The sequence below is a fragment of the Syzygium oleosum genome, unplaced genomic scaffold, assembly GCF_021117445.2.
Source record: "Syzygium oleosum isolate NSW1041296 unplaced genomic scaffold, Sole_v2.1 Sole_v2.46, whole genome shotgun sequence".
NCBI lineage: Eukaryota > Viridiplantae > Streptophyta > Magnoliopsida > Myrtales > Myrtaceae > Syzygium > Syzygium oleosum.
Genome location: NW_026607530.1, coordinates 1,462,434 through 1,532,433, shown reverse-complemented (window position 1 = coordinate 1,532,433; position 70,000 = coordinate 1,462,434). Strand labels below are relative to the sequence as shown.

The 70,000-nt window shown below is 41.4% G+C and overlaps 7 protein-coding genes and 1 long non-coding RNA gene across 8 annotated transcripts; 3 read left to right on the top strand and 5 right to left on the bottom strand.

The window, feature by feature from the left end:
* Positions 1 to 16,788: 16,788 nt before the first annotated feature.
* On the top strand, positions 16,789 to 18,520 carry LOC115692688 (F-box protein AFR). Its single transcript, XM_030619628.2, has one exon. It carries the CDS (start codon positions 17,342 to 17,344, stop codon positions 18,476 to 18,478), a length of 1,137 nt encoding a protein of 378 aa, XP_030475488.2. The 5' UTR covers positions 16,789 to 17,341; the 3' UTR covers positions 18,479 to 18,520.
* A 751-nt stretch (positions 18,521 to 19,271) lies between these two features.
* LOC115692690 (uncharacterized) lies at positions 19,272 to 20,773 on the bottom strand. The gene is made up of 2 exons (XM_030619630.2): positions 20,269 to 20,773; positions 19,272 to 19,685 (listed from the first exon to the last, which is right to left on the bottom strand). Exons 1-2 carry the CDS (start codon positions 20,632 to 20,634, stop codon positions 19,503 to 19,505), a joined length of 549 nt encoding a protein of 182 aa, XP_030475490.2. The 5' UTR covers positions 20,635 to 20,773; the 3' UTR covers positions 19,272 to 19,502.
* A 4,304-nt stretch (positions 20,774 to 25,077) lies between these two features.
* On the bottom strand, positions 25,078 to 27,191 carry LOC115692689 (probable WRKY transcription factor 17). Its single transcript, XM_030619629.2, has 3 exons — positions 26,314 to 27,191; positions 25,594 to 25,719; positions 25,078 to 25,468 (listed from the first exon to the last, which is right to left on the bottom strand). The coding sequence occupies exons 1-3, from the start codon at positions 27,027 to 27,029 to the stop codon at positions 25,291 to 25,293; spliced, it is 1,020 nt and encodes a 339-aa protein (XP_030475489.2). The 5' UTR covers positions 27,030 to 27,191; the 3' UTR covers positions 25,078 to 25,290.
* Positions 27,192 to 36,110: 8,919 nt separating this feature from the next.
* On the top strand, positions 36,111 to 38,551 carry LOC130136582 (uncharacterized). Its single transcript, XR_008815409.1, has 4 exons — positions 36,111 to 36,210; positions 37,806 to 37,951; positions 38,221 to 38,345; positions 38,419 to 38,551. It is a non-coding gene; the product is annotated as an uncharacterized LOC130136582 (long non-coding RNA).
* Positions 38,552 to 38,711: 160 nt separating this feature from the next.
* On the bottom strand, positions 38,712 to 40,234 carry LOC115692676 (probable sarcosine oxidase). The gene has a single exon (XM_030619604.2). The coding sequence runs from the start codon at positions 40,158 to 40,160 to the stop codon at positions 38,925 to 38,927; it is 1,236 nt and encodes a 411-aa protein (XP_030475464.2). The 5' UTR covers positions 40,161 to 40,234; the 3' UTR covers positions 38,712 to 38,924.
* Positions 40,235 to 50,295: 10,061 nt separating this feature from the next.
* LOC115692674 (probable sarcosine oxidase) lies at positions 50,296 to 51,778 on the bottom strand. The gene has a single exon (XM_030619602.2). It carries the CDS (start codon positions 51,773 to 51,775, stop codon positions 50,510 to 50,512), a length of 1,266 nt encoding a protein of 421 aa, XP_030475462.1. The 5' UTR covers positions 51,776 to 51,778; the 3' UTR covers positions 50,296 to 50,509.
* A 3,806-nt stretch (positions 51,779 to 55,584) lies between these two features.
* LOC115692703 (UDP-galactose/UDP-glucose transporter 7) lies at positions 55,585 to 59,515 on the top strand. Its single transcript, XM_030619648.2, has 7 exons — positions 55,585 to 56,095; positions 56,680 to 56,785; positions 56,877 to 57,122; positions 57,218 to 57,328; positions 57,490 to 57,648; positions 58,312 to 58,455; positions 58,602 to 59,515. The coding sequence occupies exons 1-7, from the start codon at positions 56,055 to 56,057 to the stop codon at positions 58,764 to 58,766; spliced, it is 972 nt and encodes a 323-aa protein (XP_030475508.1). The 5' UTR covers positions 55,585 to 56,054; the 3' UTR covers positions 58,767 to 59,515.
* Positions 59,516 to 61,487: 1,972 nt separating this feature from the next.
* Positions 61,488 to 68,985, bottom strand: LOC115692691 (ubiquitin carboxyl-terminal hydrolase 18). The gene is made up of 11 exons (XM_030619632.2): positions 68,461 to 68,985; positions 67,489 to 67,633; positions 67,306 to 67,394; positions 67,083 to 67,168; positions 66,827 to 66,989; positions 66,568 to 66,691; positions 65,693 to 65,850; positions 65,434 to 65,518; positions 63,678 to 63,890; positions 63,042 to 63,103; positions 61,488 to 62,393 (listed from the first exon to the last, which is right to left on the bottom strand). The coding sequence occupies exons 1-11, from the start codon at positions 68,730 to 68,732 to the stop codon at positions 61,757 to 61,759; spliced, it is 2,034 nt and encodes a 677-aa protein (XP_030475492.1). The 5' UTR covers positions 68,733 to 68,985; the 3' UTR covers positions 61,488 to 61,756.
* Between the last annotated feature and the right edge of the window lie 1,015 nt (positions 68,986 to 70,000).

Genomic DNA, 70,000 nt, shown 5'->3' with positions numbered 1-70,000 from the left:
ATCATTGATTGTAAGTCCTCCAATTTCAACTGTTCCTTTGCCAACTATTTTTCCTTTGGTATTTCCTCCAAAGGAAACTTTTCCACCATTCAGATTGTGTAGATCAACGAATATACTTGGATCTCCTGTGATATGTCTAGAGCATCCACTGTCTAGGTACCACTTCCTTTTTCTCTTTGTGGTAACCTGCAAAAATCACAACATCTCAAGTTTTCTTTGGTACCCAAATTTGTTTGGGTCCTTGAGTATTAGTATAAGCTGTCTTAACAAAATCTCTTCTAACAGGTCTCCAGACCTTAGGACATTCATTCTCAAAATGTTGTGGATCTCCACATTTTGAGCACCTAAGTGCACTTCGGCCAACAGGTTTTACAAAATTCCTTTTGAAATGGTTTTTATAAGCTTGTCGAGGAGGTCTTTGTTTTAATCTCTCCTTGACCTTTGGAAAATCAATCAAGCTATCACTTTCCTTCACAAATCCGAGACCAGATTTGTTGTAGTAAGGAATTTGGATAGAAAGGATATGCTTCAAGGTTTCTGAACCCTTTGAAAACTTGAAAGTAATTTCTGAAACTTGCTTTTTCAAAACCGCATTTTCTTTGGAAAGAAAATCTCGACTTTCCTTGACTTGATGAAATTCTTTTTGAAGGAAATCGATTTTTTCTTTTTGTGAAACATCTTGTTGCCTCAGTGATGAATTTTCCTTTTTCAAAGAAGAGATGCATTTAAGAGCAGTCTTAAATTCAAAGCATAATTCATCAATGTAATTTGATATTTCAATAGTCATGTCATAATGTTTTACCTCAATCTCCACTTTAGGATCAGAATCTAAATCTGAATCTGAGTCTGAGTCTGACTTAGCCATTAGATAGAAATTTGAGATATCTTCGTCACTGTCTTCGCACTCTGTATCACTCTAGGTTTCTGCTTTTAAGGCCTTCTTTGCTTTCTCAAACTTGGTCTTCTTTTTCAGAAGTGGACAATTTGGCTTAATATGTCCACGTTTCTTACAGTGAAAACATATAACATCCTTTGATCTCTCTGTTTCATCGAAAGACTTCTTCTTCTCAAAAGGCTTCTTACCTTTGAGGTTTCTTCCTTTGATCTTCATTTTCTTATACTTCTTTATAAAGAGAGCTAGTTCTTCATCATCAACATCTTCATCTTCAGAATCTGCATCAGAATCAATGTTAGTCTTTAAAGCAATTGACTTATTACCTCTGGATTCATTCTCCTCATTCCGTTTCTCAGTCTCATATGATTGAAGAGTTCCAATTAACTCATTCACTGATAGAGGCTTGATCCTTTGTGTTTCTCGAAGAGATGTTTTGATGTTATCCCACTGATTTGTCAGTCCTCTCAGAAGTTTGTTGACTTTCATTGCATCTGGAACTGGTTGTCCTTGATAAGCAAGACCGTTTACTATATCAGTAAACCTGTCATACAAATCAGCAATTGATTCTCCAGGCTTCATTTTGAAGGATTCATATTGACCAAGCAAAAGATTGATTTGAGTTTCCTTGGCACGATCTGTTTCTTCATAAGTGACAAGGAGAGTATCCCAGATTTCCTTAGCTGATTCACAAGCAGCAATTTTTTTTATATTCAATAGGAGATAAAGCACAATAGAGAGAATAAATTGCTTTGGAATCTAAGGTTTCTCTTTTGGATATCTCAGTTTGAGATAATGGAGGATCTATTGCTATGCTTGCATCTGCCTTTTCTTTTGAATCAGAAGATCTTGGATTGACTCCTCTGATGATGACATCCCATTGCATGTGATCAATTGACTTTATGAATGCCTTCATCTTATTCTTCCAGACACTATATTCCTTGCCATCGAAATATGGTGGTCTGTTGTTGCTCTATCCTTCAATGAGCCCTGGAGCACCATAGCTAGCCATATAGATCGTTAGCTCAGAAGTAAGACACTTCAATAAATGAGCAACCTGCTCTGATACCAATTGATGTAGCTAGCAAGGATCACCTAGAGGGGGGTGAATAGGTGATCTTAAACAATTTTTGATAATTTATGCGGAAACAAAATAAACTACAGTAGAGTCTGAATAAAATTCAGATTCAAGATAGATTATAAAGACGGTACTCTTGATGTGCAGAATGTAAAGTAAGAGATAAGGGATAGAGGATCTGCACACAAGTTTATAGTGGTTCAGCTTATAGCAAGCCTACGTCCACTCTCCCACGCTTACGGCCTACCGGCTGGATTTCACTATGTAATCAAGAGGAATTACAACTTCTGAGTGTTAACACTCTTGTGTATGATAGGACTCTCTATCTCACACAATCACTCTTACAAAGTGTCCCTCAAGATCTTAATGTTTGGCTTAGAATGACAAGAGAAATGATTGGAGTATGCTCAGACTTTGGACTTGTTGATTCTTGATTCTGTACTTCCTTCTGCTGCTCGTTGATCCTCTTAAATACTCCTCTACTAGCCGTTGGACAGCTTTCAGAGGATCATCTTCCAATCTTCACCTTGGACAGATTTGTGTAATAAGGATTGAGTAGCCGTTGGATGACAGATTCTGAATCCCGCTGATTCTGGTCGCCCATACAATCAGAATCTTGGTTTCCATAAGTAGAGCTTTGTCCGTTGTAATGCATTCTTGTCGTGATGTTTGATTGTCAATCAATTTGATTGAGATTGAGACAATCAGAACATTCCTTCTGTGAAATCCATGCCAAATCACTAGCTGCTGTGTTACGTTCTGAATTCTGCGTCTGAAGAAATTATGCGTCTGCATCTGAAGAACTTCTGCGTCTACGTCTGAAGAATTTCTGCGTCGATTAATTTCTTCGTCTCGCATCTCGCATCCGAATAACTTCGCTTCGCATCCGTATCCGAATAACCTCGTCGTCGAATCTCGTAACCTAGATTATGTGGGTCTTCAAAAACATACTTGACAGTTTGTAAAGTCTCGAATAACTTTCTTCTGAGCTTCCAGAATATACAGACCTGGAATAAATTTATTCAGAATAAGTATCAGATTTACAATAACATAGAAGGTTTTATCAACTTCAAAATCAATAGGAGTTTTCCTCAACAAATAGATGGCAACTTATTGTCACCTTTTTATTGGACTTTGAAATTTGATAAGAAATTGATATCATTCAGGTAGATGCATTATCAAGCATACCCTCATTAAATGAAAACGATAGCATTTCTCCTCTTCATACCTTTATAGTCATCTACTAATTCAACGACTTGAATGAATCTCTGAGTATATAAAGGTGGACTTGTTCATCTCAACACATCACTGCACTAGCTCACAAAGTTGTCAAGACTCATTGAGAGAGAGAGAGAGAGAGAGAGAGAGAGAGAGAGAGAGAGAGAGAGAGAGAGAGAGAGAGAGAGAGAGGGCTAACAATAGCCATGGAGATAATAGCATCCAAGAGAATGGAGTCAATGATGCTCGTGGCGGCTTTTATACTATGGTCGTCCATTGGCGTCGATGCGGCATCCTTGGCATGCAAGGTGAAGTGTGTAGTGTTGTGTGCTGAAGACCCCTTGCCATTTCTATGCAGCGTTAAATGCATCAGAAATTGCCCTGATAAGTCTTTGATGTCCCCGGCATCAGAGCACTGCGATGCCGTTTGTTTCTTGTCTACTTGTCTTGACTACCATCTGGGTAATAATCTTTGCATCTAGATCGAAGATATTTCTTATTAGTGTTTCATTGTTTTATTTCAATTATGAGAGAACGGTTGGGTACTAAATCATTTCATTTCCTTAGACTTTGATATATGCTCTTACTAAAAAAATTCAATTTCAATTTTATGTGAGTAACTTTTTTAATTTCTTGTTTCATATTTGAACTCATGTAGACACCAAGAAAATTGGAGTGGACGTGAAGAAGGTCGGAGCTTGTGCGGATTCATGCTCTCAGGGTTGCCAGAAGACCTATCCATTGCACTAAAGTTTGGAAATTTTCGTCTTTTATAATTAAACAAAGGCAATTGAGTTGTGTAATGCCTTTGTGGTTTGATACCACAACTAATAAATAGTGCCTTTTTAATTATATGCTTGACGATGAGTGAAGTACATTTCTATGATATTTCAATTGCGATAAAATGAGTATGCTCTCTATTATACGAATTTAGATTATGAGATATAAATACAAAAGAAAAGGCAACCTTCATAATAAATCGACGTTGGCTTTGTCTCGAGTATGTGTTCGCACAATCAAAGTTTTACGATGTGCAGAAAAATGTCAATCTCTGACACGACATAATGTGAGAGCACGACTCAGTGGAGTTGCAAACTGAATGATCGAAAGTTAATTTATGAGTATGTATTTATGCGAAAAAAAAGAACCGTATATACCATTCACCAAAAGTTTACTTTGAGGAATATGAACGGATGGCAATAGCAGTATGACACAATATCGAATATTTTATGATCACGCTAATTTAGATATAGCCTAAAACAAGGCAAAAAAAATCTCTCCTCATAAAAGCAATGTTTGTCCATTCTATTAAATAAATTATGCACTTTTGTTGACTCTTTACGAGTCATAACACCAAGTCAAATGTTGAGGGAACAAAACTTGTTCTCATCCCACGAGACAATACAACATTCCGTATGACTTAAAAATAACAATAAATCTTTGACTCCGCACGCACGTAAGCTACATATATTTTTTCCCCACTTCGGAAACACACACCAGAGCACAAGACTAACATTCTGACCTAGAAAGAACACATACTCACCGAGACATCCGAGGAATGTAAGAAAAGGTGTGCTCGTGCTCGTGCGATTCCCATTTTGTTGTGGATTTGTTACGGCCTTGTGTGCGAGGGTGTCATGATGGCAAATCATCTGTCCCGTCGGTGCTTGAGCAATGCAATCATGGCTGTGTGGTGTCCAAGTGCTTCGTTCGCCATTTTGGTATAACTTCTGCCCCATCTTACATCGAGACGATCCTTGCTTGAACTAACCCTAAATTTTCATTTCTGAAATAATGAAACTCTCTACAAAGAATGTTTGGACAGGATAAAGCATGTTTTACGTTTAAATTCATTGAATTTTCTCGCAAATAACACGAGCCCTTTTTTTTTTTTTTTTCTGGTTAATGCATGTTTTGATACCGTGAAGGTTGCAAGCAGACTCCAATAAAGTCGAAGCGCGCGTAGGTTCGTGTTCGCAAGATTGCCGAGTCTTATTCACCACCCCATGGTTTTCGAAAATAGCTTAGTTAAATAAATATGGGAAGCAAATTAAAACGTCCAATTTTGTTGTTGTTGTTTGAAGCTAGAAACATGTGAAAAAAAAAATGGTCCACCCTTTTGACAAAATGATGGTTATGGACTCGATAAGTATAGGTAAAAGGCAACGAATCAAACTCCTCTGCTAACTTATTGTCCATCAATTAGGAGAAGCACCATAAGTCCCTAACGAGGCCCGGGGGAAAATGATTTCTCATCGGGCAGATTCTCACCACCACTTGAAAAAGACCGCCGGTGACGGAGACGTCGCTAAAGCAAAAATCTCGTTCCTCTCTTTCATTTCATTAGGGATGGGGGCCAACCATTCACCCCACGCTCTTATTGGGGACGGCTACGATGTTAGGATACATATAAACACAACGAAATAGAAAGTAAACACGAGAATGAGAAATCGTGATATAAAATTTTATCCCGATTCACCCTTAAATTATGGCTACATCTAGAAGAGGATGTATCACAATTCACTAGGGATGGGGCCAGCCCAATCACCCCATGCTTTATATGTTCCTTGAAATGAATCAAAGTTTATGCAGCGAAAGAAGAGAATGAATCGTAGGGGAGAGCGAAGTGTCATATGAAAAGAGAATTGCCCAACCAGTTTTACTTGGTTGCGTGTCAGCAACAGTAAAATAGCGTTTAGACTTTACAGCTACGTACCCGGCTGTTGTAGCAATTGCCTTGAAGTCCCAGTGAAACTCTGGACAAGCTTACAAGTTCAGGCCCATCAGTTAATTTATTTAAAAAGAATTGTCAAAGAACCTCACCATTTGGTAATACCCATGACGTGATATGATACATTCGAACTTGACCAGACTATTATTATTATTCAGCTACTTTATGTGCTCAAATTGAGCTGTCAATCTCACGAATGACATTGATTTCACGCTTCTGGTTTTGCTAGCAATGCACTTGACTTGAGGCCTCTTCCTTGAAAGCTAAGTCTTGAAGTATTTGGTTAAGCCAGACAGACGGTGGGAGCTGGGCTGCATGTCCAAGTAAGTTCAAATCTCATTTTCTCGGTCTTAAATAAGCATTTTGTGTATTCGCATACCACTTCTTTTTAGGACAGACTTCTATGAAGTTGAAACTTATCGACATTCATCAGAAAAGAATCCCTCTATTTTACATGGTTGATTGATCAACCAGATACCCTTCTTTTCTTATTTCCATTTTCATGGAAATCTGCATTCTCAATTGAAAAGCTGTGTGTTTTCAACAAGATACTAAATTATTTGGGGGCAGTACACCATATATTTGGGTAGATCTCTTTGAAAGAGATGTGCCAGGGATGATATATCCGCCAATTGCGTGAATTGCAAAAATAGCACACAAATACAGCTAGTGCACAAAAGCTCCAACCTGCTAAAGCTCCCACTCCCTGTACTGCCATCCTCTAAGTTGAAACCTTATCATCTATACAAAAAGAAGAGTACAGCGAACTGACTAGCAAGATCTTGACAATGTTATGCGATTAAAATTAAGAGCAAGCAACCACATGCTCATGAGGTTGCTGGTGATCATCCAAGTGCGAATTTCCATCACCAATCATGGTTTCATGATCTGTAAAGTTAAACGTCAGAGAGAGTTACCCTTCAGTAATTTTTTTCACTTCCGTTGATACTTATGTTGAAGCTCCAAATGGTTCCTGCACGGTTCTGTTGATCTTTGGTTTGTCGCAGATATTTGCCATAGTTGTACTCAAACTCAATTGGGATGGATTCCGACAATTATTGGATAGATCATAAAAGTGACACTGAGTGTAGCCTAGTAATAGTTCATTGTTATAGAAATTCGAGAAGTCTTTGACTATCTCTATCCAAAGAAAAGGGGATGGCTTGAAAGCAAGACCAAGTCCTTGCTCTAGTGTGGGGTGTCCTCATGCCCACTGAAATAAAATCGTGCAAATCAAAATAAGGGTGGGAAGAAAGCAGCTGAATGCACCGCAACGCCATTGCACCCAGAGACTCTCGAAGACAATTTAAATGGAAATTAGAAGGGCAAGTGCCTGGGATGTGTAACTGCAGAGATTTGAGATGGAACTTTATTCTCATGAAAGGATATGACATTGCTTCTTTGGATGAGTGAACAACAGGCTCTATTGGAACAATTGAGTGAGGGAAACAAAACATTCTATAGTCGAAGTAATTGTGCCGATAATGTCAATGATGGTCATCACGACACCACCTTCGTGCTTTGTACAATAATTCTGCTGCTGCTGCTGCTGCTGCTGCTGCTTATTCTTCTTCTTCTCCTTCTCCTTCCTCTTCGCCTTTAGATCTTGAATCCAACGGTGCACTGGAGTACGACTCTTCTTAGTAGACCATGACAACCTATGCCATACATTGGTGCGAGCACCAGTAAGAGTGACCCTCCTCGAGTGCCTTGTTAGCTCCAACCATTTTGATCTGCTCAAAAAACTTTTCTTCATTGAGTGAAGTGTTGTCTCTCAAGCTTAGAGCATCGAATCTACAAAGGGTTAATTTTATAGGGCCAGAAATCAACTGATCCCGTGACTTGCAATTAGAAATCCCTCAATGAAGTCAAGCAAGAATGCGTTAGGATATAGAAAACGCTTGTTCACCTCTGATGTCCAGGCCAGTCGGAAGTGGACAGACGAAGCAGCTAGGAACCCACGCCCTGTGGATATACTAATAATGCTGTGGACAATGGGATGAATTTTCTTCTGGCGCTTTTCATCCTTCAACTTACATTCAAACCAATACACCACACCAAACGGCACCTCAGAAAGCGATGTCATTGTTTTGAGTCTTGACGCTCTTTTTTGGAGCCATGCTCAAGGGTCGCATTTCCCGAATTACTCGATTGCGGTGTAACAAGGGGAGTTTATGACTTCCAAAGCATATTTCTATCACTCATGTAGACACAAATTTAGAGAAATTTCCAGGAATGCACTTGACTTGACTTGGAGCATTGCTCTTGATGACTACGGTTAAGCTATTTTCATTTTCTTTTGCTTTTCTGTGTTAGAATATAGGTGTTAAGCTGCTGAACTAGACAAATTTATGCATTATTTTTTTAATCGTGATCGATAGTTTTTGATAGGAGATGCCTTGAATATCCCTTCAAGAGAATTTCTCTATGATATGTTATCGAACACGACGCATTTCCGCCGCATCAACTCACCAGCTCCTTTTACTTTTATTTCACGGTATCATCGCATTTGATTGACAGCTGTTGACACCTAAATTTCAGCGCATCATTTAGTGGTTAATTGCATAGAAAATTAGGGATTAAATTTTGACCCCTAAACAAAAATATTAAAATTGCATAGCATATAGTTTAGGTTCATATAGATTAATTGCATTCCACATCGGATCGGCGGTGGCAAGCAAGCTTAAAATTCATCACGTAAATCGAGCTCGGGCACCGAACGAAACTCGACTCACTCGGAAGACGAGGGGCCGAAAATCACACGTCAAAAGAGCTCGGTTGTCTTAATTTGAGCTTCAATTAGCCCATCAAGTTAATTGAATAAAAGCCCGAATTAATTCAGCCAATTTGGAATTAAATGAAAATTAAAGCCTAAGCCCAAGCCTAAGCCCATTAGGACTAGAAAGCCCGGCTAATTAACCTAGGGTTGCGATATAAATACATGGCTATGCGTCATAATCAAGGGGGTTCTCATAATTTTCAGGTCAGATTTTTTTAAAGAGACACACGAGTGAATCACTTGAGAAATTGAGAGAAACACCGAGGAGCGGCCACAATATCGAGAGAATCGGTCACGATAGAGAGGAAGGGAGAGAGGCCTCTCTCTCACGTCCATATTGATTACCGTGAAGTTGATTTTCACGGTCAACTTCCTAGATGCTGCTGTTTTGACGTTTGTAGGTGTCCCACTCGCATTGATCCAGCATTGGTGATGGTTTCAACAGCAACATCAACAAATTTTCCTTGTCGCTGAGTTACTCCAGTTCAACGTGTTCGTGGAGTGATCTGTTTACCGGCACATTTGTCCACGACCAGCCACAAATCATCGGCGATCCAGCAGCCCAACACCTCGTCACCACAACCAGTCGAACCTCCAGCGAAGAACTCGTCTTCACGTCTCCTCACAGCCGCTCCTTCGCTGGTCACGCCACCCTTGCTGCGAGCACTACGGCAAAGCCGCAGCAGCCGAGCCCCATCGACGGTCCTTGCCTTGCCAAGAAGCGAGCACCATCGCCCTTGGCTTTGCTCAAAGTCCTTTGCCATCACCGCGCCAACAGCCGCGGCCAGACGGGAGACACCATCTCCGCCGCCGCACGCCACCGCCGCTTGTGCACCGCCGCTCGTGCACCGTTGCTCCCGACACACCACCGGTCACCGCCGATCCGCAATCCCGATCCGCTGCAAATTCAAATTAGGAAAGAAATCTGCAAATCAGGTAATTATCATATCCCGATTTGATTCGAATATTTGGTTGCCTAATTTGTGCTTATTGATATCTAATTTTGCATATTCGAGTAATAAGCATATTTCAATTAGGATTTATTTCCTTTTTTTGAAATCTTGGATATCTGATCTTATCAAATTTGGATAGAATTTAGAATTTTCAAAAATCTTTTGAATATATCCAAAATATTTAAGATATCTAAATTTTTTCAAGATGTGATCGATTAGGAAAATTTCCTAATCCGCAACCGCACACGTGGAAATAAATCTATCTATCAGGCTTTAGATAGAGTTATTTTCATAGCGGGTATTTCGAATTTTAAGATCGATCTGTCAGGCTTCATATCGAAACTTAATTAGAAAGATTTAGCGGTTATTTTTTTACTTGATTTTAATTTCGAATTTTGATTAAAAAAATACCAAAAAGATTACTTTAGAATAGGTTAATTTCTTTAGTTTAAAATTGCATGTTTAGATAATTGGCATTTTTAATTCCGAATTTCATTAAAAAAAAATACAAAAAAATAATATGCCCGTCATTAGATATAGGTCACGTCGTCGCATGACATATAGTTTGCATGTTAGGTTGCATTAATCGCATGTCAATTTTTGCACGTCATTACATATAGGTTAGCTTTCATTTAAATAAGTAAAAAAAAAAAAAAAAGGAGAAAATTCTGCACCTTTGAACTCTAAGTCAAGATTTATCAAAATTGTCAAATTGATTATTTTTCCTGAAATTGGTACCGAAAGGGCGTTAGGGAATCTAGCGTAACCAAGTCCCGAATCCATAATTTCTGGTTCGCAGAAATAAAATAGTACTCCCGCTATTTTATTTAGGTTTCTAATCAACCTACCTTAAATGATTAGTGGCGACTCCCATTGAAAATATTTGCATGCTCACAATTGGACCTAAGTTGCGATTTGGTAGAGTTTGGGAGAACTCGAGCTAGGTTAGTTAATTTAATTGACCTAGTAATCCATTAGCCTAAGATCGAAACCCGATCGATTTTTGTTAGGTCGCGACAACAATGACAACCTTTCTGATAACTTCTCGTCTAAAGTTAAAATACACACAGAAACACCCCCAAGTAGTTTGCTCATGGATTAGCATTTCGGGCAGATCATGGTTAAAACATTGCGAGGGTTGAATTGAAAAAGAGAGGCATGCTAAAAACGATTCTGTACGTGAAAGAGCGCCAAAGAAGCTCGTCTTTCCATGCCAAGTTAGTCGACCCGGAAATTTTGCGATAAAAGCCTCTGCCCCTCCCATGGAAATCATATAACCATCATGATCATCTTCATATTCATCGCTGGGGCAATCAGTATAATAGAAAGCTGACATATTTGCAAGTTGTACATTCAAGTGCTCGATGTGATTCCAAACTTCTCAGGTTCCAATCTGCATTCTTCAGTACAGCCCTGCAAGCCCGGAGAAGTGAAGCACGCTCTCTTTTTTTTTTTTTTGGTAACCGAGGTGTCCGGGTCAGCTTGCGTGCACCTCGACTATACCTCGGGGGAGACTAGCGCAGCAACCCACCGCCATGGCCCCCCACTTAAATCACAAGTGCTCAGCTAGGGAATCGAACCTGGGACCAGTGCACCTAACCACACAATCCCAAGTATGCCCTAACCAACTGAGTTACCCATGGGTGGGTAGCACGCTCTCTTTTTAAAGCCAGTAAGACATGAATTTGGATATGCCTATGACAAACATCCGCTCATTATGATTTTTGCCTTATTGACTTCATTCTTCAAGTGCCCTATTCTGCCCTTCACGTTTTTCCTCCCCCTTCGAAGAGAATCTTTTGTTTTGTTTTTTTTTTCTTTTTGCTTAGCTTTTGATGGGCCTTGGAATGAACCAAAATTTATGGAAAAGAATGAGTGGCAGCTGAGAGCATCTTAATCGTGTGTTCATTCATAGGGCTGGTATAGCACCTGAGATTACTGAAGAACAAAACTGGAAACAAACAAGCAAGTGACGCAAGGCCGAATTATCAGCAATATTGAGTTTTTTTCTTCATCTCTAGTTATCTTGCTTCCTTGTTATGATTCTTTCGAAGGAAAGAAGTTTTGGAAATGGTAGTGGAGTTAATTGGCAAAAGTTGGAAAAGTAAACAGGGTGTCAAAGTTTCATGTTTAGATCAATCTTTAGGAGTCCCTTGATTACTGATACAGCCTCGGCACTTAGGCAAATAAGTCAGTTGGGCTTTGGATGCAGACTTCAATAGATTCGATTCAACCTCATTAACAATTTGACATTGTTGGTAAGCACAGCGCCATGTCCTTCGCATGGAATGACGATTTTCTTAATTCTCGAAGAAAATGAAAGCATATCCGAAGCTGTAAAAGTCTAAGAGATATGCCTTTAATGTGACACTATCGATGCCTTCTTTGACACGAATATGCCTCCTTATCTTCATGAACTAACACTCATCAAAACAACTATAGTAGCTTCACTATGGGCTCTCTATCAGGATGCTTCAAACTCAGAACTCAAAAGAAGGAAAAATTTTAAATTAGTCTCGATGCTGATTGTCAAAAACATTCAGACGCAAACATGCAGAAACCATAAAATTAAAAAGGAGCACAATTAATCCTGTTTTTTCAACTTCACAGAAACTATTCCCTCATGAGTAGCGTAGCTCCAAAGAATCCTGCCTTTCCATCTGAAGTCGACGCCGGAAATTCGCAATAAAATTCTCTGCCCTCCCATCAATATCGTCCGCTTCGCAATCATATTCATATGGATTGTTGTGACCCATAACATCGCAATGGAAAGTTACCATCTTTGCACGTTTAAGTGCTCCACCTGATTCTGAATTACACTGATTCCAATCTGCCTCTTCAATGCGGTGTCGCCTGCCCAGTGAAGTACGACTCCGCCGCCACCAATGCCTTTTATGAGCACCGCTAACAACAGAATTGGTTATTCTTCGCCATCTGCGAATAAGCATGTCGTTTATCTTCTTTACTGCACTCTTCAAGTTCCTTCGTAGCACCCACCACTTGGATGATGATGTGCCCATTATATGTTCCTTCCTCCTTCAAATAAAGCTTTTGCTTTTAATAGGCCCGTGAAATGAATCAAAGTTTATGCAGCGAAAAAAGAGAATGAATGGTAGGGGAGAGCAGGTGTCGTAGGTGTATTTATAGGGCTTAGAGATCACGTCACATGAAAAGAGAATTGCACAACAAGTTCCACTCGGTTGCGTGTCAGCAACAGTAACAGCGTTTAGACTTGACATTTAGGAAGCGATACCCGATTGTAATGGCAATTGCCTTGAAGTCTCAGTAAAACTCTGGAGAAACCACGAATGCTACAAGTTCAGGCCCATTAGTTATTTTTTTTTTTTTATAACCGAGGTGGTGGGACATGCCAAACCACGATGCTGGGCGAAGCATGGCACTTCAAAACCCCGCGCCAATGAACCGAACGTTCCGCAGCCCGACTAGCCCTCGAGCGGACGGCGGGCTAACCGGCCGCCGCAAAGATCCCATCGCCACGACCCCCACTTAAATTACCGACTGCGACGCGCCGAGGCTTGACGCAGGCGAACCCGCCAACCTGCCGTCACTGACCTCTCATGAAAGCGAATCACCGACATCGAGCGCAAATCAACGCGGCCACCGATGGGTGAGTCCCATTAGTTAATTTATTAAAACGAATTGTCAAAGAACTTTACATTTTATATATACCCATGACATGATACTTTATGTGCTCAGCTACTTTATGTGCTCAATTGGAGCTGTCAATCTCACGAATGACATTGACGTCACGCTTCTGGTTTTGTTAGAAATGCGCTTGACTTGAGGCCTTTTCCTTGGGAGCTAAGTCTTGATGTATTGGTTAAGCCAGCGGACGGTGTGAGCTTAGCTGCATGTCCAAGTAAGTTCGATTCTCATTTACTTGACCTTAAATGGCTGGTGAATCTCTTCATTGTATATTCGCATACCACTTCTTTTTAGGACATACTTATATAAAGTTGGAACTTATTGAGGTTTTATCAGAAAAGAATCCTTCTATTTTTGACCTGGTTGATAGATAAACCAAATACTCTTATTTTCTTATTTCCATTTTTATTAAAAGTCTGCATTCTCAATTGAAAAGCTATGTGTTTTCAACAAGATACTAAATTATATCGGGCAGTACAATATTTGGGTAGATCTCTTTGGGGTAGATGTGCCAGAGATGATATATCCGCCAATTGCATTAATTGCAAAAATAGCAAACAAATACAACCAGTTCACAAAGGCTCCGACGTGCTAAGGCCCCCACTCCCCGTACTGCCATCCTCTAAGTTGAAACCTTATCATCTATACAGAAAGAAGAAATAGGGAACTGACTAGCAAGATCTTGACAGTGTTATCCGATCAAAATTAAGAGTGAGCAACCACATGCTCATGAGGTCGCTGGTGATCATCCATATGCAAATGTCCATCACCAATCCTGGCTGATTATTTTTATGATCTGCAAAGTGAAACATCGGAGAGAGTTATCGTTTGGTAATCTTTTACTATGTTTATTGCTTTTCACTTCTGTTGAAATTGTTAAGTTGAAGCTCCAAATGATTCCTGCATGGTTCTGTTGATCCTTGGTCTGTCATGGATATGTGCCATAATTGTACGCGAACTCAATCGGGATGGATTCGAACAATTCTTGGATAGATCATAAGAATGACACTGAGCGTAGACCAGTAATAGCTCATCGTTATCAAGACTTGAGAACTCTTTGACTATCTATATAAAAGAAAAGAGAATGGCTTGGAACCAAGATGAAGTCCTCGCTCTACAGGTATTGCAGAAAGTCTCGCGTAGGGCATCCTCGTGTCTACTGAAATCAAATCACGCATATCAAGAAAAGGGTGGGAAGAAGCAGCTGAATGCACCGCAACACCATTGCATCCACAGGTTCTCAAAGATAAGTTAAATTAAAATTAGAAGGGCAAATGCCTATGATGTGTAAGTGTGGAGATTTGGGATGGAACTTCACTCGCATCTCATAATATGACATTGCTTCTTTGGATGAGGTGGAGATAAACAAGGTAGTTGTTCACGCGAACAATTTCAAAGTGAAGAACAAGCTCTGTTACAACACTGAGATGAGGAAAACACAGCATTCCACAATCACTTCAATTGTGCCAATTATGCGAATGATGGCCATCATGTCATCACCTTCGAGCTTTGGAAATGAATTCTTCTTCTTCTGCTGCTGCTTATTTTTCTTCTCCTCCTTTTTCTTCGCTTTTAGATCTTGAATCCAGCAGTGCAGTGGAGATTGACTGTTCTTATTAGCTTTTGATGGGCCTTAGGATGAACCGAAGTTTATAGAAAAGAATGAGTGGCCGCCAAGAGCATCTTAATCGTGTATTTATTCACAGGGCTGGTACCGCACCTGAGATAACTGAAAAAAGGGAAACTATAAACAACTGAACAAGTGATGCAAGGCCGAATTGTCGGCAACAATGAGTTTTTTCTTCATCTGTAGTTATCTTCCTTCCTTGTTATGATTCCTCTGAAAGAAAGAAGTTTTGGAAATGGTGGCGAAAACGAAAAGCATACGTGTCCTAGTTTCATCTTTAGATCAATCTTCTGGAGTCCTGTCTTTCCAACTTAACAGAAACTATTCCGTCGTGAGTAGCCTAGCTCCAAAGAAACCTGCCTTTCCATCTGAAGTCGACGACGGAAATTTGCGATAAAATTCTCCGCCCTCCCATTGATATCATCCTCTTCGCAATCGTATTCATATGCATCATTGTGACCGATACCATCATTACGGAAAGATGCCATTAGTGTACGTTCTAGTGCTCCATCTGATTTTGAACTACTCTCATTCCCATCTGCCTCTTCAATGGGGTGTCGCAAGCCCAGTGAAGTATGACTACGCTGCCACCAGCGCCTTTTATTAGCACCGCTAACAACTGAATTGGTTATTCTTCGCCATCTGCAAATTAGCATGTCCTCTATCTTCTTCACTGCACTCTTCAAGTTCCTTCGTAGCACCCACCACTTAAATGATGATGTGCCCATTATATGTTCCTTCCTCCTTCAAGTAAAGCTTTTGTTTTTACTAGGCCTTTGAAATGAATCGAAGTTTATGCAGCGAAAGAAGAGAATGAGTCGTAGGGGAGAGCAGGTGTCATATGGGTATTTATAGGGCTTAGAGATCAACTGATATGAGATGAGAATTGCCCAACAAGACACTGGCTTCTCTACTCGGTTGCGTGTCAGCAATAGTAACAGCGTTCAGACTTGAAAGCTAGGAAGCAATTGCCATGTCTCAGTGAAACAACGCTGGACAATACTGCGAGTACAGGCAGGCCCATTGGTTTAACTTTTTATAAAAAATTGTAAAAAATACCAGAACATTTCATATGCCTATGACATGATGCATTCGAACTTGACCAGATTATCATCCTCATTCAACTACTTTATGTGCTCCAATTGAGCTGTCAACTTCACGAATGACATTAATATCACGCTTCTAGTTTTTGTCATAAACGCACACGATTTGAGGCCTTAATTTTCCTTGGAACCTAAGTGTTGATACATTGGTTATGCTAGACATACGGTATGAGCTGAGCTGCATGTCCAAGTAAATTTGAATCTCATTTACTTGACCTTAAATGGCCGATGAATCTCATCATTGTATATTCGCATACCACTCCACGTTAGGACAGACTAATATGAAGCTGAAACTTAGTGACGTTTATCAGGAAAGGACCCTTCTATTTGACCTGGCTGATAGATTCTCAACAAGTTACTAAATTCTTTGGGGGAGTACAACTAACTTTTCGGCGCGTCTCTTTTGGAGCAGATACCAAACCAAACTGCTCAGGAGGTTGCTGGTGATCATCCACATGCGAATGTCCATCACCAATAAAATCTGCCTCCTGAGTTCCCTACAAAGCTCAACACCATACTCTGCTCGATCCCACCATCAGAGCCCGACCGATCAGCCGCATGATCCCTCTTTCCCGAAACAGGAAAGACGAACCTCTCATTCCTACAGAGGATGCTCCGTACGAGTTTTCGGCCCACGAGAACTTTGACAACTGGAATTGCAATGACCACGCATTGCTCGACGACTTCACACGTGGGCTTATTTATGTCCAATTACTAAAATTTCAAATGGTGGGTCAGTCTGATTAAGGTCGCGACTTTGACTAGTGTTCTGCCGTTGTTGGCCCGCCCTCCATCCCTGAAAAAATAAGGGCCCTTTCACAAGAAATGGAGGGGCGCTCCTCCCACTTTCAATTATTAAAGTGGAAACAAGTTGCGTCTCCCAATTGGATGTACCTTTCCACACACTGCTCGCTGCTCAGATCTGATCGGGTCTTGCTCTCGACCTCCTTTGTGCTTTCCTGGGTTTGGCGTGAGGTTTGCCCGGTGTCTTCCACGCGAGTCTTTGTTGTCTCAGATTGTCGCAGGTATCCGGGGACGTCGCTTTACTTTGCGGCGCCTCAAATTCCTCGAATCACACAACCTACTCTGCTTCTTTTCTCCAGCAAATCATTCGTTCTCTCTTCCCCAAAATTCCGGCTTCTAGATCCCATAGCCATACGAGTATTACCGCCACAACCCAAAACCCATCAAACAATTCCAACTCCTTTTGACTACCCGATCATCCCGAGCTATAAAAACCATCACCTGCTCGGCTCATCATTCTCATCCACTCTCTCTGTTTTCCATTTCAAGAATGCCAATTCTGAGACTCCATGAACCAGCTGCGAATTCCCCACCTCCCAAGCCTCTCATCCCGGGGCTACCCGACGACATAGCAGAGCTGTGCCTCCTTCACCTGCCCTACCCATACCAAGCTCTGGCTCGCTCCGTTTCTTCTTCCTGGAACAGAGTCCTCCAAGACCCCACCTTCCTCCTCTCCAAGACATCCCTCTCCCTCTCCCTCCCTTACCTCTTCGTCTTCGCCTTCCACAAGTCCACATCCAGGATCCAGTGGCAAGCCCTCGACCCCCGTTCCGGGCGCTGGTTCGTCCTCCCCCCCATGCCCTGCCCCAAGTCCGCCTGCCCACCCGCCTTCGCCTGCGCTTCCATGCCCCGCCAGGGCAAGCTGTTCGTCCTCGGCGGCATGCGCACCGACACCGAGTCCCCCATGCGGACCGCCGTCGTCTACCACGCCTCCACCAACCAGTGGTCCCCCCTGTCCCCGATGCGGACCCCGCGGGCTTTCTTCGCAGCCGGGGTTGTCGGTGAAGGCGGCGGCAGTATCGTGGTCGCCGGCGGGAGCGGCCCCGACCTGTCCAGCTCGACGGCGGCCGTAGAGCGCTACGACCCGAGGGAGGACGCGTGGCGGGAGGCGGCGGGGATGGGAGGGAATGGGATGGTGAGGTACGACTCGGTGGTGGTGGGGGGGAGGATGTACGTGACGGAGGGATGGACGTGGCCGTTCATGTTCACGCCGAGAGGGGCGGCGTACGACGCGGAGGGGGACACGTGGCGGGAGATGGGACGGGGGATGAGGGAAGGGTGGACGGGGCTGAGCGTGGTGGTCGGAGAGAGGCTGTTCGTGATATCGGAGCACGGGGACCATCAGTTGAAGGTGTTCGACCCGGAAGAGGACACGTGGAGGTACGTGGGAGGGGATAGGTTCCCCTGCGAGGAGGTGCACAAGCCTTTCGCCGCGAGCGCGGCGGAGGAGGGGGCGGAGGAGGAGGAGGCGGCGGTGATCTACGTGGTGGGGAGCGGGCTCCGTGTCGGGGTCGGGACGGTCCGGGTCTGCAAGGACGGTGAGTTTTGGGTGGAGTGGCGAGTGCTGGCTGCTCCTAAAGCTTTTCAGGATCTGTCTCCTTGTAATTGTCAGGTGCTTTATGCCTGAACCCAAGATTTTGAAGTAATAAAACTGGGTTAAACTTATACATGTTAGGTGTTGCCGCTAGTGATCAATAATTTGAAGCCGGGTGGGTGCCTCTCTGTTTTGTTTCTCCTTTTCTTACTTTATATAAGAAGAGTGATCCACAAGTGAAGCAATACACATGGTTCTTCCATCTATTACAGCACCAGCCCCATAGCCACACGAGCATACAAAAGAGAAAATAACTCAATAGGCCCATGTGTTCTCTGCTGATTGCTCTAATGTATAGAGCAGCGATAGTAGATAAATAAATTCATGCACAGATCTGACATGAAATCCTTCAAATACAAGGAAGAGCTACAATAGTAAATCCCGGTGCATTATTCGTAATCATGAAATCAACATTCAGCTGTTGCGCTTTCTTCCTGTCCATATGGTTTATCAGAAAATTTGGCTATCAGCATCCATAAAGGCAAAACATAACTAGAAATGCAATCACGGGGAATGATGTGCTTGGTGTTGGTATGTCACGTGATGATTATGGGAGGGTGGCGTCGAGAAAGCTAGAGCACACCAATGTGTACCATCTATAAGGCGGAGACAATGCAGGTTGTGCTTTCCGCTCGGTTGGTCCAGAACCAAGAAGATGAGGAGGCACACCTGCAGCAGGTGCTCCAGACCTCTCGGCATTAAACAAAGGAAAACTATAGATCTCCAAGGCTGAAGTAGCCGGCTTGTAGCAACACAGATAGACAGAGCGACAGAGCGAACGAATATGACAATTCTTCTAGTAATAAATTGCACGACACAAAGGAGGGGATATAAACATCTCACCATGATGCAGACAAGATGTACAAGTTACAAATCTTTCGCACGTAGTTGTCAGATCAATGTCTACATATCCAGCTAAAGTTCAAACACTGATCTTAATAGGGACAAGTAACAAGATTCCCAGCTGTCCTTTAATGCAATGCCTTTGATTCCCCCAAAAATTTGCTTAAGGGAAACAAGAAAGAATCTGTCAGGCTTGAGAAAATGTCACTCCTGCTCACTTGCAAAGCTTCAACTTCTTAAAGTATGAAGATATAACGGATTTGGGATAAGGCTTTGTGGCAAGGCAGGTAGGAATGTTCTCAGGTTGTTCTATCCAAAGCTTATGCGCAATGTCACCAGCTTTGAGCTTCTCTGCCAAATTCAACATCTGGGGTTCTCCCTTTACCTCAAGAGTTACCTACAAGTAAAAGCAATCACACAACTTAGGGGAAAAAATGAAGGAGCGCAAAGGAGTTTTTGCTTGAATGCCATTCCTTGTATTGCGGAAACCTATAAGACAACTAGGTAAGCAGCTAAAGTGAAAACGGGTATAGCGGAGAAGCTTTTCATCAAACAGTTGGTGCTTCTCCCTGTCATCAGTAACAGCTAACTTGACAGGCAACAACAGATCGAGCTTCAAAAAAACGACGTGCAAAGCAGAACGCGTAATTCCTCGAACAGGACAGCTCCTATTTAGTAAGACAAATGAACCCAATAGGCATCATCACAGCAGAGAAGATCAGCATCACATTGGTCTGTGTAATCACGATGGTAAACGAATTCTTGCTGCTTAAAATCAGGCATCAGGACTAAGCAAAACAAGAAAGTTGGGATCAATCTATTAGTACCCGTTTGAGTCCTTAAAACTTGTTAGCTTGTTAGCTTTCCATTCATTCTCGAAACCCATGATCCCCATCAATCGGCAATTACATTTTTTGTGCAGACACAGAGTGAATCATGCAGAAAATACTAGAGGCGAAAGGAGAAGAGAGATTGGAAACCTTGTGCATGGAATCAAGATTATCGGGGCTGCAGTACTGGAGGGTGAGGGGGTCGTCCCGGTGAGACCAGATGGCGGCGACGGAGGCATGACAGCCCTGGGTCACCACGCTCCCCAGCGGCCACGCGTCGATGAGATCCCGCCTGAGCACCACGTACTGCACAATCACGTCCTCGGCGGCAGCGGAATCCGACGAAGCCTGACTCATGGAGCTCCAACCGAGTCGACTCCGGGCAGCGATGGCGAATCCGACACGGCGAGGCGTAGGGAAGAAGCTGAAACGACAAGGGGATAGAAGAGCAACGGGCGATGCCATCTTCGGCTCGACCCCTGTGGAAATGAATTCGGCCTTCCATTTTTGGGCCATGATGCAGCTTGAACTGAAGCTGCTTTAGATGGGCCTTGGACTTGAGAGCGAAGTCAAAGAGTTGCATGGACTTGGGATTGGGTGCAACTGTAGCTAAAGCACCTCATCATGATCCTCCTCCATCTTCTTGTCAGAGGAAGAGAGTCTTCCACAAAGAAGCCAAGCAAACCCAATGACCCATACCCTCTCCCCTTCAACTTCTCCGAGCAAAAGGCAAGGAACACCATTCCTCTCCACCCTCTGAGATCATCCCACCAACACCACCACCATTTCCCTGTAACAGCGAAATGATCACTACCCAGTAACCATACATACCTTCTGTTTGTGTAACTTACTACTTTCTTTCATGTTCACCTGTAATGAGAACAGAGAGAGTGGATCATGGGCTAAGAACCTTGCCTGTCATCTCTGGGAGAACCCTTTCGGATTAGGATTTTACGAGCTTTTAACTTACGAAATTGGTATTTTTCTGACTTTAGCTTGAAAGCATATTGATTGTTTACTCTTTAGCGCGTCAGATAGATATAGGACACCACAACTGGGTTACACGAAGTAGACAGTAAGCTTTTCTTTTTTTTTCTGTCTTGAAACTAATAGCGATTACTATGAGATTAAAAAATCATTCTGATCGAAATTCATGAAGAAGCTATACTGGCAACTAGACCGGTTGATTGCCCCACTGCCAATGGATGTATTGGTGATGTTTTAGACCGAAAAGGTCCGCCCAAATCGGGCCATCATCCGCTCGTTTAGACTAGAAACTATTAGCTCCCCACACAATGCCGTAACAAACGAAAAATACAAACTAAACAAACCTAAATTAATTGATGGAAAAAGAGGAGACTCACAAGTTTTATTTTGGTCCTCAAGTTGCTGACATGACTCAGCTTAGTGGATTTAAGATGGGAAGTTTGCCTGTAAAGTATGTGGACTTCCTCTAGTTCCAGGGAAACTTTCTGAGATAGACCGCAAGCCTCTAACAAAGAGAATGTCAAGTAGGGTGAGGAGTTGGAGTGTCAGACATCTGTATTTTGCTAGCAGACTTCAGCTTTACAATGTTATTCATACTGGTGCAGAGTTTTTTGTTTTGCCAGAAGAGGTTATAGAAGTTGTTGTAATGCTGCCCCCTTACTGGTTCTGATGGAAAGGCCAAGGGAGTAATGGTTAAATGGACTGCCATATGTTTAGCCAAAAAAAAAAAAAACAAGAAGGTGGTTTGTGTTTAAAGCAAGTCTATCAATGGAATGAGTATGCAATCATGAAGCTTATATGGCTTTTGCTTGTTGGCTCTGGCTCTTTGTGGAGATCAGGACTTATCTGATAAAGCGGCAACCTTTTTGGCCATTAACTTCTTCTGCTCTTACATTTGGAGAAAACTTCTAAAGTTGAGGAGTGACTTAAAGCCCATAGTTCAGTTTGTTATTGGGGATGGTAGGAAATCCTTTTTTGTTAAATATGTCTTGAATTTTATGTACTCGGTCCGGTTCATCACCCGACCTGACATATATTTTTTGTGCGATCCAAAAGTGGAGAAAAAATTGAGATTTAGTTCGTGACGCGGAAGGTTGGGCCGATAGGCACAACCCGAAGCAAGCGAACAAATCTCTGTGGCGGTCCGCCCAAGCTGGAGCAAGCGAACAAATGTCTCGGGGGGTTCGGGGGCTATGCTCCCGAGGAAATTTTTTGGGGAGCCCTATTTATACTGCGGCTAGGTTTTTTCATTAAATAAGAGAGATTTTCGTTTTGGGAGAGATTTGTGAGCCGTGAGGTTTTGTTAAGTCGTTTTTTCGACTTCTGAAAACTGTACTCTCTTTGATTATAGTGGAATCTTGTTTTGCCTCGCCCGTGGACGTAGATCACCTTGTGATCGAACCACGTAAATTCTTGTGTTCTGTATTTGTTTGTCCGCGTTTGTTTCGAACACTTTTCATGAATGGACCCCTAGCATCCATTGGGAACTTTGCTGGATAAATTTTCCTTTCGTGTGGTTTATGGTACTGGCAATACTCTTGATGCTATGGTGGCTGATGTGATAGAAAATGGCTCATGGCACTGGCCAACTGCTAGATCAGAAGCTTTCGTTCAAATTCAAGCTGCATTATGTGGAGATGTTACTCCTAATATAGAGCAGGCAGATGAGATCCTGTGGACTGCTTCTTCTTCAGGGCAATTCACTGTACATAGTGCATGGAGTAAGATTCGAGCCTCAGCTGGAAAAGTTTGTTTGACATAAGATAGTTTGGTTTTATTCCATCATTCCCAAACACAGTTTCATCAGTTGGTTAACCATCTTGAATTAACTTCCCACTAGGGAAAGATCAAAGATGTGGAATCCTGGTTTGGATGATGTCCGTCTCCTTGGAGGTTCTTTCACTGAATCTAGGAACCATTTATTTGTTGATTGGGCAATCTCATAATAGGTATAGAGAATGATTGACAGTATATGTGGAGTGAAGAGAGCACTGCAGAGCTGGGATAATGGTTTGCTTTGGGTTTGTGCCACTTGAAAAGTAAAAGCTGTTGCTAGTGAAGTCTTTATGATAGCTTGGTGTGCTGCCATTTATCATATTATGCTTGTGAGGATAAGAAGCTGCATGATATCATTGTTTGTACCAGTTCTATTTTTCTGCAAACTTGTAGTTCCATTGTTCAGGATCAATGTAGAGAAATCTGTAGAAGGTGGAGAATGGTAGGATAAGTGTGATGGTCAGTTGCTATCTGGTTTGTTGTTTGTAGCAGTTGTTCTGCCAAGTCTTTGGAACTGATTCCCCCGATTGTTTTATTAATAAAACTCGCTCGTTTTATAAGAGAGGTTTGTTGGGGAAAATGAATTAAAATAAAGGGATAATGACATAAATAATCTTTGAAATTTGGCCCAACATGCAATGTGGTCCCTGAAATTTAGCACAATGTACAATATAGTCTCTGAACTTTTAATTTGTTCAATGTAGTCTCTGAACTTTTTAGTATATGTTCAATTTTGTCCTTCGACTATATGAAAATGTTTAATGTTGACCTTTCATGGACTAATTGAACATGAAAAGTTTAGATCACATTCCTTACCAAAAAAAAAAAAAGTTTAGATCACATTGAACAGTTCAATGACAATATTGCATATTGTGCTAAAATTCAGGGATCATATTAAATAAATTAAAAATTCAGGAATCACGCTGCACATGATTCGCAATATTTTCTTTCACTTGAACAAAGACACTGTAAATCACTGTTCTAAATAAAAGATAACTCAAAGAAAAGATTAAATGAATTGTCGATACAAACCGAAGAAAATAATTAAAGGAGGGCTGGAGTGAGTGAGACGTGTCCAACCCCAAAACCCTCCTTTCATCTTTTGTTTTTCGTATAAATTTCTTGACAGCATGTGATGTCGGATAATAAAAGTTTATTTTCCTGCTTTTTGTCAAACCCATCCTGTCGAGTAGGTCTGCTGGCAAGACGAAGCCCACCACCGCTCGATTGGGAGTGATCAACGGAGGGAACCCTTCAAAAGATTGTCTAATCTTCCTCCTCCTTTTTTCCCAATCATAAAAGCCCGAAAGATATGGAGATGATGACTTAATCTTAATGTATCTCGAGCTGGAGAGATACTTTTATCTTGGTTTTTACCTAAAGTTAAGAGGGCCATCTTTCGCTTGTAACTCAAATTTTCATGCGCAAACAACACCCACCGTCGGCTCCTGCCTTTGATTGCAATCCCGACCATGTCAAAGTATTCAATAGCTCTCAGCTTCGTCTCCGTTACCAGTCTCTTTTTGCTCTCTTTCGTCCTCATCGCGTCGTCCGGCCCATGTCTTTGCCTTTCTCGTTTCGAAGGGTGCGTCTAATCTCATTCAGTTGGATCGCGTGTTCTCTCCATATCCTACTAAGGTTACAACTCCCACCAATCCTTCAATACTTGAGGCTACACCCCCAACGTGGTGATGATTTAAGTTCATTCTCATTCGCTCCCTCTTAATCCTTTCCACCTCTCCGAATTGTTTTTTTCACGGGATGCTCCATCTCACTCGGAGACAAACACAAAAGGGAGGACAGCGCACGCAATCCTGCGTTTCAAACTAGTGTTGTCAATTCCCCCAATTTCCCTCCGTGCATTCCAAAGTGAAGGCCCGTTTGTCAAAATTGGTTTTACCAATTATGCTGCCGGAGCCAGAGTCCGGTCCAAGCTTCCAACTCCCTCCTTGGTTTCGTGACGTCGACAGCTTCCCAACTTAATATTGAATACCATTATGAGAGCTTTACTATAATGGCATGAGATCGATGCCCTTTCATTATAAATGTTTCATCGTAATACAAAAAATTAAAGCTCCCCCCCACTAACCACACCTTTGACTAACATCCTAGATATCATCGCCCCTTGTCTTGTCCTTATCATTTCCCATTTATTAAACAAACACGTAAAAGTGGCAGACAAAGACAAAACTCTCGGACCCCAAAAAGTAAACGAATTAGATTAAATTGAATGTTTGGGAACAGAGCTAGTCAAGTTTTGGAAATGTTGTGCAATTTCCGTTTCTTTAATACAAAGTTGGGAAAAAGAAAAAAGATTTACATCCGCTAAAATTTTAAAAGGAAAAAAACCCTACTCCTCCTCCCGCTTTGACTTGTCGCCCCCCCCCCCCTCCCCTCCCCTCCCCCACCTCAGGTTGACTTGAACACCAGGTTCATCGCCCCCGCGGGCACGATCTCCTGCGACGCGGACTGGGAGTGACGGTGCTCCCCCTCGTACGTGACGATCAGCATCGTCGGTTCGTCGGGGGCCCTCTCCACGTGTTTCCTCGCCGGGCACCCTCTCATCGTGCTGCACTTGTAGTACCCTCTGCACCGACACACATTAAAAAAAATTTAACAAAAAGAGGAACAAAGGGTAAAGTGATGGCTGCGTGAAAAATCCTGGACCGTGCGATTCGGAAAATCAACGGCCGGCAGGGGGCGGAGAGTTACCGTGGGTAAGGAGACCCTTTGATCGGCTTTTGCCCGTACTTCCTCCAGGAGAACTCGTCGGCCGGAATATCCGCGATCTTGTTGCTGATCGCCGGCACTCTCATCACTTTCTTCACTCTGTTTTTCCTGTCAGAAAACAAGAATCGCCACGTTTATCACCCGGACCAAGACGAACGAAAGCAAAGCAGAACCCTGCGGTTCCAGAGCAAATTCCGCTCTTTTCCACCGTCGTTATACAATCAATATCCCACAGCAGAACACGACAAATTCTGCTGCTTGGCAAAGCGTGAACCTTGGATACCCAAATTTGACTAAAACTGAACCGACTGATGAAAACTTTGACGTTACGGACCAAAAGAATATAAAATAATGAAAAACTTTCACGTTTTAATTTAATGCTATTTGTCCTTGTCACGCGTGCTGGCTGTGTGAGGAGGGTAAAGGTGAGTGGACTAGCTCCATTAATGGCCAACTGTTCCTTCCCTAACTCACTCGTTGACCCCTAGACAACATGAACAGTGCGCCCGATTTGAACCGAGTCAACTCGGTCGAATCGGTTTGCTTTTCCCTGGGTCATCTTCCTATGAATATTTGCAGACATACCCAGTTGCTCGTTTTCAATCAGATCAATTTTCGACTCATATTATTAACTTGATGAGGGCTAGAAATCGGCCAGCTAATGCAGAACTTGGGCTTAATTGCGATGGAAACGCTTCATACCTTCTCTTGGAGCAGTGGCACTTGCCGCTGCCTGAGCCGGAGTGCTTGCCGGAGATGTTATCGGAGTGGTCGTGCTCGTGGCACCGCTTCTTGTACGGCACGCTCGAGATCGGGGGCTTCCCGGCGGACGAAGCCTGGCCGGACGCCGGAGCTATGAACATCGAGGTCCCCAGCTTTCCGTTCGAGACGCTCCCGTCGCCGGTGATCGCCGACGACATGAAGGAAGAGTTCGACGACACGCTGAAGCTGTCCTTCGTGAACTCGATCTCGGAGACGCCCTTGGGGTTGGAGCCCAAGATGCTTGGCCTCGTGAAATCAAGAGTCAAACTCTGCTTGGCCTGCGCGTGGAGGAAGCTCGCCGGAGACGGCTGCGAGCTCGTCGGAGCCGGGACGGGCGTCGGCGCTAGAGCTTGGCTCCGAGACTGAACCGGGGGTATAGGGGAAGCGACGGGGATAGACTTGGAAGAGGAGGAGGAGTGGACCGGAGCGCGCCTGAACCGGGCGTGGCCGGTGCGGTCCAGGAGGGAAATGACTTTCCTGAACTTGGAGACGGTCTGATCGGTGAGGTCGGTGCAGTCAACGGCGGTGGGGGGTTGGTGGTTCTGGCGAGAGAGGAGGCCGATCAGGTGCTCCATGGTCTTCAGCCCCTGCGACGCAGCTTCCTGTATCGCCGTGTGATCCTCCACCTTGGGGAAGCCAAGCAGCTCGATCGCCATCGGAAGGGCCCGAGAGAGACGGCGGAGGAGGGCGGACGGACGGGTGGCGGGGCTGCGGCGACGACGGCGGTGACGGCAAGGCTCTCAATCTCTCAAGCTTTCATGGAGACCAAAAGAATTTGTGTGGATGAAGGGGAAGACTAATGGCGGAGGAGAGACTTCGGGGCTGATGGATATAAGGGGGAACGAGTGACCGGTTTACCCGGTAACAGCTCAAAGAGGGAAACAGTGTGGTCAAAGGAGGTTACCTTGATGGACGGCTGAGATGGGCCGTGAGGTTTCTAGAGGGGAGGAGGGAGAGAGTACACTGCCAGTAATAGGGTAAGAAAATAAAAAATGGGTGGGCCCCCGGGGTTGAGAAAGTGGAACAAACTCGTGGGAAAGATGGTCAAAGTCAAAACTGTGGGAGTTCTCGCTCTTTGAATTTTCCGGGATTAGGAATATATTAGGACAAATTTTGGGGGTTCGGTTGACCGGTCCACGGGTTGGAAAAAAGAGGGATGAAAATGGAACCCGATGTCACATTTTGGTGACTCATGTGACCCGCAATTCCATAGATTCGGGTTGCTCATTGATTGATAAATAGCAATGATGGAAATATTAATTATGATGCATAAAAATCGGAGTGGGAAATGACAGATTTACATTATCTAAGTTTTTATTTCTGTGCTTTGCTGATGTTCATCATCGTATACATATCGATCACGTTGTTCATGAATCATTTCAATCGACAAAATTACACGAGAGTTTCGACGCGTTGTCTCGATAAAAAGAAGTGCATAACTCGGATTACGACATTTTATCATGGAAAATGGCACAATTTTTTTTTTGTCGCATCGCCCTCGACATGTCTAGTCTGAGTAAACCCAAATCCCAAATCGGACGTGTTCAGTGACGCGCCCAAAGGCGAGACTAGCCATGAGTAAATGAAAAGCGGATGTGTTCATTCACTTACTTCAGCCGGAGTCATTCCTTTCATCACCTTATAAACTAAGCTTTGACATTCAAACATTGCCTTCAGCGAGTGGAAAATATAAAAATTCCATCCCCTACTATTAAACTCATCACTTCGTTAGGTGCTCCGAACCATTTCTGTGAATCGCCACCCTCCAAAGGCAGTTGACTTTTCCACCCATTTGACTTTTTTTCGCAAATGGGCACTACCCTAGCGAGCACGTCATCTCCCTCCACGAGTCCACGGTAATGGAGCTTGTATTCAAAGGCATCGTTTCGAATTTCTTTCTTTAAATAGCCTTCGTTTCTAGAAACCCTCCACCAAATTAAATTAGATTAAATAGAAAATCGATTCCAATTCCACCGAAAATAATAAATAAATAAATAAAAATCAGGGGAGGCATCGGAATTCATCGCCCATGAATGCGAATCCGAACATAAATTAGGGAAAATCGTCGAGGATGTGGTAGCGCACACGTACCCAATTGGAAGCTGACTTCAAATAGAGGCATCGCATGAAGTTATTGGGGGGGTGTTCTTTCTTTATTAAAAGCTCGCAACTGTTGACCCACTTCTCAATTGATTCGCTGCTGGCGGCCCCTCCGACCGTTGGATCGGTTCTGGTTGATCCGACGGCTGGTATGCCCCTGAAGTGGAGGGTTGACTTTGTGCAGTTTTTTTTTAAAAAGTTTTTTGTTTTCTCTCTCGAAATACGCCCCCGGACAAGCACTGACAACCTCGGGCATTGTCGTCGTATACGGTGGACATACGATTACGGTGGGAGCAGAAATTCCGAGGCATGTAATTAAGTGAATGCACTGGAGTTTAAGTAATGATTTTCTTTGCCATGGGAAGGAGTGCCATGTTCATGTGATTGATGTTTGAATGATGGGCTCTAATGCTAGAAATGTCGAGATATCATTTATTTTTTATTCTTTAGGATAAGGTCTCCATGCACATCAATAATTCAGAATTTTTGCCAACAAGTAAGGAAAATTGACACATCGTATTGATTTTTATATCACATTTGGGGAATTTACCAAAAAAAAGTCAGAAGCATATTGCGTTTGTACCAATTCATTCATAAACCTTTTAATTTGATCAATTTAGTCCTAAAACTTTAAATGATTTGCCAATTTAGTCATTCCGATCGATTTTGAATTGAAATCTCTAATATGGACGCCGACTGTCCGACGTGGCACACTGATGCTAATGTGGACAATTTTAAAAAAACATATGAATTTTTTTATATATTTTTTATCCTTCTCATTTTTCTTTTCACTTTTCTTTTTCTTATTTTTCCTTTTTTTTCTTCGAAGCCCGGCGAGGGTCATGGCCCTCACCCAGTGGCCTTCAAGGCAAGGGTCGGGACCCTTGCCGGACTTTGTAAAAAAAGAAAAACAAATTCGGAAAATTTATAAAAAAAATTATAAAATTTGTCCATGTTAGTGTCAACAATGAACGTGGCACTCGTTACTTTAAAGTTTGTCCGTTTGCTGCCCTGATTTTCGAGGATCTATATTGGCATACTAAAATTGTCTTTGATACCAAATGAGAGGAAAAAAATCACAAAACATGTCTTTTCTTTTCTTTTCTTTATAAATCTGCAAATATCCATTGTTATTGCTATTAAAAGATTACGATTAAATTAGTGGTAAGAGGCATATCGCTCATAAAAAAGGAGCCTTCAGTGATGACACAAGCTATAGTAATTATACGACAAGAAAGAAGCAATTTAGACGGAATTTATTAACAAATATGCTTATGAATTTAAAATCTTTCTTCGACGTTTGCTTTGTACAAGTCTATCACACAAAATTTATTAATATAACCAATTAGGCCAGCTAATAGAAAGAGAATGGTTAAAAGGCTTAGAAGTGAATCCCGAGATTCATGACAAGCACAAGGAGTCGTGTTAAGATCGTCTTATTGAAATGGAAGTTTCCCTTAGGGAATAAACCAAAAAAAATTAAGGAAAAAGCACGTGTCGATTAATGGTTTGGGAAGTTAATCAAGAAACACTTGTATATGTTTGACAAGGCATTAATTGTCGTTAAGATTCCTAACCCCTCTTACCCATAAGTGTACAAGAAGAGGAGGTCGCCCCCCTTCACAATATAATGAATAGTCCCTTTCTACTTACACGAAATGCGTGCAATTAAACCCTTTTAAGTCGCTATCGGGATTCCCCCTACTCAAGGCACTCGCTAGCCAGTTACTTAATCGAAAGAGAGGAAGAAAGAGTCGAGCGCCCAATTTGTCACGTTTCGATATCTTTTTTTCGGGTAAGATCTCTTTCGAATGGTTAGAACTTAGAACGAGGACTATGTCCATTCAACACGAGGAACAAACAAGGAAAGAAAGACGAAGCTGGTTTCGCATGCTTAACGTATCAGAAGGGCTGGGAATCAAACCCTTCAACAGCAGCCAATGCATGAGCTTCGAACTGAAGAAGACCACCGCGTGGTCCGACGCATTAGATGGTGTCGATACAGAGGGGTGGACTGGAACGATATTCACAGGAAGAATCAACGCTTGACTTGGTCGTCCGGTCTGACGGCATTTCTATTTCTCAAGGACTTGAAAGGGTCACTGTTCGTGGTATTGAATGGGGGGAAAGCTCTTGCCGACTTGAAGTTGGAAAATTACCAACAAAAGCTCTCACTGAGATGAGAAGATTGCACATACGTTGAATTGGTCTCTGGACTGGACGTGTGCTTTTCTTTTGCTTTGAAACGCGTGCTCCCGCGGAAGACATGTCGAAGTTGATTTGTTGTCCCTCTCTCAAAATGGTATGACTTGCCGATAGATGTAACGACGTATTTATTCAAATGAAAGAACTTTGTGAACTTTCACGCATTTGGTTTGCTGAATATGAATAATCGACGGAAAACCATTCGCGGTCAAAGAAAAAATGCATGCTTAAAGTTAGAAAACGAATTTCTTAATCTGAATTTCGTGGAAACCATTTTCCCTTATTATGAAGTTTTCCCGAACGCACCCTAAATTTAGATGTATTAGGTGTTGGCTTGTTCATCATCTCAAGTATGTTGCTGTATATATATATTATCAAATGGTTAAACGCAGACAACATCCGATTATTGCTTCTTCATTTTTTTGGGGTGTTACCTTGTCTGGCAAAATCAATTCTATCTCTCTGGTTAATATGGTAAAGGGACGATTCTATTGTTCGGGTTTTTTCTGTACAGCTAAATTTTTTATTAGCAGTTCACATGATCTTTAATAATTTGTTGGTGACTTACCCGGCACTTTTATGAAATTGTCAACTCCTTTTGAAGATCGACTAATTACCGGCTCACCTTATCTTTTACCAACTTTCATTTGTCTTTCTTACCAACGCCTTTAAATTTGGGAAAATTGTCCAAAAAGTCCTAAATGTATTGTACGGATTCTAATTCGCTTATAAACTTTTCAATTTAACTAATGTAGTCCTAAATCTATTGACAAATTTTCAACTATCCAGCCAATTTAGATCGGAAATCACCCAAATGGTTGACCTTTTGCAAAAGTGCTTACCTGTATGCCAAGAGACAAAACCACAAGTCTTAGTATGAGATGGGGCAAAGCAGAAAATACCTCAATTGAGTAAATCTAGGAGTCTCACAATATGATATTAGAGTCCAAAAGATGTGTGGTATGAGGTTGAACCATGTGGAAGCAAGTTAACAACTAGGTCCGATGAAGGCACGGATTGATCGCTAAGGCTAGAGAGACTGGCAATGAGCGGCTCTTGGCAGGGTTCTAAGATAGCGAAAGAGGCATGAAGGTATTAAATTGTGCACCGAACAAGGGGAGAGCATTCTTGGAATACATATGTGAAACTGGAATTAATTCACAAGAGACGCCTTTTAACGTAATGATAATGTTTATCATTATAACTCCAATGTTAAGCATGTTCAAGTGAAAGCATTACCAGGATGAGTGATTTTTTGATAGAATGCCTACCTATATGCCAAGGGACAAAGCCTAAGGACAAAGCCGTGATGCTTGGTATGGGACAGGCCAAAGTGGACAATATCTCGAGTGACTTAATATAAGGGTATCATTCAAAGAAGATAAACATGAACATTACCAAGAAAAGAAAAGAAAAAAATCAAAAAATTAGAAAAACAGCGTCATTTTGTTTAAAACTGTTCACGTCGGATGTTAGCTGTGCCATGTAGGATGGCTAGCGATGACTGAACGCCACGTTAGTGATTTCTTTTCTATCAAAATTAGCTGGATGAATTTCATTGGAAAATTGTCAAAAAATTCAAGACTGTATTGGTTCAATTAGAAAGTTAGGATTGAATTGACGGCCATACAATGGGTTTATGAATTTTTAGACAAGTTCCCCCTTATATCTACCGGTTATCATATGAATTTACCAAAAACTATTTGCGTAACATACCAACTTCGTTCCAGTTAAATTACTAATTAATTTTCGATTACCAACTCTAATTTGAGTTACTTTTAAATGATATTTACGTATTTTTTTATTTATCTTTCTTACAATTTCCTTAAATTGATCAATTCTTATATGAATTACCAATGCTTATTTGTGTGACTTACAAGCTTTTCTCACATTAGGTTACCAACTTATTTTGATTTACCAAGCCTTATTTAGTTGTCACTGATGATTATTTGTTTTTTAAAATTTATCGACTTTTCTATTCACTTACCAACTTTTATTTGTCTCACTTAGCAACAGTTTTTTTTAGGGAATTACCAACTTTTCTCCGGTTAAGTTAGTTTTACGTCATCAACTTTTACTTAAGTTAGTTGCCAACATTTACTCGATTTTTTTGATTTAGCAACTCAATTCTTTTTATCTCTGACACGAAAATCTTCTCTCATCTTTTACAAACTTTTAATTACCTTTCTTGTCAATGTTTTAAATTTTATCAACTTCTATATGAAATTGCCAACCTTCATTGAGTGACTTACAAATTTTCTCCAATTAAGTTACTAATTAGTTTTGGGCACCAACTCTTTTGCTTATGAACATTAACTATTTTAGTTCACAAACTTTTCTATAGAGTTATCATTTCAATTTGCCTTACTTGTAAACTTGTAAAATTTAGTAATCGTTTTTTGAATTTACCAACCTTAATTATAGTGATTACTAACTTTTCTTCAATTAAATGACCAACTAGTTTTGCGTTACCATCACCAATTCTTATTTGAGTTAATTGCCAATATTTATTTATTTATTTTATTACAAACCTCTCTTTCTATGACAAAAAAGAATTTTTCTTTTCATCTACCAACTTTTGTTTCTTGTCAAATAAAAGTTTGTAAATCGAACATATGTCTATAAGTAACTCAAATAAAAGTTGGGAACCCAATAATATGTGGTAATTTGATGGGAGAAAAGTTTGTCAGTTACATTAGATTGATATTCTTTAAGAGAAATTGGTTAATGTTAGGGATTACTAATCAAAACAGTAAAAGTTGGTAACTCCATAAGAAAATTCATAAAATAGAAAAACAATTCAAAGTTGGTAAGTAAATTAAACGAGAATTGTTAATCAAAAAATAGTTGGTAATCTAATATAATCAGGATTGGAAAGTCACTCTGATTTAGATTTGGTAATTCACGTAATAGTTAGTAAATTCGAAACGTGGCAAGTTAAGTAATTGAAAATTGGTAAATTGATACAAAAAATGTTCATTTGCAGACTATGAAAAAAAGTCGATAATTAACAAAAGTGTCGGTAAATTACCAGAAAGTTACCTGAAAGTGAAGTCACCAGTCATTTTCTTTATCAATAATTCTCCAACACTTATCAACACTGATGGAATCTACTAGCAAGGGAAACATCCGTATCTTTAGGTACGAAACAATGCAATTATGCTTGGTAAAGATTCCAACTAAAACGCAATCAAATCCATATGTAAAATATGCACCGACGGCTATCTTGTGGTTGACCATACACACAACCCCGAAAGAAAGCAAATACGAAAGAACAAACGATACAAAGATGGCCAATCTTCATTATTCTACTCAGTCATCTCTCTAAAATCAATATCTAAATTTGGAAGAATCTCAATTCAATAATACCCAAAATCAGCAGTTCTTACGAAAAGACATAGCTCTAGGTTAACACACCCTTCGTCTTGCCCACTCATGAAAACCTTGTCATTAACAATTTGTCACATTAGTTGACTTTTCTTTCGATGGTCCATATGCAAAGTAGTTTATTGCTTGCAAGGAGATTTGGGCAGAGATTTGATTCTATCGCTTCTCTTAAATACTCGGGAAAGATAAGGAGGAAGAGATACGATTCAAATCATTCGACCACCTTATCGATTATCATCACTTTATAGTTTTGGTAGTGTCCAATGGAACTTTAATTGCAGCAAAACATAGTTGACCAAAAAAAGCTTGTGGAACTGAGCTGTGGCACGCACTCTTGGAACTTGGGGCAACTTTCGTTCACTAATTTATTGAGAAAGACAGCGAATAGGGCGATTTTTATTGGGCGAAGACAAAAGGTCACATCACATGTTTGCAGATTGAGGAAGATAATGTAGCCTTTTGGGTCCTCGTGCATGCGGAATCTTACATGATCGGTACTTCAATATACACACTTGCAAAGTAGGAGCGGAAGCTCATTTCCATCCCGATTTTAGAAGCGGAACAGGATCGAACCGGGGGAATTGGATCGAGTAATCTCTCTCTATTTAGTTTTACCTTGCATCTTGCATTCCTGTTATTATCACTTTTGCCTCTGATTTAGATCTCTCACTATCTACTTTTTAATTGTAACTGTTATTTATTTTGAGATGACGTTTTATTAAAGTTTATTCTTTCGAAAAATAAAAATAAAAAAGGAATTAGACGGTTCTCGAGTAAACCTTGAAGTTGGACCGGACCGTCAAATGGTAGGTTTCGAGTTTTAAAATTGAAAATTAATCCCTAGAGAGAGGCTACTTATCCTGAATTCCGAAATTAAAGATGGCAAAAGCCAACTATATTTTTGTTGGGTAGAAAGTGGCCAGCTAATCGACCACTTAGAGAGGATGGTGGTAACTTTTCTCTTTTGACCACCTCAAGGATAGTAGTGTTCTCTTCTCCTTTTCTTTATTCTATACAAAAGAGATAGATCCATAATCGGGTAAAAGTCGATCCTCTGATAAATGGAGTTCCTAAAGGGACAGTTTACGATGCTAGCTTTCTATGTAATGTAAAGATGTGCATGTCCCACAATCACGAATTTTCCTAATCGACCAAAGATCATTGTTGGATGCTCTTTCAATCTTGCTTTACTCCTCTTCCCTTTCCAATGTAGAGACTTCTTTCTCCATGATACGACTGGTCAACATTTTTTATTTCTCTTCTTGGAGCCAAAGCCCTTTGAGAAGTTTTTAAAGCTTTGCACTATTTGAACACCATATCTATTTCACTTTCTATTTTGTCTTTGCACAATTTCAATCCTTGTTTGAAAACTGGCAAAATCAAGGGGAAAAGAAAGGAAAATTATAGCATAGTACACAATCAATACACTGAAACTTTTTCCACATACGGCCTTATTTACCATCTATTGTAAGGTGTAACTATTTACTCACTCATAACTATTGAATATAGGGTAAGTAAGGCCGTTTGTGACAAATTTTCTTTATACCGGCAATGTACATTTTATGTAGTCACTCAAAGAGAAAGAAAACCTCGTCCAAGTTATAGCAAAAATCAGCGAATGCGAACGGTCGGGTGTGCTTGGCTATTGGGCCACTAGCTATGAGATTAACTTTCTTACAGAGGAAACAAACGGAGCGATTCACTTCTTATGAAGCCGAACGCGGGATTCTATCAATTTAGGGGTATATTGAGAGAGTCAATTTGCTCGAGATTAAGCTCCATTAGATCGTGATCATGCCATATTTTAGTATGATATGTCATATGAGACCCAAAAAAATAAAAAGCGATCCAACTTCAATCCCACCTCTAACTATATGGGTGACAAGATGGGTTCCAAGATCATTAAATTTGAGGAACAATTGATAAATAGTCGCAGCCCATCACATGTTCTTCACTGAAACGAGACCGTATTGGTTCTAGGCCTGGCCCAAAGCCAATTCACAAGTGTTGTGTCTCTGGGTCATCACCCTCGGACTTTATTGTCTCGAGAAACGAGACAGCTTCAATCTCAAGCATTGCAATTCGTCCGTGGGCACCAGCACGAGAGCGTGCAGATAACATTGGGCCGACCAAATGGGTTCGAAGGTAAACACGTCGACTGACGTTTCCGTTCCGTTACTTGCGGTTTTTTTCGTTGCACTGTTTCGCGCCTCAATGTGTCTCGGTGATTGGTTCGCGGCATGCCAAAAGATCCACGGAGGAATGCATAATCTTGGGTCAATTGAGTTTATCAATCTCCCTCCCGCCTAGCATCGCGCAGTCGCGGTCCATTTGGGCTCAGTTTAACGTGCCTGTTCGTCTTCAATTTGGAGAGACTGCACCAAAAAGGATGCAGACTCTCGCCTCCCCTTAGCTTTCTCACTAATTGAGGGCATGACATGATTGTTGAGGCAGACAAAACCCTTGTGCTGTAGAGTTTTCTTGACTGGATAGACGATTTTCCGCATGGATTGTTTGAGTTATCTTGTTAATTTTAGTCGCTTAATGGAAAACGATAAGTGGGTTCGTTTGCCTCAGTTTTGGTCTGCTATTTGGTTTTGACATTGCGAATTCCTCACCTAGTAGCGGGAAATTGAACTGGACATGTTCTAGGGACGAGGAGGCTTGCTGGGGTCCGTACCCTTTTCTTAGTTCTCCGAGTGTGGATTTGATTGCCTGTTGACATGTTAACTGGTTTAGTTTGGGTGGAGACACACAACACTAAAACACAATCTATTCATCACTCGATCGAAGGCACTACTAGCAGCGGACAGCGCCCAAAATCGAAAGATCGAGGCTTGTTTTAGTCGGACAAGGACGTTGGTGATGATCCTGTGACTGCGTTCTAATGCCTAAATGAACGCCGACATCTCAAAGTGCGGTGATGCAGCATGTGCTGCATTGCTTTTGTGAGTTATGACTGCATTTGTTACTCTGTGTCAAAGAGTCTTTGTCGCATATGGCAGGATGAGAGTCCTTTACTGGTGCCTCATTCGTCTAGCATATTTCAAGTGTATATGCTCTTGAAAAGCATTAAGTGATCCTACACATTCTGTAGAAGCCTACCCCGATCAAAGACACACTACACAAGTACATCCTGCATTCTTGTTGTTGAATTTTATACTAGGGCACAGCAATCCAAACTATAGTTAACCTTGGCGTCAACATCTGAGCATTCTTGGAGGAGGTCTAACTATTGACCGCTAGTTATGGCTTGGTGCTGTCACCTCAGTTATTCTGCGCATGCTTTAGTCTTTTGTCATAGTTAAAATGCAGAGTTCAAATAACGGAGAGAGTCCTCCATCCAGAAGTCATCCTAGTTAGTTCTTTATAACAGGCTTCCATAGTGAAAGGGTTCGATTCTTCTCCTGATGCTTACGCTTTTATTAATCAGTTGTAAAGAGTACGGTTGTGTCACGTGCAAATTTGGATTTTGCAGTAAGCCCTCATATGTTACTTCATGGTGGCCATGCAGGAATCTGATGGTTGAAACAATTTAGAAACTTTGGAATGGTCTTGTTGCATATTGGAGATTAAACCTGCTTTTGTAATAAAAAGAAACCTAGAGGATATATTTTGGATGCTAAACTTTGGGAATACCCTTTGAATTATGCTGATTAAGATTTTTTTTTCCCAAACTCACTAACATATTCTCCATCGGAAGAATTGTCTGGTCGTAACAAGTAATCTTTTGATTACAGTGCAAGGAATTTGCTTTCTAAAAACCTAAAGCTATTGAAGATGGTCAAAAGGACTTTCAGCGCAGAGTTGAGTAAACATCCCAAGTGGTACGAGACAGCTTGCAGCTTAAAGTAACAAGCCGTAGTTGCTGCATTCAAAGACTCAAGTTTGTTTGTATCCTGAATTTTCAATCTTCTGGCTATGAACTTTTAAAACAGGCTAAAGTGATAAAGGAGGGAAATTGGAGCAGATATCCATAGATCAGTGACAGAATTAGAAGATGGGCTTTAGGTTTCTGACTGATAATCTAGCTACTAAGCTTTTATTTATTGCTTCTATGGATTTGCATCTACCCTTTTATTTATTGTGAGATTGTTACTAACGTCAAGATATGTGATTGACACTTGTGATTTTTGTACTACCTGTTGATGCCAGAAACTGGGCTTTGATTCAGCACTTGTGAGGAGCAGGAGCTTATATGACTCTTAAAAAGCAGAAGAATGATGTTAATTTCAGGAGGCGGTGTGGCAGGCAGTAATTCACCTCAATTTTCTATCACCGTAAGTGCAATGTGCTTCACCATTTTGGCACATCTGTATGCATATCTTAGTATTGACTTATTCTTTCATACAGTCATACATCAGTGACGAATGCTCAACTTGCATGAGCTATTGACATAGTTGGACGCCAATTCTTCATTCGTTGTTGACTTTGCAGATCAGGTTGGTTTCAATAACAGTCCATACTGGATGAGCACAAATAATTGTCATCTTATCTCTCAGTAGTCTCTGTTTTGAGCGTTGTCTGGGGGAGGTATGCTAATGCGTGTCCAATTAGCTTGGCCGTTATTTTCTTTGCACATGGTGAGTGTAATGTGAAAGATTACTGACGACTCGAACAATTCCTCTCTTCAAAAGAACGAAGCATGCGGAAGAGATTTTTCTTTTATGTCCAAAACACATAATAGATCATACATAATAGAGGATGAATTGCTACTAAATTAACATACAACTCATTCTTCTGCCAATCGAAGAGTAAATGGAATCACACGGTGCAATAGGTCCTAGTAAACATGTGCAAAGAAAATAAATGGGCACGAACTAGCATACCTCACCAGGACAGCACTCAAAAGTACTCACTCAGAGGGGACTCTTAATGAAACCAACCTGATCTGCAAATTCTTTTATATTCCCTTTCGGATGCTCGTCAAACCTTCCTATTCTAAAATGCTTGAGCCCCACCCCATCTGCACTCCCAGTGAGCACAAGGTCTGCCAGTATCCTCCCTATAACCGGGGACATCTTGAATCCATGACCGGAAAATCCACCACCTATCACCACATCTTCCCCGAACTCCCTGCCCAAGAAATCCAACACAAAATCCTCGTCTGGTGTCATTGAATACATGCAGGATTGTGTAAACGCAGGTTTGCTACAATCCAGCAATCCTAGGAATCTTCCTTCCATCCATTCTTTCAATGAATCTATGTCCCGTCTGGGCATCCATGGTCTTTTGTCCGGGTCGCACAGGCATCCACCATGCACTGCAACCTTGATCAGGCCCGGGAACTCCAGAGACGGGGTCCCATATATGTAAGGCTGTCCATAACTTGCGAATGTCGGGAAATCGCCTCCAATGGAAAACTTCTCCTCGTGCCCCTCCTTGATTCTCCAATACCAAACTGCAGTTTCCAGGGGCTGAATTGGCAATTCGTGGCCAGTAACTGAATGGACGAACTTTTTTGTCCAAGCCCCAGCGGTGACCACACATTTCCTACCCCAAAACTTGTCACCCCTGGTTGTGTAGACCACTATGCCTCCTCTGACTTCATCTCTTTTAATATCTTTCACCTCCATTTTGTCCTTCAATACTGCACCCTTTCCAAATGCTAGCGCTTGGAACATGGACACTGCCTTAGTGGGCTTAATGACACCCCCGAGCTCGGTATACACCGCAATCCAATCCTCTGGTATGCTGAGCCTGCCGGAGAATTTATTGGTGACTTCACGGTGGTCAAGTATCTGAAACGGGAAGGAATTCTTTTGACAGCTTGCTATGACAGCCTTGAGACTAGCATCATTAGCCGGTCCCATATCAAGATGGGGAGTGCTGGTGTAGACTTTGTATCCGGCCTCTGACTCGGCCTCTCTCCATAGCTTGGAAGCTTCGAGGACCATGTCGGTGTAGTAGTCCTCGGGGTAAGTTGCACGTATGGTGCGAGACTCGCCATGTGAGGAGCCGAGGTGGTGCAAGAAGTCGAATTGCTCAAGTAAGAGTGTCTTGCAGCCTCCTTTGGCCGTTTGGTAAGCGGTGGAGCTGCCCATGATGCCTCCACCGATTACTATTATGTCGAACTCGTTGGAGCTGGAACCCATCTCTCCGTGTGTGTTTGTGTAAGTGCGAAGAACTCGGCGAGTGTTTGGTGGTTGGTTTTCGGCTAGAGCTGGATAGGAGAGCTATAGATATATGGTGGGAAGTAAGAAAAGTAGCCACCGGAAGACTCAAAATTGCGTCAGTGCCACTTCAACAATTCAAAATCATTACGCATCTAACCATTTTTTACTCAAGAATTGTCAGAAGCTTAGGTTCATATATTTTTTCAACCGTATATTAGATCATGCAGTTCACCACGCATCCGCACTTGATTGCGATAACATGGGTTATATCAGGAAATTGAAGAAACTTCACATTTTACCATGTTTTGTCACGAGTCATGACGTTGCATTTTATATGAAACAACCGTTGTATTGTAGAAGTTTCTTTGCGTTATTTTCTTAAATTTTCATCCGATTTCAAGATGATTTGAAAGAAATGTCTCCACTAGTTGCGTGTTAAGTTAACATAAGGAACTTTGTAAATTTAGATCGCTACAAAGAGTGACGAACTTGTTTTGGCCAATAGTCATATAGGCTTGGAGGAGGCGATGAATGAACTAGATCCTCAAACTTGACCACATTCAAGAAGTTGATTCTTTCATCATAAAAAAAAAAATTGGGAGATAAGGACATCAATGCTGAGTTGCTCCATCGATATACTCGAGAATTCTGTCAGAACGTTCAACTTGAGCATTCACTGGGCAAGATAGTTGAGGTGGATTACCTTGCCCTTTCTCTCTACGCACATGATTAAGAAGAAAGTACTCGAGATTACGTGTCAAGTTTGAATTTGACTTCGTCTAGAAAATGAAATATTCTTGTATGCATCCGCAATCCATTTCGTCTCAGTTATCAAATGTTGTGCACCCTGCGTGATTTATCAATCGAATTAGAATGAGTTCACATAAATCAGGTGCATGCAAAACTTGCACATAAAAACTAAGTCCAGCCAAAGTTATTATCTATATCTCATGTTAATTCAAGGGCTCACGCTTTTTCCATTCCACTAGACACCTCAAATCACATTAATTTTTCCACATTATCCCTTGCATGTCTCTTTTTCTTTTTATTTTTATTTTTTTTTATTTCCCTTCTTTTTTCCCTTCTTCTTACTTGAACTCTTCATCGGCTCCATGAGCTGCGGTTTGGCGATTGCTCACTTCATTTGGCAGCGGACTCCGCTGGAATCCGTCGAGATTCTGTGCCGCCAGCAATTCATCTCAATTGCCGGATATCAACCTCGCGAGAATTCACTCCGTCTCCAAACTCGAAGGATGGCTGAGGAACTCGTGGCGAAAGTCCCTCGAGAGAGTTTGAGAAGAAGCTAGGAACCGGTGCGGATTGGTAATGTGTCAAGCCCGAGTTGATCTATTGCTGGTGATGCTGATATGGAGGCTCGTGACTGTGATTCATAATAGCATGATGATGATGATGTTGTTGAAGATCAAACTTCATCTCAGAATATTGTTTTAAAAAATCTGATTCTCCCTCCAGAGCTAAAAAATCTTCGGCCATCTCAATTTTCCTTGAGAGTTGCGATACTTCGTTAGATTTTGCGAAAGCACAAAAAAAAAAAAATTGCCGCTTTTTTCACTCTTCTTTTGGTTTAGACACTCCTTTTATTTATATTTTGACCATATTATCCCTTGTGGGGCCCACCATTTATGGTAAAACTTTACAAAAGTGATCCCTTTTTTTAATTATTTGATCAGCTCCTTTTATTTTGTTTCTTTTTTTTTCCTTAGGGGTCTTACTTTCCTTCTTCTTCTTTTTCACGGCGTCATTTCTTGCAAATCGGCTTTGTGTTTTCTCTCTTGCAAGCCATTCTCTTCTTTCTACGCCTCTCACTCCTTTTTCTTTCTTCTATCACAAATCTCTCCTACATCGGAAGTACGATTCTGATGAAAGCTTGTTTTTTTCCTCTTTAGTTTCTTGGTCTTGAATCATGCTCGGTCGCTATTGAGTGTTTTTTGATATCTTTTGTTAAAAGTGAATGAGTTTTGGATCGTGGAAATGCTTAATCTTGTGTTTCAATCCTGTGTTTAGAGTATAGAGTGCATCAAAACAATGCTTATGAATTAACTGTGCAATTGCTTTGTAGTCTGTAGCATACTCGCGTCTTATAGACTTTTGCTCCCTCTGGGTTCAGTTTCTTAATATGGTATCCATAATTTTTTTTTTTCATTATAATGATGCAAGATATGCTTAATTTGGTTGTTTGATCTCAAGGGGAATTGAGTAATCTATTTTCTTTGATGATGGAGGCCAAATCTTTTTTCACTTTCTTAGGATTGTAGATGGTGGGTTTAAATCTAGAGTGGAGGCTAAAGGATGCCTCTTGTACCTAAAATTAGGCTACATTCAAGGTAGATCTGACTGCTCCTCCAACAGTGCATGTCTTTTACTTTAAGAACAAATGTGGTCTACTGTACCGAATCGACAACAATCTGGTCTACTATTTCGCCGCCTACATACGGCGGAGAAAAACGGCTTGTTGGGGAGGTCACCAGTAAGCTCAATGTCTGTGCCAGTGAAAGTGTGGAGAACAACGGGATTGGCATCATAGATAGAAAATAGAGGACAATGGGTTTGGGGAAGAAGAAGGAGGAGGAGTGGGAGGCGTAGAACTGAGTCGTCAAAGGCGTGAAAAAAAAGAAAGAAGAAGAAAAGTGGGACCTATATGGAAAAAAAAAACAAAATAAAAAGAGTTGGCCGAATAGTACAAAATGAATCACTTTTGTAGAGTTATATTAGAAGTGGCGGGCCCCACAATAGATAAAATGGTCAAAACACAAGAAAATGGAGTATCTAAACCAAAAAAGGAGTGAAAAAAGCGCAATCCAAAAAGAGTAGAATAGTTTGCTGGGGAAGTAATTCTAAGGAGAAGCATTCACCGTGAGTAAACATCCTCTTTGTTTTGCTCTCTCTCCGGATCAAACCTCAAAAATATATTTATTGTTCATTTAGCTTTGTGTCGGCTAAAAGCATTGTGCGGTATAAGGTGCCGTTGCTGTCTGAGAAAAAGAGAGTTAGAGCAAGCGAATCAGCTTGGTTCGAGGGCAAGTTCTAATGAATTCAAGGAAGAAGAAGAAGGAAAGAGGAAGAGAAGAAGCGAAACCAAACAAAAAAAGGCACTTGCAAGGATAATACGGTAAAACAAGTTGATAGGGGTATTAGAAGTAAAAAGTGGGGTGGAAAAAGCATGAGAAAATTTACAAAAAGTCGCTAAACCTGTTGTACGTATGCCAATTCAATTGTAAACCTTTTGATAATTTGTCATTGTAGTTCTTCGGCTAATTTTGGTTTGATTATGCTGACGCGGCGGTCCAGTAAGTGCTGGCCTTCCTATATGGCATGACTGGCGCTGATGTGAATAATTTTTATAATCTTTTATGTGTTTTTTTATTTTATTTTAGGTTTTTTTCCCTATTTCCCTTCGCTGGCCGCCGGGCCTCAGCAATGGCTGGTGACCTTCGCCAACCATAGGCAAGGGTCACTCTCGCCGACTTCTAGCAAGCGTCAGCCTCGCTAAACCCTCGCCTATGGCCAGAGACCTCCGTTGGCCATTGCCGAGGCCCCGGCGACGGGCAATGGGAAATAGAAAAAAATAAAAAAGGAAAGGAAAGAAAAGAAAAGAAAAGGAAAAAAATTACAAAAAAAATACACAAAAATTGTCCATATCAGCACTGGCCATCCTACATAGCATAGTCGACGTTCACGTCTGTGATTTTCAGCCAAAATTGGCCAAAAAGGCTATATTGGCAAATTATCAAAAAGTTTATGATTAAATTGGCTAAATTAAAAGGTTTAAGACTAAATTGATATTCGTACAATTGGATTAGGGTTTTTTTTTGGTAATTTTCTCAAAAAGCGTGAGGCTTCAAGTGTTATTTTATGTCTCTTGATTTTGTTAGACAAAGATATTACTGAGTTTAAGCCTCCTCGAGAGTGTGTGAGAGTTGTTTGTGAGACTAGAAAAAATATTTATTGAGAACTCAGGTAAATTAGATGGTTTGTGAGTTAGTTGACTATAACAGGAGTTTGAGAGGTACTGCGAGTTATCGAGCAATCGATGGGGAAAATTACCTAATCAATTCTAAACATATTGTACAAATGTCGATTCAGTCTTAAATTTTTTCATTTTGACAATTTAGTTCTAAGCCTTTGCACGAAATTTCAATGTAATCCCTCCAGTTAATTTCCGTTGGAAATCGCTGACATGACACGCCGCCACGTTAGTGATTTCAAGCAAAAATTGGCCGGAATGATTATATTGAAATATCGCACAAAGGTTTATGATTAAATTGGCAAATTGAAAGTTTATTGTTGAATTGGCATCCATATATTAATTTTAGGACTGATTGAACAATTTCTCCGATGATCAATTATACCTTCATTAGGCTAAACCTGAATTTATAGTGAAATTTTCTGCCGCTCTTCTTATGGATGAATCGAGTAAAATTATGGTGCGGCTTAGTTCATGTTTTCTGTCTATCGTGTTTGATCGTCATGGTTTCACAACAAGTTTATACAATGCTAGCTTTGTGAGGGCTGCCATAACATAAGAATCAACATGTCATTGAACATGTCTAAGACAACAAATTTATTATCACTGACCAAGGAGGAGCTTCACACTCCAAATAGGTCGAGAGGGAATGAATGGGCTTATAATATTTGTCCAGACATATCTTGATGATTCTTTACTTCCCTTTTTCATAATATGCTAAAGATTTCCATTGTCGAGGCATACTTTATGGAAAGCTAGTAAAATAATACTTATAGTAATATATAAAATGTGCATGATATGATATTCCTTTATACGTTGAGAGATTCTCCACTTCCCCTTCTTCTTTAAATGCTAAAGATTTCCCGTTGAAATCAGAATATTCTTGTCCTTTATTCTGTCGCATGTTATGGCCAAGACAGAAAGAGTTTTTGTGGTAGTTGAGATGAAAACGAAGCCGTGGTTTTAAAGGGTTTCAGCACAACTTTTCTTAACTATGAGAAGGAGTTCTTCGGTTTCTATAAGGTTTTGACAAATTTCTCATCGGTGCAATGTCCCGCTACAACACCATCTACGGCTCCTAGAAGTTGCTTTACCAAGTTTCAAGGCACTACAGCTTTAAAAGTTGTGTTAACAAACGATGTTAAACAATGATACGATGGCTGTTACTTACCGCACTCTTAATTTGCATAAGCAATGGTGTTAAATTGAGTCATTCTTGAGCACTCATCTGGATGGTCTGCAATCAGCAGTGCTGTTGAAACAGATATCGCCTCACGGGGTGTTCATAGGAATTGCTCGGGCATTCGTTATGTTTAGGATCAGATTCTGGTTGTGAAGCTCTCTTGATCTCACTTGGCATGCGAGGACTTGATGACCCATACACACTAATTTGATTTTACGCTAGCAATGCACGTATGAGTCCAATGGCATGACACCTAAAACCATCGAAGGGAATCGTTTTTTTGAAGGTTTGATCTACGTAAGACCTGTGGGGTTGAGAATCAGACAAGAACGCAAAACGGGAGTCTCTTTTGTTTCTTTTTCGAAAAGTGGGAATCTCTCTTCAATCTATGAGCTGGGGACGGCATTGAAATGCGTAATGACGGCGATTGTTTGTCCTTATAAATGACTTTGATTTGACAGTGAGTCCACCACGTGACTCGTCCAGTCTTGCAGTACTTAGCCGTTTGGTGCTTTTGGAATCTGTGTGTGAACATGCTTTTGTTTAATCGTCACCGGTCAGATTCTCAGCACTTTCCTCGAAGATCAACTGAAATTTTGAAAACCCTTTTCTTGCACGGATGTCCATCGCAGTAAACTTCCTCGAAACAATCTAGCTCATGAGAAGACACAGAGTTTATTATTACCTTAATCTTTAACAGGATCCTCACTAATCTTACATGAGATGTAAGTCAAGCTCACAAAGATCAGGTTGATATGGATAGGAAATATTAGAACGCCAAAGATTAATCAACTTAGAAAAAAAGGGTGAAAGAAAAAGATGTACGTAATGTAATCAGCACTGCGTCTTTATAGGAACCGTAGATGTGACATGCAGAGTGCAATCATCCTTTGACACCTTCCCAGTGTTTTACTTAACCGTGTCCAATCCTTCAAGAGCCACGGGTCTTTTGACTAATGACAAAGCTCAGGATTTGTCTTAGGCTGATGTGGTTGTCATTCGTGTTAGGTCTCTGTACGTGTAGATGTTTGCATCACACACCTAAAGAAAAGAGAAAGAAAAACTTGAATGGCTCAGCGATATCTTTCATCCTGGTCCAGAACCAGAGGCCAGGACCAGCATGAGAATCACGCGGGGGAGACAATTGGTGGGGTTTCTATCCCAGAATTCTAAACAAGATAGTGGACTAATGAGCTAGCATCACCATCTTTGTGACTCGTGATTAGGTCCCATCTTCTCACAACCTTCTCAAGATGGGACGGAAAGGTGTCCTGTCGAGGTGCTTTCGTTTCTTGTCATCAAGAGCGCAAGTGCTCTTGCGCTTGACCCTATATCGGTTAAAGATGTCACTTACCGATATTGGTGCGGACACTTGCGTATGTCAAGAATTATTTGTATAATCTATTAAGTATTTGTTTCTTGTTTTCAGGAGTGTGAAAGACTGACATGTATCCACGGATGTGCCGATTGATTAGATGGTTCATAATTTGACTAAGAACCTCGCCATTAGTAAAGAAAGAGTTCTCTACAACATTCCTGCGTATGCACTTCGTATCTGATTTCTTTGCTGTGCATGCAACCGTGTGTGTCAACTGAGATAAGAAAATATTATGTATATACTGATGGAAGTTGGTCATTTGTCACTGTCGCTTCAATGAATTATGCTATATTAATGGATTGAGATTGGTTTAGAGTGAATGTATAGTTCATCACGACAAGAGTTTGAATCTCCACACTTTTTCTCTTCTTGTTATCTTGCTTTTGCTTTTCTAGATGTGCCTGCCTTCACGTGCATGTAAGGCGTGAATAGGTGAGAGGGAGAAATGAAAATGCTTAATATGGTTTCCGAGTTGGTTTGCGCTAGCTAATTGAACTTTAGGGGAAAGACGATTGTCCAAACAATTGGAATGGTCCTAATAATCTTTCGAGGTGCACCAATCTTCGTTACCAGAACCCACGCTGACAATGTTTCAATGCTACTCCGGTCCTATACTCAAACACGACGAATGTGCAAACACATTGAGATTACGTCTCGAGTTAGAGCTCGATTGGTGAAGATCCGACTTGACTTGTTGCTGGGAATGGCCTGAATTGTGAATTGAAAAGTTGTAGGACCAAGACAGGCATATAGAGGATTGGATTTGGATGCTTGGAAGGCGTCCGGTGGCTAGACAACTAGGGTCGAGCATTCCGTGGTGGCCCTAGGCGTCCAGCTAGGTCTGGTCGGCCGCTCAGTTGGCCTCTGATCAAGCCCGACCCAAAAAAAGAAGACGACAAAAGCCTGAAAAAAGAGTAGATAAGAGGCATTATCATTCAAGAAATAAGGCCTAAAGATGTACATATTCCTTTCAAGATACGATATGAAAGATCCCGGCGAGGCGGTCAGCCTATTACATAAGGTTAAGGGATCATCCTCTCTTATGGCTTTCCAGTTCGAACCTGCTTGAGACAGTAGTCCTTTTGATGCTTATATGTCACAAGCATTCCAATGGCACTACTATGAACAGGCCTGCTTATCCAGTGTTTAGGCTCTTGGGGTTCTCTCTTATGGTCTAGACCTTGTGGCCAATTTTCATGGTTCAAATTAGATACTCCGTGATGTAATGACACTCACGGAAGAGTCGCCAACATTGGTTTCTCAATTCCGTCATTCTGTTCTATCAAAAGAAAAAATCAAGCACTAGAGACATTATCGTATTTTTTCCCTCCATATATAGTTATAAACAACCAAAGACAATCGCTAAGCCTAACATGAGAGGTATATGAATTAGCAGATAGGCCCAAAAAGAGGATATGCGCAAGCATAACTTTTCACCAGTTAATGCTATAATCAAGATTTACATCTTTGAGATTGAGAGCAATGTGTTGGGAGTTTGGAAGCGCACGGCAAAATTGGACTTTCTCCTGTAATGTAGCTGCTGGTATATACTGGAAGTTTATTCATTTGATACCGCAAAATCATCGAAACACAATGCTGTTTGTCAGGTTTACCACATCTACTGCACTAACAGAGTAAGTTGCATCTTGGCTTCTGACGCTGAAAGTCGTCTCCACCACTATCGATTGTACTAATGAGACAAAATACAATGCCTCAAAACAGCTTCTTCCCAATTCCTCATGACATATTCGACCAAAAAATATTCCTTACGGCATAGACCAAGTTTAAAAGAAGGAAATATTTCCTCTTTGCCACATCAAATAATTCACAAAATTGAATCTAAAACATGTCTGCAATTACCAGACTGCAAGATTTTTCCAATTTTGGAGCTGAATCACTACATTGTGGAATGGTTTCTACATTTATCACTGCATAAAGCCGACATTTTCAGTAACTTGGTTAGTCGAAATTGTGCTAACATCGTTCATTTATAATCCCAAATCTGAAAATCGTCAGGATGTTATTTTGAATTCCATAATCCGTTATTTTTCACGCGACGGCAGTGCCTCATCGCAAGTTAATCTCATGGTTATACATTGCATCGGTAGCAAATAAAGCTCTGTTATGCTGACGGATCTGAGAGAGATTATGGTTCATCGTGAACTCCTTAAGGCCTGCGTGACCCTCTGTCATTGGAAAACACTAATTCCTTGTTGTTATTTGAAAGTGCAACATTGTAATCATTTACAATGATGAGCGCAATCCACGTCAACTATGCGACTTGCTGCATGATCTTCATTTATAAATAAACCCTCCCTCTTCATTCCTTCAGACCATCACTGGAAGTAACACTCAATTGTCTTCAGTTGCTCAATTTGGCATCTCAGCTAAGACATTCTCGATATCGACCTATAGAGCCAATGGCACCACGAGTGACAGACCTGGTTTTGTCTCTCATGGCATTCTTATGGTTCACTTCAATCTTGCTCTTTAGAGTCTCCGCTCGGAGTAATGGGATTGCTACCTTTTACACCCCACCATACAAGCGTAAGGCATTCGTCGTGTTTGTTCCTACTGTTAAGGTATCTTGTGCAACTGGACTGATGTGAGAAGTTGTTCTTTTCTATGTGTTGAAATAATGCAGCATCCGCTTGTTATGGATTTGAAGATCAAGGGGTGATGATAGCAGCAGCCAGCGAAGCAATTTGGAACGGTGGTGCTGCTTGTGGCCAGTACTACCAAGTCACGTGCCTCAGCGGGACGAACCTAGGCATCCCAAAGCCATGCCATGGAAGCGCTTCGGTGGTGGTGAAGATTGTGGATCGCTGCCCTGCCAATGCGTGCCGAGGAACTATTGATTTGTCACAAGAGGCATTTGCATCTATAGCTGATACAAACTCCGGAGCTATTAACATAAATTATCAACAGTACGTGAACATTGTTCCCTATAATTTGCTGAGCTATTGTTATACAATCAGTGCCATTATAAAAATCTGAACTGGTTCAATTGATGTCATGCAGGGTCTGAATTTGGAAACCGGAAGATCCTTTGCAAGAGTAACTTCTCATGGAATGGAACCATTCCCCAAATAATGAAACACAACCGAAGTCTAGCATCAACTCCTTTCGGAGTTCTTTTTTCCCTTCAATGCTCTTGCAAATGTAATTGTAAGCATACACAGTCTCGAAATAAGTTGTGTCCGGGTGACTTATGTGTTTTCGCCTTTTCTTCTCCCTGAGTGAGCTTTGTCTATCCTTTAAGCATTGATTGTCAAGTGACACTTCATAGTAATGGGTGGATTGTTTTTGGTACTTGTCTATTAGTTTGGTCACATACTCGACATGACTAAACATATCGGTCGGGTCAGGAAACAGCTCAAAAGCATTCGATGTTAACCTTTCGTACTCGTTTCTTGTCATTACGTCCACTGGCTCTGTCACTAATGATCTTTTCCTTTTCACCTCAAAATTGGACTGAGATTTCTAGCCATTGAGTGCCAAGGATGATGCACTGTTATTACAGTTCTTTAGCTGAGTAAAACGAGGGACAGTGATCGCTTATCTAGCATTAATAGTATCAAACATTCAGTAAACTTGGCTCAGTGAAGGTGCTTGGTCATCCAAGAAAAAGCAGAAAACAATAGCAGATGTTGCACACATACAACTCAGGTATACATCTAGCTGTATATGTTTATGGGACGTGATTGAGGGAATAAATCATTAGAAACCAAAGACCAAATCACAGATTATCGGTCGAACATAGAGAACTGGCTTTTGTTAGTTCACTGGGGATTCTCTTCAAACCTTCCAATCCTAAAATGCTTGAGCTCCACCCCATCCGCATGCCCAGTGAGCGCAAGGTCCGCCAGTATCTTCCCTACCACCGGAGCCATCTTGAACCCGTGTCCCGAAAACCCACCACCTATCACCACATTCTCCCCGAACTCCCCTCCCAAGAAATCCATCACATAATCCTCGTCAGGTGTCATCGAGTACATACAGGATTGCATGGACACGGGTGCGCAGCCATCCACCAGTCCCAGAAACCTCCCTTCGATCCACTCTTTCAGGGAATCCAAGTCTGGCTCGGGCCTCCACTTCCTTTTATCCGGATCGCACTGGCATCCGTGGTCCAGAATAATCTTGATCAGCCCCGGGAATTCCAAGGATGGGGTCCCATATATCTTCACATCTCCATAGCTCGAGAACGTCGGGAAATCGCCTCCAATGGCATATTTCTCCTCGTGACCCTCCTTGATCTTCCAATAACACACTGTGATGTCCACGGGTTGAATTGGCAATTCAAGCCCAGCAATTGAACCAACCAGCTTCCTGGTCCAAGCCCCAGCAGTGACCACACATTTCCTGCACCAGAACTTGTCGCCCTTGGTGGTACAGACCACTATGCCTCCTCTCACTTCATCTCTCCTAATATCCTTCACTTCCATGTTGTCCCTCAACACAGCTCCCTTTTGAAATGCGAGTGCTTGGAACATGGACACCGCTTTAGTTGGCTTAATGACACCGCCAAGCTCGGTATACACTGCAATCCAATCCTCCGGTATGCTGACCCTTCCGGAGAATTTGTCGGTGAATTGGCCGTGGTCAAGAATCTGATAAGGTAAGAAGTTCTTTTCACAGCTTGCTATGACTGCTTTGAGACTAGCACTACCCGCCGGCCCCATGTTAAGATGGTCGGTGCCGGTATAGACGCTGTAGCCAGCCTCCGTTTCAGCCTCTCTCCACAGTTTCGAAGACTCAACGGCCATCTTGCTGTAGTAGTCCTTCTTGTATGTGGCGCGCATGGTGCGAGACTCGCCGTGCGAAGAGCCACGGTGATGCAAAAAGTCAAACTGCTCGAGCAAGAGTGTCTTGTGACCTCTCTTGGCAGTTTGGTAAGCAGTGGAACTGCCCATGATGCCTCCACCGATCACTATCACATCGAACTCATTGCTACAAGAAGAATCCATATCTCTGTACCGTGTATATGTGTATCTCTCTCTCTCTGATACTGATGGAGCTAAGTTACACTGGTTGGGTTTGAACATATAAGCAAAAAACAAGACTAACTACTCCTGGACTACGATGGCCTAGCCGCCGACGTGGCCCCCAAGCACCAGATTTGATGCTATTATCACCAAGGAAAGCTAGACGAAATTTCTCATTGGATCGTTGTCGGATTATTGCGACATATCAAACGTGTAGCAATAAAACAAAAGCAAAACTGATAAACATTCGCAGTCCTTTAGGCAATGTGTAGTAATTTTAAAAATAAATTTGACTCAAATGACTTGTTTGTTGCCAAGACGTAATTGACTTTGCAAGCTTCTTTCATTGAAGAGGAGTTGCGAGGAAAGTTGCTTCTCCATCTAAACGTGGGCCCCTTTTGAATTGACATAGGTTTTCTTTTTGGTCTTTTCAAATTCACATAAACTTCACCTCCTAAGTGAATCACCCTCTTTTTCAATTTTTTGGAGTTACTCGTGCCGGTAAGCTATCTCATTGTGTGACATTTTTTTATTAACTCACTCGAAATATTGTTCACTTTGATCTGTCATATTTTGAGCCCGCGATTTTGTAGTGCTCTAACCTGAGTACGCTTAATTTTAGAGTTCCAGAGCAACATATATATATATATATATATATATATATATATATATATATATATCCCATAATCGCTCTCCCACTGTTCGATGTATAGTTCGGTTCATTCATATCCCATTTGCCATCTTAAAAGGCTATTAGGAGTCGATCTTTATTTAGGCCCTTTGGTCCCGGCGATTACTCTATGTACTCGTCGGACCTGGTTGTTACACTTTGGACAATCTTAGTAATATAATCAATTACATCAGTAAACAATGACAGAGGCTTGGATATAGATATGCATTTTTAACTCAACCCAAGAGTAGCAAAGAGGGCTTTTTCTTCTGCCCCGAAACTCTGGTCTAAGTGAAAGCTTAGTGCTACCTAATCTAATCAGCAAGAATCAACCACTTCATTATACTCTTTCAAAGAACATGATTTGGATTAGAAGATAATTTGATGATTGACTGGGATAGATAGTGACATGTTTGTTTAGGGAACAACAAAATATTTCTCCAGCCCGCCTGCAATAAGCTTTTCCATTGCTATATATTATTTATGCAAAAGATGGCTTCTCTACATAAAATCACACCCTTTCTTATTATATCATAGTACTACTACTACCATTGGATAATGATAATGCCTTACTTATTTATTGAGATTAATTTCTAAATCCAGTGATCACTGCCATTCATATTACAATTTGCTATCTTTTGTAGTGATGTTGAAGTTATCTCGAACTTGCTTGCTCACCGGATTTATCACAACCTTATGTTGGTTTACTTCCTCCCACCTGGTAATTTTGTACGGTTTTCAATTGCATTCTTTAATGTAGTAGCTCACACTTTTATGTCCCGTTATACATCTACTTTTGTTAAAAGTCGTCGACGCACCACTTCTTTTAAGAAGTTTATCATTGTCTAAAAACAATCAAAAAGCAAGCTGGGCCTAATGCACCTGACCTAAAAATCTTGACCCAGATCAACCCATAATTAAATTCCAATAATTTGCTCTATAGACCAATCGGGCTTAATCGGGCCCAACGGGCCGCCGGGCTAATGATCACCTTTATTGTGGTCAAATGTGCATAGTACTTCCTTTACTTGATAACTTTAGCTTTAGATTGGTTCATCTAACAAGCAGGAATTCATGATCATAGTTTAGGAAGATTTGGGATCTACATTCACTAATTTCTAAGAGTCAGTAACTTTCTCACCTAAAAGTTACCAATTTTAATAGTTTATAGTTAACCAAAGTCTTATTTATGCCTGTATCAATACTTATTTGAATCCTGCTCCAAGTGCCATTTTCAAGATTCGTACATCACTTCAAGAGCAATCATGGCGTAACATTAATTTTGAGTTTCTTCTGTCACATAGTTAGGTGCTAGCCTTTTTGTGGAAGTACATGATTAGCTGAATATGACAGTGCATGCCTACTGCTTTTTCCATAGCTCCCCGTGAATTTTACTCTTGAAGAGGTGAAAACATAAAGTAAAAAAATTTTCCTCTTTGACAAAGAGAGAAGTTATAATTAGGACAACTTTCACGATGCCCATTAGGGTTTTGCTAGACATGTCACTAGACATTTCTTAAGCAACCGAGTAAGAAAATTTTACAATTTCTTAATGTATTGATTTGTTCATTTGCAAGCGAACAATTTGCAAATTGAGTGTTTCTTTACTAAGTATTCTTAACAAGTGTCTCTAGACACTATCTCGTAAATGCTCGTTAACATAACTTAAAATCCCATTTTGATTTTTATTTACTTTAAATCGCAACCACCGCTCAGAGAGACGGGATGGGTACGTTCTACCTTTCACCATACGAGCATAAGCATTTTTTTTTTTGATCGGAAAACTATTCACTTCATTTATTATAATTCAAAGGGTAACAAAAGTTATGGGTTTCTGAACATAAAAGATCCCATAGAGGTGATGTGAGTCAGTCTGTGCATCTCGTGTGCAGTTCGATTCGAATACAACCGCCGCTACTTGTTTTAGCTATGAAGACCAAGGGGTAATGATAGTGGCAGTGATGCGTAACAGAACTTTGGGACAACGACGATGCTTGTGGCCAATACTACCAAGTCGCGTGCATCGGAAGTGGGATGGTGGTGGTGAAGATTGTGGACGTCTGCTCGTGTCAAGGAACTATTGATATGACGCCAGAAGCATATCAATCAATAGCATATCATAGCAATCCGCCGCTCAACACCAACATACAGTACCAACAGTATGTGACCTTTCTTATCCCTCGTGGTTCACCTTCGCCATCACAAAATGTTTGATCGAACTAATCGTCAATTGCGGTCTCAATCGGGGTCATGCAAGGTCTATATTCGGCGGGCAGAAGAACTCCGATGTCTGTCTCAAAGTTCTGACATCTCTTCATTTGCTTCAGTCTTGGTTCTACTTGATTGTACTCGTTCATAGTTCAAGTTGGAAATTTTAAGATGCAGTATGTTCATGTAGCTGGTCCTTGTTCTGGAGAGCTCCTTTGCTCCTCCATGGACTGTTATCAATAAATAAAGATATAATTGAGCGAATTGAAAGTTCAAAAAATCTATTGCCCGAACAATAAAAGTTGAAGGGTCAAAAGCATCAAATTCCAAATGAAGTATTCAACACCCTCGACGGCCTTTATATATATAGAGAGACGCATTCAAATTAAGTTACAATAATTTTTCGATTGCATTTAAGATATCTTCAGGTGCAATGCTAGAACGACGCTTATCCCCATCCGTAAGCAGTATTCGATTGAACCATCGACGCCCACTTTAGCTTTTTCGATTTTTCAAAGCAAGAGGCCTTATTTATCTAGACGTGACAATACTGTTGATTTATTTCAACCTGCTCACAGACCGAGGTGAGGTGGCAATCATTAACACAGCACGAATTAATCACTTGTACGTGGCATCAATTACTAGAGAGAAATTTGACTCCCGTACAACACAAACGCGATTAATTCATAATTAATACGAATTGACATGTATGCTCTACTTAGTTCACGAGAAAAGTAAATGATTTGGGAAAGCATTTCTCCCGAGAAAGGTCGCTCGTATCATTTCTAAAAATGGAAATGATCGGTCGTCATAAATCAATGAAAAACAATAATTTATGTTTGTGGACTGTGAATATATTTTTCGTTTATTTATTTCTATAAATGATATATACGATATTTTTTTAAGAAATATTCTTTTTAAATTATTTATTTTTTCGCCGCGATACGAGGAGAGGAAAAAGAAAATTAGCATTAGAAAGACCGGCTCACTTGGAGAGAAGCGTGCTTTGCTCACTGTCACGCCAGTCTCTCTTCTTCTTCTTCTTCTTCTTCTTCTTCCCCCCCTCAATCATCCCCAATTTACACTTCAACTTCAACTTCACTCCGCACGGAAAAGCCCTCGAGCTTCCCGATCCAGGAAACCCTAGGAAGTTCTCACGCCCCGTCCATGCGGAATCGGTTCGCGCTCCAATCCTGAAGCTTTTTCCTCTCCCCCCCCCTGTGATCTCTTCTTCTCCGGACTCCATCGATTCTGCATTCTCGAATTCTTCGCCGCCGCCGCTGGCGGTGTTTCCTGCTCCGTGGTTGGCGAGATTTGTCGATCCCTTGAAATCCGCGAGCGCACGTTTGGCGTGGATTTCCATGGGGGGAATCGGCCGTCATCGAGGCGCCCGAACGCTTTGATTCGTCTCGAAGATAAGGCGCATTGCGTACTCTTCTCGCCTCCGCCTCCGCCTCCGCCATGGATAATCGTGGCGACGCAGACGCAACTCCATTCTTAAGGTGTGTGTGTGTGTGTGTGTGTCTCTCTCTCTATCTCTCTCGTGTAAATCAGGAACTTCATTCGGCCGATCGATCTGTTGCGTCTTTTGGAATGAATCGAGCGATGCATTTGACCTACGGATCGTCTTCGCATCTGTTAAGAATTTACTCCGATTATGAAATCACCTATTCGATTCGCCCCATGCTGCTTCTGTTGTGGTGCTGCATTTTGCGGTGTTGCCTTCATTCACGGGGGGTTTTTTCTTTTTATAGAATTGAGCTGTGTCGGCATTTCGATTGCTGGTTTTGTGTTAATGATGACGCCGCCTGTTCGTTGCATTGAACGATGCTTCCTTCGCAATTGCTTGTTTTGCACTGGGAGTTTTTAGCCGTGATAGAAATGATTTCTCGAACTACTTTTCTGCTTGTGTGTCCTTGTAAATCTTGTAATTTAAGTTGGAGTGATCATCCGGCATTACTGATCTTCCATGACCCGAAATCGTTTCCTGAAAACAAAGTAGTTCAGTATTTTTGTCAGCTGTCTCGAGTTTTTGGTACCTTTGAGCGATGTCTTACGTTAGCTCCTTGTGAATATGTCGATGCAGTCTCTTTGCTGCATTCTCTTATGGGATTGCTTCGATGGCCATGGTCTTCATTAACAAGGCAGTTATTATGCAGTACGTGCACTCGATGACCCTTCTTACTTTACAGGTAGGTAATGCCTGAAAGGGAGTTTGAGCACATTTGTAATTTCCATTTGTGATGGACAATGTTGTAACTTTTCTAATTTGTGGTGCCTCAGCAATTGGCTACAACATTGCTTATTCACTTAGGGAGAGTCACGGGATACACAAAAGCACGACCAGTGAACTTGGAAACTGCCAAAAAGCTCCTCCTGGTGTCACTGTTTTACAATGCAAATGTTGCATTTGCTCTAGCAAGTTTGAAAGGAGTTAATATCCCTATGTATATTGCAATAAAGAGGCTCACACCACTCGCTGTACTGTTAGCTGGATTTTTTCGGGGAAAGGGAACACCAACTACACAGGTGTGGTTTTTCAGTTTTTGGCTTGAACATTTTGGCATTGGCCTTTTCAACCTATATTTAAGTGATTTAACGTGGCCTCTTGTGTCATAATTCAGGTTACTCTCTCTGTTCTTTTGATTGCTGCTGGATGTCTCATTGCAGCCATCGGAGACTTTTCTTTTGATCTTTATGGATATAGCATGGCTTTTACTTCTGTGTTTTTTCAGGTTTGAGCTCGAGTTTCCATCTTTATATGGCTATTTCGATACTCATATTTTGCTTTAAATCTCAGAATTGGAAAAAGGATAATGTTCAATTTTGATAAAGATGTGTTTGAATACATTCATAAGATTTTGAGCCCATTAATAACAACTTGCATTTAATGCAGACTATGTACCTTGTGTTAGTGGAGAGGTCTGGTGCAGAAGATGGACTTTCATCTGTCGAGATAATGTTTTACAACAGTTTTCTCTCTCTTCCAGTCCTGCTTTTTCTTATCATTGCCACTGGGGAGTTTCCAAATTCTCTATCATTGTTGATTGCAAAGGTTAGGATCTTCCTCGTTTCTTTCTCTTTGCCTTTTCCTTGTGTCGCTCTTTTATCTGTTTACAATTTGGATGGTGGAATTCAATTTATTTTAGCAGAATATGGATGTATCTTGAATTGGCTTAGCTCCATTTTGAGTCTGACTAATTGGAAGTAATCAAGGTTCTAGACACACACTCAATAGCCTTCTAATGTGCAAGACTTTAATTTGCATAGTTCACAAATCCTTAATGTTTACATTCCAATTTTGAATTTCAATCTCCTTCATCATGTAATGTTTTAAATTTATTTCCTAAACTATTTTGAATCTGTAACATTCTCTCTCCACAATTTGTTTTTCACATACACATGTATGTGGTCTTTAGCTAGATGTGAGAAAACAAACATGTGTAATGAAGACATTATGTGAAGCAAGACTCAAAAGCACGTGGAAGGAAAATGAGGAACAAGTCTTGGAAAGACTCACAACGAAAATGAAAAGTGAAATCTTCTCCAGTGTATTTTAGATATGTTGATAAAACTAAAATTTCATTTCCATTTATCACTAATGAGATGGTTATCTCGGTGAGTTAATGGGAACTACCTCTATTGAGGACTGGACAGGTATCTTTCAGTATATCTAAATGATTGCTTTGACTAATGGAACTATTTGTCTTACAAACAGAGCAATTCGCTATCCTTTTTGATGCTGCTCGTTCTTTCACTTATCATGGGGATTGTTCTCAACTTCACTATGTTCTTGTGTACCATTGTCAACTCTGCCCTCACAACAACAATAGTTGGGGTCCTCAAAGGGGTTGGTTCCACGGTATGTAGAACACCTTTAGTTCCAATGATATTATTTGATGGAAAGAGATTCTTCATTTTAACACTTTCTTCCTTCCAATTAATATTTGCTTACCCCTGAGATACTTTCACTTATGCATGACATAAAGAATTTGCTTTATCGTGCAGACTCTTGGTTTTTTCTTGCTGGGTGGTGTGCAAGTACATGCCCTAAATGTGACTGGCTTGATGATTAACACTGCTGGGGGTGTGTGGTACTCCTACGCAAAATATCAGCAAAAGAAGAGCAAGCAACTGAAGATGATGACAGATCTTGAGGCCCACAAAAAGTAAAAATGAAGGAAAAAGAGATGTCACGTCTGGAAGTCTGCAGCCAGACATCAACTTCTGCGTCCAGTGTCAACCTATGGATCCTTTTTCATGGTGTGCTTTTAGCATAAGAAGTCCAACTAGCAACTGAATGTATTTGTCACCGTGCTGTTCCTTTGCAGAATCGACCTGGGAGCTTGCACACACAACGCGGTTAGTGGCATCTATTACGCCCTGTCATTCTGCTTAGGTTCAATTCCAGAGCACCCATGTGAGTCAGTCTAGGCTGCTGATTATTATTTTTTCTTTTGAATTTTCTTGATATGCAGAGGTCTTGCTTTTGTTGTTCAATATTGTTAAGTCTTGAAGCATCCATTTTATAGGAAATGGGTTAGGGTACCCTAAGTTTTTTTTTTTTTTTTGGTCAGAAGGGTACCCTAAGTTGAATGAACGCTTTATATATAGATAATCAGTTGGCTAGTGTAACTGGGTGTGAAAGCTCTCCTGGAGAAGGCATCTACACGAGGCATGTCATGTAGCCTGTTTGTGCTTATTGCGATCGATCAAAGCTTAATCTGAATGTAAGATCAAGGATTCTGGTCTGCTTCAAATGTTGAAGCTCAGTTCATGCGCAGCTCGACAGTCATAAATTTTCCTTGAGGCAGATGATGAGCTCGACATTAGCTTGATGCTTAGCCGTAAGTAGGTAAATGCAATGCTTAACTAGACTCTGTTTTATTACTGCATATTCGGAAGGGGTGAAGTTAGTGATGCATGTGCCTCGAGAGTAGAGGCCTTAATTTTTTATTTAGTTATAAAAACACATTGACAGGGACAGCAGAATAAAAAAATGGCACTGTCGTGAGGCAACACAGAAAATGAGTGATTTGTGCCCAAATTGCGCCCCGCAGACCCATTAAACGAAGACGAGCTAGCTCGGCCCACCAAGGCACGAAAGGAGCAATCCGGCCATGATTCGGTCAGTTCAGACCCGCTAAGGACAAAGGACAAGCCAGCTCAGCCCACACAACATCAAAAACAGTAATTGGGCTGGCTCATGTTGGCCCAACAAGCCGAAAAGATATAAAGGCCCAGCTTTAAAATGCCCGAAAGCAGCACATGCCCCGGAAGAGGGACATTTAGCCCCACCAATCCCAAAAGGCCCAAATGAGATTTGGGCGCTAAATGGTCTCAGGAAGGCCCAATTACGCCCCAAAAAAAGCTCGCCCAGACCACTAATCACAATAGCAATTTGGGCCCAAATGGGCCTTCTCAGGCCCACTAAGGCCCAGCCCAGCTAGGACCAAGAATAAAGAGTTGGGCTTAATGGGCTTAGCAGTCGAGCCAACTTTGGGTCCAAGGTTGGGCCTCGGTTGGGCTTATCAAGGCCCAGGATGAATCGATCTGGGTCCAAACTTGGGCCTTTTGGGCTGGTTTGATATAAGGCCACTTCCAGGCCTCAATTTGGGCCGATATGGGCCAAAACTTGGGCTTTTATGGGCCCATTGTAAAGCCCAGAGTTTTGGTAGAAGGTTGAGTTCTCTTTGCCACGGATGGGCCTCGAATGGGCTCTAATCTGGGCCTCGGTTTGGGCTTATTTGGGCCCATCTTGGAGCTTTACTGGGTCGAACTTGGCCATCGTTTGGGCTTATCTTGGCCATAATTTGGGCCCATTGCTGGGCCTCAAAGGCCCTATCTTGGCCATCGTTTGGGCTTATCTAGGCCCAGGTTGGGATTGATCTGAGCTGCATCTGGGCCTGAACTTGGGCCCTTTTATCCAGAGGGCCTAAGGTCTACTTTTCTGCAACACTGTTGGGCCTCAATTGGGCCCTATATGGGCCTATATTTGGGCACATCTAGGCCCAGGTTAGGACTGATCTGGGCAAGATGTTGGGCCTTTGACGGATTTAGAAATGGGCTTTACCTGGGTGGGCCCATTTTTCATGCAGAAATTTGGGCCTTTGGTCGAGTTTTCTGTACCACGATGGGCCTCAAATGGGCCCTAATCTGGGCCCAGGTTTGGTTTTATCTAGGTCAGGTTGAGGTTGATCTGGGCAAAGATGTTGGGCCTTTTCAGGGTTTATGAAATGGGCCTTACCTGGAATTGGTTTGTACTGATCTGGGCCCGAGCTTGGGCCTTACTGGGCCCATTTAAAGCCCAAAATTTGGGCCGAACGTTGAGCTTCGGTTCCATGGCTGGTCTTAAAATGTGCCCAATCTGGGCCTCGGTTTAGGCATATGTGGGCCCATGTCCGACCTTGTTAGGCCCAAAATTAGAAAGTGAACTAAGACCAAGATCTCTAAGACGAAAAAAAAACGAATCCCTCACCAAGGCCGAGAAGCAGCAACCAAAACTGAGAACATGTAGGCCCACTAAACCAGAAGACATGGTAGCCCAACCAACAAGGCCCAATAAGAATCAGGTTGGCCTTGAACGGGGGCGTTCCTGGCTCGTGATGCCCAAATGCATGCTGCCCAGCCAACCTAGGCCCCTACTACAAGATATTTGAGACCGAAATGGGCTCTGATTAACCCACAAAACCGAACGACATGATAATTCAGGATACGAAGGCCCGACAAGTAGCTGTCGCGGGCAGACCAATACCTTCCTTACCGCCGTGCCCATGGTTGATCCACACCCTGAAGATCCCATTCCAAAACTTGCGCATGGCCTCTTAAAGATGGCACACACCCAAAGACAGAAAACCAATGCATATGACCAGATCAATACACGACACACAGACAGAATCAGTGAATCGCAGCTACTAGTATTGACCCAGGGGGAGTGAAGAATGAATTGCCTGTGATTGTCAAGCCACTAGAAGACGGCATTCACTTCCACGAGTGAACTAAAAATGACAGTAAAAGACCCGAGATTTTTGAAAATAATAAAATCCCGGAAATGAAAAAAAAAAAATACCCAACTTCCTTTTTCCATGAAGTCGGGGAAAGACATAAACTAGCTTACAAGTGGGAACACCAAAACCTGATTTTGACGGGGAACCATTGGCAATTTATTTTTTTCTTCCAATTCCTTCAGGACTGGACTCGGCCATTTCGCCATTGCTCGTATGGTCCTCTCGGTATCTACTTATACCACTTGAACATTCAGCTGTCAGATTGTTGTCAAGATCAGCACCAGAAACTACTCGTAAATCCTTATGTCCGTTGCAATACACCGCACCATCCTTTGCAATGGATGGCCCTGACTCCAGATTTACCATATCCACGTCTCCATCTTCCCCAGTAGCATTACAATTGTTTGCAGCAGATGGCCCGTTTTCTGAACTGGAGATCTTCGGACTGTATAAAGGTATCTTAAGGCTGATCTCATCTGGATCCTCAACAGCCCCATGTGTCACAGATCTCCCCTTCTGGCCAACCAACGACTCTATCTCACCGTTCGGAATTTTCGGTGAAACAGAACTCGTCTCAACATCAATATCCATCAGCTCTGCTCCAGCATCTTGAGAACCCTCTCTAGTGGATAACGCTTCACAACTAGAATGTCCAGAAACTGAATTGCCATCCACAGATGTAGAATCATCAGATTGATCTTGAGAGCAACATGCTATTTCCCTGCCTGCCTTTTGATGATTCTCCTCTGCTGAGATTTCAGCAGTCATCAGACATGAGGGTCGGGGAGAAACCCTACCACGCAGACAAGACATGCAACCCAATTTAGAGAGTCATATACTTATGTCCTAGAAGATATTGTGCCTCGACTTGCATGCACGAACAGGTTTAAACACATGAGTTACAAAGACCACCCAAATGGTTTGTTTCTATGTAAATGACTTAATTACTGTATGTAAAAGATAATTTTTGTCTAGTGCTGCACATAAAAGAGCTTGAAAGTGGACATGTGACTACTTCTGGAAACTACAGAACAAAGAACACAGCAAGGAAATAATTGATATGAGATTATTAGACTGAAGTCAAATCCTTAATCGACATAGGTTCCACCACTCTCATTCATCACTTGATAAATAGATGCAAGAAAGATCTCCTCAATTGCAGCTTCCATAACACTCTCCGTTATAAGGAGTGCTGGCCATTAGCCTATCAAGAACATCTAAAGGATAAAAATAGCTACTCGGGAACAAATTATCAGGCATTAACAAGCAGAGTATCTAGATATTACTCTTCCATTCTAAAATCTGACCGTATCACTGCAGAATATGCCACTCAATTAGGGTAACTGCTCAATCTAGGATAATCAACCCCACTGATTGGGAGGAATCACTCTAATGACCAGAAAATGATTCACAGATGTGATTTTGCTAAAGAGAGGCCTACCGACTGTATAAGAGCATATATGCACCCTGTGAAAGCACCTCGTCAAATCCAACGCTCGTAACCTGCCAAAGTTGCAGAGTTAAAACCAAAATAAATTTGAATATATTATCAGGTAGGGGGACTTGCAATAGGTAAATTGGCCCAGTGTTGAGCGACGGCCTTTCCACTCAGCACCGTCGGATCACTCTTTTGCAATCAGTTTCGCTACAGCACCCGCTGCTCTAGCTAATTGTCCACCCTTTCCAAGTGTGATTTCTATGTTATGTATGGCCGTGCCTAAGGGCATGAAGACGATTTCTATAGTACATCATCTACAAGATTATATTAAGAAAGCGCAATTCATTGAACAGCATTTCACCAAGTAAATGTGTAGCAGAAGGACGACAATTTTAAATTTATCATGTTACAAGCCTTTAGCCATTTGATAGAACCCAAGAAATCAGCGAAATTTGGAACTAAAATCATATCTGTCCAGAAAAACTTGTTGGCTTTGAATGATGAGATGATTGGGCAGTGACTCAAAAATCTTCCTGTAAAATTTCTTAGCATAACTAAGAAAAAGGGAGAGAGAGAGAGAGAGAGAGAGAGAGAGAGAGAGAGAGAGAGAGAGAGAGAGAGAGAGAGAGATGTCCCCACCTTACAGTCATCAATTCTATACCAATTTCCAGAAAAATCCTTTGTGTAGCAAATATAGTGACCAAAGAAGGACGCATTCAGCATATCCACGTGGACAACAACCGCATAAAGCTTGTAGACATCAGTGCCATCTCCTCCTTCACTCATGTAAGGGCTAAGATCTAGAGTCTCAGGGAAGTTCACTTTCTTATTGAGTTTCCCAAACCTACCACTCTGCATAAGTTCACCAACAACTTTAATATCACAGGTAAGGCTTGCTAATCTAACTAAAGAACCGAAAAGAATAAGCATATTTCAGTCACATAAGTTCTCAACAATCTTCTCATCAAACTCCTAAAGATAACTATCCAGAAACTTATAATATCTAGTCCATATAAAATCTTTAAAAACACTAAAGTGGAGCACCAAGAGAGAAGGCCCGGGCGTGCACCAGAATTCATCACATGTCGTTTTTTGATTGGTCCATTTGGTCCTACGTGGGCCACGTTTGGAAGATTGCAATAATAAAAGGAAATTTCTCTATTTAGAAAATATAATGAACACGGTGGCCATTAAGTGCGATATGTGTTTCACTTAGGTATTTACTTAAATTATGTCAATGGCTAAAATGAAGTTACTCAACTTTAATTTGTGCATTTTGATATCAACACAAAGTTGTTCACTCCCGGTAATTACAACATAAAAATTCCTCTCAACAGAACTATTAAAAAAGTGAAAATTATCGAAAGTCCTGTATTTTCAAATTGCTCAACATATCATTTCATAGATTAATAGGTGGAAGCAAATTATATGAATTTTCAAAAAATTTCAACAAGTTGCATGATTACCTATTGTATGCCATTGCATATTTTAATTTTGTACTTGGTTGCAGCTAGATTCTTTAAACTCCATTTTAATTTGGATTTCGAACCTCATAGCTCAAGATAGACTTTTGGTTGATTAAAAGTATTGCCCATCTTTTACTGTAATTAGTCGTTCAGTTATACTGATGCATACAATTTTACAATAAGAGAACATAATTATCCTTAAACAAGCATGCAAAAGGGATGACCCTTATTTGAAATTTTATAGAATCCATTTCCGGCATTAGAACAAATCGATTTATAGAAGAATAAAATCTTTGTTTAGCATTACGGGAAACAAATATAGACAAGAGCCTGCATGAAGCAGGTTTAAGCAACAAGACTTTAAATGCATGACATGAAAGTTTCAACAGATAAACCGAGCCAAGAACCATAACATTACATGCAAACTATTTGAAACTAGGAATGTGCTTGTGAAATCCCAGACGGCACATTTCTGAGAGACAATTTGAATGCTGCACGTAAGTATGACCCTTTAAATTTTGCATTTAGTGCATCATGACATGCAGAAATGTAATCTCTGTCTTCAGCTAGCTGGAAAAGAAACCTTTGGGTATAAATTATGAGGACCAAAACAATGGTCAACTAAAAATCTGGGGAGAAAAACCATGAGAACCACTTAAAATTTTATCTGGAATAAAATAAATTTATCACTAGCATCCCCCGGTTCCCCATATCTTCTGATCAATATTTGTCAAAATTCAAAAAATCACTCGAGGTGGAAATCGATGTTAGCAACCTTCCATAACCTAAGAAACACATTATAACTGAATGGGTAATGCCCAAGGAAATCATGTAAACATATAAGAAATTCAGCTAAGATGTCCATGCTAAACCATGTAAACATTATATACTCAAGCCTGCATAGTTGAACAAGAAGTAACAATACAGACCTGAAATCTTTTCAAGGCAATTGTTAGAATGTTTGGAGCATGTCGTACAGTTAGACGCTTCCACGCCTTCACATAGTCATTACATCTGCAAAATGGAGAGGCATAATCAGCCAATGAAAAGCCTCAACAGGTTACCATAGAGAGAAGAATAGCCAGTAAAAGCCACTAATCTCCTCCTCTTAATTCATTTGGTACATGAACTTATATGGAAATAATTGGCAGGACATAAAGTATCCGAGAAGACAGAAAACAACCATACCCGTCACATTTATACATATTATCCCCATGGAGCCATTCTTTGACAGTAAATTGCTCTAGGCATTCTTCCAAAGACCCAGCATCACCGTGAATTTCAACGGTTAAATCCATCATATTCTCATACTGGTTTGAGACTTTATTGCAATTTGCGCAGATAACCTGGAAATAAACAATGACAACACAAAGTCAAACAATCAGACCTAAGTTATACATCAGTCTCATTTGAAGAAATATAAAGGGATTTAATTCTGTGTAAGACAGGTAGCAGGAATAAAAGCATCAGCATGATTGGGAAGTAGATGCGACCAAGATATACGTCTTTGGCAATTAAATGGCAACTAGATCTGTCAAAATGGTTCATAAACCCATTTCTTAACTCATATCTGATAGGTTAAATTGTTATATGGGTTAGTTATATTCAGTAATAGGTCATAATGGGCTTAGAATAGTAAAGCCCAAAATAATATGAGTGTTAAATGGCTTTACAACTTACTTAGACCAAACCCACCTCTATAACTCTTTACTCTCTCTTGCCCTTGCGCTCCCTCCCTCCATGCTCTCACCTCAGTCTATGAGTTTTTCCTAGATTGGGTTAAACATGAAAGTGTTTTAGCATTATGAGTCGGATCGGGTATGGGTTGGGTATGGGCCAGGTCAAGAATGGATCACTAGATTTGTATTGCATGAAAATGGATCAATTTGGGTCGGACCATTTTCGATCCGACCCGACCCGACCCACCCATTTGACGGGTCTAATGGCAACTGTTAGCATGAACGAAAAAATCAGCTTACTTAGGACCTGGACCAAATTAAAATATACTTACAGTATCAAACAAGAAGAAACAAAACAGCCTGGATTGGATTTAAATGCATTACCTGAGATTGCAGGTGACCGCCAAACATATGCTGGATAATGGTTGTTTCTTGAGCACTTGGATGGACAGCTCTTTCACCACCGAATTCATCTAGGCAGACCGACTGCATTGTATCAATGGCAAACCTGCATAAAGAGGGTAAACTTTGACCATAGCTAAGAATCAGATGTACCAATGATGCTGAGAGGTAATGTGTCTCTCATGTACTCACTGGTTCAAACCACAAAATAAAATTAAATTGAAGTAACATTGCAGGAAACCTCATAAATTCATGAGCATCCTCCTGCCTTCCATAACCAAGATTACCACCAATATTCGGCAACCGTGACAAAATGTTGATTGGTGAAAAAGCATGAAGACTCTGGCTGGCTCTTTCAAGATGGCTCTGCAATTCGCATAGGAAGCACCAATCATTACGTCGGCCTGACAAGTACCAGCAATCGTGACATCAACAATTGACCTCGGCTAAAATACTGTAAACGGAGAATATATCTCCAATCAAATTCAGGAACCTACATTCTTTCCTGTGGCCCTTATTCAAAAGGTAGGCAACAAGCGGCCGTGTGGATGCAAGACATTGTAGAACCACATTAGCAAAGCAACTGCGCAAGGATAGTTTGAGGATAATTAGTATAGCACAGACACGAACTATTTTTTTGTTTTATGGATGCTGGTTGGCAAAATTAAATATCTTGGATTTAAAGCTCCAACAAAGTGAAATCACATGCCATATGTGAACCTGTTTCCACAATTTATCAGTCCACATGGAGGAAATCCTGCTTTTTCGGAGTTGTAAAGATCCACAAATTCCTTATATGGGAAGAGAATCTGAAATTAAAGAGCCAATCAGAACTGTTTAGTCAAAAAGGAATAATCTTTTATTGCAGAGGCACGAATTAAAAAGAGTATACCAACAAGTCACCTTTTTTAACCGTTTAATTGGCTTGGGAGTTCCATTCTGGGTGACCGGGGAAGCATCTGCAGAAACTACCTTAGACGATGCCTGGAAAACTTTGCACTTTGACTTATGCTCACTTTTCCAATGAGCTGTTTGGCATGTTTGGGAGCTGCATGAAGAGTATTTTTTAAACCGTTTGAATCATCTCAACACCATTAGTATCAAAGACCATCCAACAAACCCAGCACTAACAAATTTGGCAACGATCGAATATAAGATATAGGCATCCTAAGATCCATTTTAAACCTATATACACAAAGGCCCACCCATAATAATGTACAAATATGGAACGAAAGCTTGGAGCACACCAGATATGGGCATTCAATCATTGGCTTCTCCATGCACCGACTTGATGAATTTGGACGTCCCACCCATTAATCTCTTTACGATGGCAAAATTGATTAAGCTCGATATAGTCAACAAGTACCTAAAACTAGCACGACAATTTGGAGTGAACAAGGATAATATCTTGATTAACTATGAGTCCCCAGCATCAAAATACCGACTCGATTGGAATCTTAACGAAGAAACGAGGATTTGCAGGAACAAATAACCCATAAATATTACACCAACTAGCAGTCGTACTGTCGTTCTACTCATACAAGGACTGCAGCAACCAAAAAAAAAGAAAAAGAAAGAAGAAACAAACAGTTTGCTATTAGTATTGCCAATCAATTCCACAAATCCATGGATACCTAAAAACACGTACGACCTTTAACCCGCTTTATATGCACATTGCAATCTCACAAACTGATAAAAAAAAGAACAATTGAATCTTTACGGACAAAAATCCCTACTTAGAAGCCTTCGATTCGAATTGCAACCGCAGAATAAGGAGGAGGACAGTATTTGGAAACGAGCAAGACCCCCCCTATCCAACGCAAATTACATTCGAAACCAAAACCGGGCCGCGGGGGGGATTGGGGAACAACTCACCAATACCGAACGGCCTTGCAGCGGGAGCACTTCTTGGGGCCGTCGTCGCCACAGACGACGCAGCGGGCGGCCTCGAGGGGGGCGCCGGGCATGGTCCTCCCGCGGTCGGCGTGGAAACTCGTCGGGGGGGCGCCCTCGAAACCGGCCTCGACTTCGAAGTACTTGGAGGCGGTGCTCTTGAGGAGCTGGATCAGCCCGAAGGAGATGAGGAAGGCGGTGAAGATGAGCTGCAGGAACCAATACAGATCCAGCGTGAATCCCAATACATGCATGCTATGCGACGAATCTCGCCCCGGCCTTCGGGTTTTTCATCGATCACGGCCGGGGGGGGTTGGGGTGCGGGAGGGGTGTGGAGCGCGCGCGCGTCGACGTCGGACGAGGATTCCGCGGCGTCGGCGGCGGCGGCGGGGGCGGGAGGAGGATTCGGGATAGGGAAACGCCGGGGAATCAGCCGCGTCGAACGGAATCGACCATGGAGATGGAGGTGGGGAGAAAGAGGGGATTAGGGTTAATCGGAGATGAAATTGGGGGGAGTCGTGTGGGGGCGGGGGGAAGAAGAAAGGGTTTCTTTATGGAAGCAAAACAACAACTACTACTTTGGGGGGGATTTCAATTGCGCTTCTGCACTTTCTTCTCTTGTTGTTGTGCGTTTTCTTTCGTTTTCCTCTTCTTCTTTTTTTTCTTTTTTTTTTTTAATTTGGGTTTTTCTTTACTTTGTTATTTTTTTTTAAATCTCGGAAGGGAGTTTTCCATGAAAAGCCGGGGTGCGGGTGGGGACGGGGGAGAGGAAGATAGCGTGAGGGTTTGCCTTTTGCGGCTTTCTCTAGAAGAGGCAACAGTGTCGTGCGGGTGTGTGTGTGTCATTTTCCCTTTTTCCTTTTTTTTGTGTTCGTTCTTTCTTCTTTGGGAGATTTTTCTTTTCTCGCTTTTTGGTGAAATTAGGAAGCCCTTTTCCCTTCTTTTTATTGAAGGATTCCATGGGCAGTACCGCAGTATTATAACGTGTTACACATGCTATGGAAACGGCGGGTTACCAAAATTGGTCTTTTGCTTTTTCGCTCAAGGTCCCGCTTGTATGCGAAGATACGAAATAGTTATCCAAGTTTATTTTTTCCTTCATATGCGCATTCTCATTCACGTCGATTTGGATCGTATCCCGATTTATGAAAATGTCATTTTCCTCTAAAAAATGCCCATCCCACAAACCCTGAATTCTCTCTCTCTCGCCCAACGCGCTCGAAAGTCGAAACCGGCTAATGTTAGAACGAGTCGCGAGGAGGGGAATTTGGTTTTTTCTTGATGTGAGGCTCTGTTCAGATGTTTTTTGTGATGGCGCATGTAAAGATAGAAGCGCGTAAATAGTTAGCAGGTCAAAAGCGATAAGTAAGCAAATTGATATAATATAGTGTAAAAGTTTACCATCGCCCGTAAATTAGGAGCTTCTTTTATATAAGCAAGAAGGTCGGGTGGATCAACCGAGAGTTACACGAAAGGTGGCCCGAATACCACTTTTATAGCTAAAGCGAAAAAAGGGGATGCC

What these genes read in the sequence shown, in the direction of transcription:
- LOC115692688 (XM_030619628.2), top strand. Translation starts at nt 17,342, where the DNA reads ATGCCAATTCTGAGACTCCATGAACCAGCTGCGAATTCCCCACCTCCC.
- LOC115692690 (XM_030619630.2), bottom strand. Translation starts at nt 20,634, where the DNA reads ATGGCCCAAAAATGGAAGGCCGAATTCATTTCCACAGGGGTCGAGCCG. An exon ending in ATCTTGATTCCATGCACAAG is followed by an intron (nt 19,686 to 20,268) that starts GTTTCCAATCTC and finishes TTTTACTTGTAG; the next exon opens with GTAACTCTTGAGGTAAAGGG.
- LOC115692689 (XM_030619629.2), bottom strand. Translation starts at nt 27,029, where the DNA reads ATGGCGATCGAGCTGCTTGGCTTCCCCAAGGTGGAGGATCACACGGCG. An exon ending in TGCCACTGCTCCAAGAGAAG is followed by an intron (nt 25,720 to 26,313) that starts GTATGAAGCGTT and finishes GTTTTCTGACAG; the next exon opens with GAAAAACAGAGTGAAGAAAG. An exon ending in AAAGGGTCTCCTTACCCACG is followed by an intron (nt 25,469 to 25,593) that starts GTAACTCTCCGC and finishes GTGTCGGTGCAG; the next exon opens with AGGGTACTACAAGTGCAGCA.
- LOC115692676 (XM_030619604.2), bottom strand. Translation starts at nt 40,160, where the DNA reads ATGGGTTCCAGCTCCAACGAGTTCGACATAATAGTAATCGGTGGAGGC.
- LOC115692674 (XM_030619602.2), bottom strand. Translation starts at nt 51,775, where the DNA reads ATGTTCAAACCCAACCAGTGTAACTTAGCTCCATCAGTATCAGAGAGA.
- LOC115692691 (XM_030619632.2), bottom strand. Translation starts at nt 68,732, where the DNA reads ATGCATGTATTGGGATTCACGCTGGATCTGTATTGGTTCCTGCAGCTC. An exon ending in CTGATAAATTGTGGAAACAG is followed by an intron (nt 67,169 to 67,305) that starts GTTCACATATGG and finishes ATCCTTGCGCAG; the next exon opens with TTGCTTTGCTAATGTGGTTC. An exon ending in GCGGTCACCTGCAATCTCAG is followed by an intron (nt 65,851 to 66,567) that starts GTAATGCATTTA and finishes GTTTATTTCCAG; the next exon opens with GTTATCTGCGCAAATTGCAA.
- LOC115692703 (XM_030619648.2), top strand. Translation starts at nt 56,055, where the DNA reads ATGGATAATCGTGGCGACGCAGACGCAACTCCATTCTTAAG. An exon ending in GACGCAACTCCATTCTTAAG is followed by an intron (nt 56,096 to 56,679) that starts GTGTGTGTGTGT and finishes ATGTCGATGCAG; the next exon opens with TCTCTTTGCTGCATTCTCTT. An exon ending in TGACCCTTCTTACTTTACAG is followed by an intron (nt 56,786 to 56,876) that starts GTAGGTAATGCC and finishes GTGGTGCCTCAG; the next exon opens with CAATTGGCTACAACATTGCT.